Genomic DNA, 72089 nt, shown 5'->3' with positions numbered 1-72089 from the left:
AATTATGCTTCTGATGTCACAACTAAGAAACCATTGCATAATACAAGTTCATAAATACTTATATCTTTGTTTTTTATTAAATTTTTGTTTGAAAATTTCTTCATTTTAGGCTTGAAAATTTTTTTATATAGTGTGAGATGGGAGTCTATTTTAATTCATTTGTATGTATATATATCCAGTTTATCCAAGGTTAAAAATCATACTTGACTGTGTTAGTCTGGGTTGATTAGAGAAACAAATTCATAGACAACCACATGTATATAAGAAAGAGATTTATATAAAAGAGCAATTATATATATTGAGAAAACATCCCAGTCCAGTACCGATCAAGTCCATAAATCCAACATTAGCTCACATGTCTGATTCTAGTTCATGAATTCCTCTTTAGAGTCATGTAGTGCATGCAATGATGCTGAAAACTGTAAGATAATAGGTCAGTAGGTAGAAGGTCTTATGGATCCAGTGGCAATGGAAGCATCTCAATGGTGATGTAGGCCTCTATTTGTCTGCGCCAGCTTTCCAAGTGTCTCAACAGCAGGAAAGGGAAGGCAGAGAGAGTGGGTCTGGCCTCCAGTGAGCCCTTTATCACCACCATGCCTCCAAATGAGGTCATCAAGCTGCGACCTGATTGATAGACTAACCTCCACCCCCTTGCTCAAGTTGCCAGGAGATTATGTAGCCACTACACTGCTTAATCTTGAAATGTTTATTTCATACTAATCTTAAGAATTGTGCTAAAACTTCTTCTGACAGTCAAATAAAGTAAAAGATATAGCTTGGAAACAAAGAAGAAAATTGTCATTATTCACAAATAATATGACATTATATGCATACAATTCAAGGGAGCTGCAGATAAACTATTGCAAGTGACTAATTTGATATGGACACTACAAACAAGATCAGTACACAAAGGTCAAAAGGAAAGTGGAAAATAAAATGTTTAAAATGCCACTATTTATATAGAGTAGAAAAAAAAAATCAAATACTGTGAATGAAATCGCATGAGAGCGATAGAAGACTCCTCACTGAAGACAGCAGAACTACTTTCAGAGGACCAAACGTGGACACCAATGTCCATCAATAGCAGAATGAACAAGTACACTGAGGTGTGTTCATAAAATATTATGGAACAAGGAAATGGGTGAATCTCAGAAACACAATATTACAGAAAAGGAGCCAGACATCAGTGAGTTTGGTTCCATTTACATAAGGTAGAAAACAAGTGAAACTGATCCGGATAGTAGTTGTGCCTGGAAGTTGCTATTGGTAGTGACCTGGAGAGAGATTTCTGACCACCTGGCTGGGACTCTTCCATTCCTTTGAGTTAATTGGTGGCTGCATGAATAAACTCATTTTGTGGATAATTTACTGAATTGTTCACTTATGATTTATACTCTTTCTGTATGAACATGGTACTTTAGAAGTGCTAGTTGACACAATAACTTCTCAGGGAAACATGGGTTGGTTTAATAAGTTCTCATGAAGATAGCAAATATGCTGTTAAAACAAAAAATAAAATTCAAAATCCCATATAATTTAGTTTATAGCATTAAATAAGGATGATCTTTTACTGTATTTATGAAAAAGTAGAAAGTGCTGCCTACGAAGCAATGCGCTCTTATCACTGGGTGCTTCCAACCAGAAGATGGAAGCGATCCTACTCAGCTGTCTGAAGTTGTGTCTTAAGGGCAGAGGTTGGACAACGTGACTTTCCAGAAGCTTTTCTGCTTTAACCCACGCCCACAGTACCCGTTTGGGCTAAGAATAAAACTCTTAGAGTGGTAGGGAGCAGACAGCTTCATTTTGCTCTGGCTGAGTGACTAGTTGTTTTGAACCACTGACATGGAGGTTAGCAGTCCAGTGTTTAGCCACAGCACCATCAAAGTCCATGAAGATTGTGTCCTTTTAAACCTTGAAATGGCACACAATACAAACACTAACTGGGTCGTGCTGCATGATTTGCCAAACTCCACTCACCAGTGAGCACATATTAAGGTGATTCCACTTGAAAGATAGTTCTCACTTCCTTCTATTTTTGACCACTTTTTATTATGTGATTTAAAAATACACATGACCAAGCCCCAGGGCTAAGCAAGAGATTATTATGCTCAGATTGTTCTTTCTTTCTTTTTTTTTTTTTTTGGCTATTCGGCTATTCTTAAGAAAAGATCCAAAATGATCCAAAGACAGTTAGCTGCTCTATTGGTAAAAGATGATTTGCAATTGGCAATTTTAGAATGATGCTAAATATATCTACTTACTGTACCAGGATGTGCCTTATGAAAAATTAAGCAAGTTCTATATATTTCTCACCTAAATATTCAGTTTAGAAATGCCTAATGTGTTCATACAAACTTTATCATGTATTTTTCATATTACATGGCAAAGATATTTTTATCACAATTACTGATTCAGCTTGAGCTGAACTATAACTTTTGGTGCATAAAGGGACAGACTGCCACATATTCTGCTGTTAATTCTATTGTTAAATCAGGAGGACCAACTCCTCTTGTTTGTCAAAAAATCATGTACAGACATCAATAATTCTTAAATTTTTCATAAAACGTCCCAGATTAAAAATTGTGTGTAATACACAGAAAATACACACTTAAATGAACACATTTAACATCCAATTGTAAAATAATTCCTAACCCTATTATTTTCCACCCACAATCTCTGAAGGGTCCATTTATTCGAGGGTATAAGCTTCTGACCTGGTAAATGAATATCACTGGAAGTTTATACAACTAAAGTATAACTGAAAATGTTTGATTTCCTTATAGTATTAAGTGATACTATGTATCTACTCTACATGGCAAATTTGATGTAGTTTCTAAGTGGTTGTAGAGGCATTAATAATTTATTATCAGCCTAAACTGCACCACACACATACAACCTAAACTCCACGTACAACCTAAACTACAACCTAAACTACAGTCTAAACACGTACAGCCTAAACTGCTTAAGACACAAGTACAACCTTTGAACCTTTTGGAAAAATCTATAGTACATACAAAGAGTTAACCTATCACAAATGCTGCTCAAGAAGGGAGGCCCACCTAATGTACCTTACCACAGAGCTTCTGGGGTGATAATTAGTGGTAGGCGATCACAATGGAATGCCGGTAACTGTCCAAATCAAAGCTCCTTTCTTTCTCTATTTGTCATCCTTTCATTTTTTCCTGGCTTCAGTGAGCTCAAGGATAACCCAGGGTGGACTTGGGAGGAAAGCAGTTTCTCATATTCTGAGCTCAGATTAAGTCCTTCCGAAGAACATTTGCTCCCTGAAAAACTTTACAGGATTTTACAGTTGGTATAAAATCAGGATTTTACCATTGGTGGTTACATGACTAAATTCGCCTTGAGAAAAAGGTAACTTGTGATTTGTCCACTTTCTGTAGGAACAAGATATTATTTTTAAAAAGTATTTGTTACTATTTCTATAGATTTTCCTATCCTGGATTTTATACAGAAAATCATACAAAGCACAAAGAGAAAGAAAACGAAGTAAAACCTAACAACAATAATTAGACAAAACAGAGGAAACCTCGATAGAAACTGAAGTAGGAAATACTGAAAACAGAATCAATCTACAAATAGGTCAAAAAGGAGATTAAATCATAGGGTATTTATTACATGGCAACCTAACTACATCTGCTACAGCGACTTTACAATGCTTTCTGCCCTGAGTTACACTCTTCATGCCCCTGGATATTTTCTGAGGGATTCCCCAGAGGCTTAATCCGTGTGGGGGCCCTGCGAATGCAGTTTGAGCTTCTACTGTCATCCATAGCCTTCTGCAAACTGGGTGTTAAGAACTTAAGCTCTGATACCATTCCCTCCTGCAGATTTGTATTTTATTATACATACTCCTTGGATCACACAAACTGATGTGCTTTTTCCATGTGGTCTTAGCTGATGCCTAGCTTAGATGTCTTTTTATTTTGAGAAAAGACTTTAAGACCCCAGACACAATTCTGTCTCATAGCTGGGCACCATCTGGATTTTTCACCCTATTTTACTGTAGCACACATGTGGCCAGTGATCTCTTCATGAGGATGAGTACCACATAGAGCCATGCCATACGAATTGTTATTAGATTGGGGCTAGATTTAAGGTTGAGCCTCAAATCCATCCATCTGTCTATTGTTTAGATATGTCTCTGATTTACTTTAGAGACATTATGGACATTTTAGGATAGAGAACATGATAAATCATCTCGTTGGAGCATATGGTAATTTTCTTGTTACCATCATTAATTTTGCCTATCTATTAATAATTACCTAGGCTTATGGCAGGGGAGTCTGAGGGGAAATGGGGAGCTAATAACAATGAGTTTGAGAATAACAGGTCTGGAATTGATCATGGTGATGATTATACAACTCTTTAATATGATTTAATAATTAAATTTCATAATATGTGAAGTATAATCCAATATAACTATTTAGAACGTATTAGTTGACACAATAAACTCTTATGAAAACTTTTGTTGATTAATAAGATAGAATCTATGCTGCTTAAAACCCAAATAAAGTCCAAAATTGAATGCAAAATATAGGACAAAATAAGGAAGAGCTTCCTAATCATATTGGTTTTAAATGATTTTATAAAAATGAAATCTATAAAAAAACAACCTAAAGCAAATTAAGTACTTTTTCTGCTCCGATTTGTGTATACATATAACAAAGGGTCACCAACAGCATATACTGTTTTTTACCCTCTGTTTACTATGGAAAACATCTGTCCTGAACAAAGAACATCTTAATCTTTTAAATATGAAAAAATATGTCTTGAGGTGAATCTAAATAACCTCACATAAAATTCAATTTATGTAAATTGTAACATAAAATATTAGGTTAATATTCAAAATAATAGGTACATTAAAGTAATCGGTGGAAAAAATGAAACTTTTAATGTTGTGTTTATTTACTTGGGTAAGGCCGTGTGGTTCTAGGATACTTGTGTCTTACTGCTGGACTCGGGCACAGTGCCCTCCCTCAAGTGAGAGGGTGGAGTGAGACATGAGCAGGCCATTTCACTGCCAGCATCCCTGGGCTTGAAGAGCCAATACAATCAGCAATTCTCATAGTCACATGAATCAGGATCCTTTAGCAATCGACTCTCTAGTCCTAGTTTTCTTTGGTGAGAGTAATTGGTGTCCAAACTTCTTTGATATATGTCTGGAGGGGATCAGGCTGCAGATAAAAGAATGTGAAAACCTGTCCCTGAAACAAGAATCCAATTCTAGCACAATGTAGAGATGAATGTGGACATTCAGAACTCCTGAAGTGGCACTTACAAGGTACCTTTCTAAGATTATCCAAGTCAATGACAGAGGCTATTAGGTCAAAGAAGTGAACTGCACCACAATGAAGACTTTCTATTGCCCCCCGCCCCCCAATCTGGATGGCAGGCTACTCATAATAGATTTCATGCTTTATATTTCAGCCTATGAATGTAGCAAAACACCTAACACAGTAAGGAGTCAATAAATGGCCACTCTCGTGAGGACAGGCTTGTCTGTGTGCAGATGCTCTGCTTTTAACGTAAACTTAGATAATAGCCATTTATAGAAACAAAGTTAGATGACTCCCAAGGCCAAACCATTTCTTAATGGTAGACGTGACCCTAGAATCCAGGCTTACTCACTTGTAATGCCATGTCTTACCTATATTTTGGATATAAAGATGCATCTTGTGTTGGTGCACATGGATGGCGCAGTGGCTGCAGCAATTGGCTCAAGCGTAGCAGCGACTGTGAGGTTGGTGCAGAACCAGGCAGGTTTCCTTCTGCTGTCATGGGGTCCCTGAGAGTCAGAACTGACTGGACGGCACACCACAACCACCACGACATGGGTTTTATGAGTCCGTTAACATTTTTAAAAGAAATTTTCAAATGATATTTATATTTATAAAGTGAATTTCTTCTCAGGGCAAGGTGGAATGACCTACAACTCAAGATAATACTCCAATTGCCCCCCCAGCTCTCACTTTTCCTCTGAGTAAAGAAAGGGCTACCTCTGGTGGTTGCTTGCTTGCTAAGTTCCCCCTTGAGCTCCATACTTCTATAGCACTATTTCTTATGGCTTTATGCTGGTCACAGGAATGTGAAGCTCACTATAAAATCCATATTAAAATAGTAACTGGGCTCTTAAGTGTTTTTTTTTGCCTTTGGTGGGTAAACTCTTCTGTTAAATTATTTGTTGTCTAAATTGAATCATTCAACTCAATATGGAATAAACGGCCCATCCCTTTCTGAATGTGATGTCATCTTTCCTTGTTCTCTGTTGGTGGATGGGAGCATTCACAGAGGTGTTTTTGTTTCTGTTTTTAACTTTTAGCCTCTGATGTACAAATCAGTGTTTCAAACGATATTTGAAGTAGGATGCTTTAACTGTCTTTTAAAAACTATTAATGATCAACAATAGCTCTAAAGACATCACACAAAGACATTCCTTGAGTTATGAACATCTGATTTATAGACAAATTCTATTTGTCCTTAAATGTTATATAACTTTGCCCTCACATTCACAACCACCCCAAAAATCAAACCAAACTCACTGCTATCAAGTCACATCTGACTCAGCGACAAGCCTATAGGACAGGGTGGGACTGCCCCTGTGTGTTTCCAAGACTGGAACTCTTGAAGGGAGTAGAAAGCCTCATCTGGTGGATTTGAACAGCTATCCTCAAGCTTAATATATCCATGCATAAGCCACTATGCCACCACAGCTCCCTTTGCCAGCCCCAACTCCAAGCAGTATTGCTATCACAATAATGATCTGTTTGTGCTGCTTTTAAAACACCAATCACATTTTGACAAATTATTTACACAATCCAACCAAAAAACCTACTGCCATCAAGTCCATTCTGACTCCTAGTGACACTGTCCAGAGTTTTGGACACTGCAGATCTTTAAGGGGAAAGATAGCCTTCTCTCTCTTTTGGAGCTGCTGGGGAGTTTGAACCACTGGCTGTGTGGTTCACTGGCCATGGGTTCCTCAACAGTGCCACCAGGCCCCGTTTTCTTGAATTAAAAGTGAAAACCAAACTCCCTGCCATCAAGTCAAATTCAGACTCATAATAACCCGATAGGGCAGAATAAAATTGTCCCCCTGGGCTTCTGAGGCTGTACCTCTATGGGAGCAGAAAGCCACATCTTTCTTCTGCCACTGGGCTCAAACTGCTGACCATGTGGTTACCAGCCCAATGTGTAAACCACAACACCACCAGGCTCCTTCTTGCACTAAAGGCTAAATGAGAGCCTATGTACTTGTTTTAACTTACACATTCTTAAAGACATAGGCTAGATCTTGCGCTACCTGTGTGGTATTTTTATAATTTAGAAAGTTTAGTTTCCAAGTAGGAATGTATCCGTCTCTGAGGCAGACAGTGTAATTTTTTTGTTTGAATTTGTGTCAATAAAAAAGATTATGTAATAATTCAATTGACACTAGGAAGAATTGGTTGATTGATCAATTGATTGATTGGTGATAGGAAACAAAAGAGGAAAATAGAAAACAGAAAAGAGAGAAGGAACTTCTAAAAGTTCATGTAAATCACTTTTTAAAAGTTTATTTTCCCATGAAGCTCCCTCATGTTTTTAATTACCTATGCTTAAATACAAGGTTAAAAAAGTTTATTGTTACAAAATCATAAAGACCTTCATTATACAAAAATGACAAAGTATGAGATTTTTTCTCAACCTATTCTGTATCTCTATCTATCTATCTATCTATCTATCTATCTATCTATCTATCTATCTATCTATCTATCTATCTATCTATCATCGACAGTGTTTCCCACCTCTCAAACACTTACCCAAAGAATTCTGCACTTTTCAGTTTACACTATGCCAAAAATTCAAACCATGTTTCTTTTCAAAGCTCATTTGATTTTGGGGACACAAAATAAGGGTCTATGATTATAACTCGAACCGGGTCAGATTGCCCAGTGAAATTCTCATAGAGCCGCCTGCGCTGCCCTCACGGAGAAGCGGGTCTATAGTTTTGATGAGGAAAACATTTACCAGAACGACTTCCCTGGTCTCCTTTTCACTCATGGACCTTTTCTTAATATTCATCCCTAACACGCTCCTGGCATCCTCCTGTGTTCTTTGAGAACGTCTGCCAAGATTTCTCATTTGGCATTCCCCACAAACAGTTGCTGTAGCCATCTGTCTGCGGTGACCCCTCTGCCCTGTGTTTCCTGGTTCAGCAGATCCGCTCTGAAGCCACTGCTTTGATGGTGCTTTTATTTTGAAGGCACCCTCAGGAGACAAAGCAAGGCGGTGTATTACTGATCACGCAGTGATCCATGGATCCAAAGAGGCTTAAAAGTGGCGTGTTTGGAATAAGCCTTTGCGTGCATGCAAGGAACCCCGGTAGCAATACCTGCTGGCCTACTTCAGTACAGTACACACGTGCCTAAAGATGGGGACTACCACTTTCATCTATGATATATTTTGTTTGCTCCTCTTGCTACATCCTCCACACTTCTCAACTTTCTCCCCCCTGGTCTCCAGGCTAGAATAACATGTATATGTTTCCATGGCTCAGACTTCCAGCTGAGAGTGACGGATGAGTAGCCCTGATAGGACATCAGAGAATGAGAGAAGACTGAATTCTGGGTAAAAAAGGCCCCGGGTCACTTCTGGCAAGGTCATCTTCAGATGACTGTGTCCCTTGATTAATGGTCATTGGTCTTCTTGAGCCAGCAAGTCTCTTAGCAAACTTTGCTCCCACATCCGTATAACTGTTCCCTCGCTTCACCCTGCAATGAGCGCTGGTGGTGCTGAGGTATAAGCACTCGGCTGCTAACTGCAAGGTTGGTGGTTCTGTCTCACCAGGTTTTGGACAGAAAAAGATGAGGCTGCCTGCTCCTGGGAAGATTGACAGTATCAGAAACGCCAAGTAACAGTTCCTCTGTCCTTCAGCGTCTCTTAGAGTTGGAATCAACCTGACCACAGGGGGATTTTTTGTGAGGTTGTCACCCGAAAAACAGGTACTAGCAGCTCGGGGGACTGACCGCAGGTTACCACTGGCTTAGAAAATCCCAAGTCTTTGAGGGGATTCTGACCTCAGTGAAGTTGAGGACAGTGTAGACCCGCCCCCTGAGGTTTCCACAGCAGGATTCTTTCTGGAAGCAGACTGTCACATTGTTCTCCTGAGAAGTTTCTGGTGGGTTTGAACTACTGGCTTTGCAATTATCCAGGAGAGCTACACACCTGCCTAGACTGATTTTCTTTTGAGTCATCTGTGGCCTCCTGATCCTGTGATCGCTGATGTAAAAGATCCCCTTGAGAACCTTGGATTAAAATAAAGAAAGTAGAGTGCATGGAAATGCCTTGAGCTTGGGTTTGTCTAAAGCTCTGTTGCTGCTGAAACAGTGTACATACTGGAGCAGAGTTACCACGGAAATGGTAGTAGATATGAGAAAATGGGATGTTGATCTGATCTGTGATCTGGAAAAAAAGGGAGACGATGTGAATTTCAAATGAACGCAAACACCCGAGTCACAAAGCTGAGGCTGAGAGTACCTCTCACTGCCCCTGAGAGTCTTATACTGCAGTCATCTCCGGGCCTCTCATTAATAGCAGAATGCAGGCAAGCTGGGAGGAGTTCACTGAGGAGTAGCAGAGTGATAAAGAGTGCTGGGAGACTGACATGTGAGAAGAGATTACAAAGATGAAATCGCTCTACTTTAGCTAAGTGGTGACCAAGGGAGAACATGTCAGCCATCTACCAACATGTGAAGGTTATAAACTCCAAAAAAAGGCAGCGATTACTAGGAATCATGGGAGTATTACTCTGTTTAACGAGGGAAAGGAAGAAAGGCAACATTTAGATCAAGTAACAGGAACATTTCCTAATGGGGAGTCATTTTGTCTTTTAAAAAGACAAAAAAATATATAAATCATGTTGCAATAGTACATGTGTAAGTGATCAGTAGTCTATCTGCATATCATCCATCTGTTTACCTTATTCATCTATCAACCTCATATCCACCTACCTACCTTTCCATTGCTGTTAGAAATCAATTTTCCACCATCTAGTAGTAAAACATAACTATCACTATAATTCCTATCAGTTTTGTAAGACATTACCGGGCATATGATTTATTGGTAAACGTTGCTTATTAGCAGTTGCAAATAATGGGAGTGAGAAAGTTTGAGCAGGATTCTAAGGTCACCCAAACAGTAAGTAAGGATATCAACCCATGATTCTCCACTTAATAGGCGTCTGCTTATAACCACCGGGTAGTTGAATTATTTTAGTGTGCCGTTTCCTCTTTCAGTTTTTATTACTATTATTCTCTTGATGGTATGGATTACTTTACTAGCTTTGAGGTATTTTTTTTACTCATTCCTTTGACTCAATGAAGATAGACTTCAAGTCCCTTGAATCGGTCTGCTTGTGGTCACGATATTGTCAAGGGATAGGCATTCTCATGGCCATGTACCTGTCTTGGACAATTCAAAAGGCCATGACTCACTCTAGCTGCTTAGAGGAAATAATGCTTGCATAGTTTCTTGTCCTAGTCCCCCAGGACATGACTTCATTTGAAAATTGGGGGGGGGGGCATATTCTCCTTGTACTACTATATGTCATCCAAACAATCCAATAACTTATAGCATATTTACAAAGTTGTCATTTGAAAGAAATTAGGTTATGAGACTTCACTTTTTAAATGACTTGCCTCACACATCTCATCATTTTAAAGTTAATTCTGCTTATTTAATTTTAATTGTATTTTGTAAGAAAACCCTATAGAAGTCTGTAAAGTGGAGTGAGTAGAGTTTTCTGGTCTCTCTCACACACTCTCATCTTCCCTGGTTAGAGCTAGCCATTGAAAACAGCATCTTCCATGTCTTTCCAGGGACTTCCTTGCACGTGTCTCAGAACACTTGTTTCTTTACGTAACCTTTTATCGTATACACTTTCCATATCAGCGCTCAGTGTGTCACTTCATCCTTTCTCAGCAAAGCTTTCCATTGTATGGGTCTATCGCTCTTTAGGCAGTCCCTTGGAAGGAGACTTTCAAATTATTTTACAGCTAGAGTTGTTAAATAAACAATTTTGTTATAAACACCTTTCTTTATATACCTTAGAAAACTTATCCAATAATGATAGGGAAAAATTCTTTGTTGGACATTTCTGGGTTAAGATAAATGTGAATTTAATTTTTCAGTAGGTTTCTCTTTTTTCCAAACTGTCTTCCTTCAAATGGGTTTTGCATTTACACCACGAGACTCTATACACACTACTTAGGCTTTAAAAAGCACACCTTCCTCCAAACACTATGGCATCAACTTCTGCTTTGAGGGCAAACAATGGTAATTTTGTAAAAATGAACAGTTTATTCTATAAAAATACTTGACTTATGTTCATGCCTCCCCTTTATCTACAAATATTTTCAGGTCTGAAACACAATATTTATATTTATTTCCATTGGTTAAATGAAAAAGAATAATAAGAAGAAGACGGACTTCCAAATGCAAAATAAACCCACTGCTGTCCAGTGGACTGTGGCCCACATCAACCCTGTAGGATGGAGCGGGACTGCCTTCACGCCTTCCTAGGCCGCAAATCTTTCCGGAGATTGCCGCAGCTTTCCTCCAGGATGGCTAGTGGGTTTGAACTGGCAGCTTTTCAGTTCGCACTTGAATGCTTTCTCCATTGTACCACTAGGGCTCCTTGAAAGAACCCTACCCTGTTTAAATAATGGATTTGATGCATTCCTTGTTCTAGGCTTCGCTCAGACTGTCTTCCACGTAGAACATCCACCCCATCCTAACCCAACCCCACATGTTCCAATTCCATCCATCTTTCGTGATTTATTCCCAGGGATCTCTTCCTTGTGTAAACCATGCATTTCCCTACTGAACTCTCAACAGGCCTATTTAATTCGTTTATGGCACACATTTTACATGCTCAGTCCTAGACAAATGATAGGTACCCTAGCCTCAGGGTATGCTCCCCTGTATGAATGTGATCCTCCCTGCCCCTTCCTTTGCCTGCTCTAATGAGTTGATATCATTTAAACCACAGATGAAGTGTTGGGAAACTACATTTTCTTTTCTTTTATAAGAACATTTCAAGCTTTATTTGTCATTTCAACTGGTGATACCATATTTTTTTCTTCTCAAGTTCAGCGTTTCAGACACAGTAGATGAAAAAATCACGTTAAAATCCTCAATGGAACTGAACTCATCAACACGTTCAGCTTTAATAACTGGGGGTTGAATCTGCAACATACTGGCGAGAGTAACCTCGATGCTATCATATTAAAGGGCTTTGGAGGCAGGCTAGCATAGTTGACACGCCATCAGACCTATTTATAGAGCTGACTCCTTTTTGCAATGTCAACTGTAACATTATACTTATTTTAAACCGCAGTATCTCAAATGTCAGCCTCCACTGCTTGCACAGTCCTCTCTTCCTGAAGATCAGCGAGCCCAATGGAGCCTTCTGAGAAACCTAATCAGATTAGCAAAGATAACTTTTTAGAAGTTCCTAATTCATCGGATTCTCTTTCTGAAGATGAGGATGTTAAAACCACCTTCAAACCTGGTTTCTCCCCTCAACCTAGCAGACGTGGCTCTGATTCTTCTGAAGACATGTACCTGGACACCCCATCTTCAGGTACGAGAAGAGTTTCATTTGCTGACACCTTTGGATTCAATCTTGTATCTGTTAAAGAATTTGATTGCTGGGAATTACCAAGTTCTTCAACCAATTTTGACTTAAGGACGAGCATTTTCCATGCAGAAGAATATGTTTTATGTCCCATGTTTGATCTGCCTTCTTCAAAAGAAGACCTGATGCAACAACTTCAAGTACAGAAAGCAATTCTGGAAGCAACGGAGTTTCTCCCTGGGTCTACAAGTATGAAAGGAATCATCCGAGTTCTGAATATTTCTTTTGAGAAGTTAGTATACGTGAGAATGTCCTTAGATGACTGGCAGACACACTATGACATCTTAGCCGAATATGTGCCTAATTCATGTGATGGTGAAACTGACCAGTTCTCTTTTAAGATTTCCTTAGTTCCTCCGTATCAAAAAGATGGCAGCAGAGTTGAGTTTTGCATACGTTATGAAACTTCCGTTGGAACATTTTGGTCAAATAATAATGGCGTAAATTATACTTTGGTTTGTCAAAAGAAAGAACAAGAGTTGGAGCCTGTAAAACCACTGGAAGAAGTACCTAGTAGACAAATAAAAGGCTGCTTAAAGGTAAAGTCCAGGTGAGGATATATCTTACTTTTTAAACTATTCATAATATAATGCTTTTTTGTTAATATAATGCATTAGAATAAATAGCCCTTTTCAAATTTTTGTCTGCTTTTTTGCATTAAAAAATGGTGTTAAGTTTCTAACAAGGTCAATGTATGTCAAACGATAGCACTGTAGTGCATCTTCTTCCAGTGGGAGACAATGGATACGGATATCCTGTAAAGACAACAGAGAGCACACTACGTCTATTATCTGTCTGATGAGTTACAAAGGGCTGAGGCTCAAGTAATGAAACTTAGATTCTTCATATGTAAAACTGATGCTTGGACATTTGAATTTTATTTATTTTCAATGTTGTTTGTTTGTTTGTTTATGTTTTAAGTATCATTGCTCTCCTTGGAAATACTTCTGATGCCTGTAGAAACTGTGCCTCAGGATGTTTCCAGTACTCAGACATTTGTTGACCTCTCCCCAAAGCTGCAATAAAATTCTGAATGACCAGGAAAATCACACAGGGATATTTTAAATGATGCATGTTAAGTTCAAGCATCAGGGCGAGGCCTTTAGTGATAGACGAGTGGGAAGATGTCTTTTGCATGTAATGTATGACATCCACATCAGATTTCATAATCTATAACCAAATTGAACATCATTGAAAACAAGTTGGTATAATTTAGTAGAAATAAGTGGAACATCGTTAAAAAAATGACCCAAATAGAAATAAAGTTATTCTGTTATGCAGATTAGGGATTTGAGGTGTGACCCCTCATTATTAACCTTGATCTCCTGCTAATATGGAAAATATAAACCTGGGGCAAAACCCTCTCTGTTGTATAGAATAAGCTAATTTCCATGACATTAGGTTAGTAGACAAGCCATCCTGGAGACGCTATAACCCTTCTGCTCTTCAGCATGTCCCAGTAGAAAATTCCTCATTATTCCACCAGCAATAGACAAGTGCTTGACTATTCTCTGGTTGGTTCAGCTGAAATTTCCTTAATCCAGGATACTAGACTCTACCCAAAATAGTGGCATATGGTCAAAAGGAAATCAAGATAATCAGATTCTATGCAGAAGTCAAAGAGAACAAACACATCACACAGCACTGGGGAAAACTTCCACTTCAATGCCACAGATAATGCCTTCTGAATTTCTTAGTCCAATACATTAATGACTCAAAGTAGAAGCAATACAGCGATCTGCAATGTGTCTATTTTCATTATCCTTTTAAGTCATTTAAAAGATTGACTTAATTAACTCGGTGAATTATGCCAAATTTCTTAGCCTACATCAAACGTCGTCAGTTTTTAATTGATGCTATTAAGAAGGAGAAGATAATCATGATATCCATGTATGTTACAATAATAATTTATATGGGTATGAAAATTTCAAGCCACATATTAGCTATACAGACAGAATAAGTTCAACATTATTTCGCACAACTAATTTATGCACAGAAACATCCACATATAAAATACTTTGCAAAGGAGGTAGTCATCATCAAATACCTATTCAGCATTTTGCAACTTGCTCTGTCTGTTCCAGAAAAGCAGAACTAAGACAGACGCGGTATGGAAAAGCTCACAAAAGACCTCACCTAACCCACTGCCGTGGAGCCAGTCCTGACTCCGGAGCCCCTGGGAGTTCGAGTAGAGAGAACTGCTCTGGCTGTAAACCTTTACAGAAACAAGAAGGCCGTAACTTTTCCCTGCAGGGAGAGAGTAGATTTGAACTGCCAACATTTTGGGTAGCAACTGAGCACTTTAACCATTGCGCCTCCAATGCTCACTACTCATACAAGAAGTAGCTTTTAAGTTTCAGTTTTCATCGGGTTAAAGATAACAGCTTTCTATGCCAAGCAGCACACACTGAACTACTGAATAGATAGAGAGTTCCTTTTATAGAACACACTGCACTTGATACCAAGAACAGAGACTGAACATCGGATCGCGCTAATCTTCTCCCTTGACGTGACGGGAACTTCTCTGAGTATCAGCTATGTATTACTATATAGCTACATCTATGTATCCATATGCGCACTTGTATTCAGAACAGTAAGCGTCAGATTCATAGCAGACACCATTCAGAGTATGATATTGCTTTGGGGAAAAACCTGAGAAGAACTAACCCACAAAACGGTCTGAAAGCCTGTAAAGTTTCCTAATGAGTTATAAAAATGGAAAAAACTTCTCTCCTGGAAAACCACAAATACATTCTCTGCACTGCTATAACTTAAAAATGACCAACATAATTCAAACCACATTTTGAAGGGGGGAAAAAAAGAATTTGCCTCTGGAGGAGGCTTTTTGTGCTGAGTTTCAGTCCGATGTGAATTTTTAGGTCTGATTTATATACCACTCAAAATGGAGTGTATAAAGGAAATCCTGACAGATCCTTAGAACAGCATATGCCATAATAGAATATTTATACAGCTTTCCTATGATATAATTTATATGCAACAGGGTTCCAAATATTCCTAAAACTCATACAAGAGAATATTATCAAATTTCTAAATGAATATTCCAGTTGGAATTCACTGTGCAGAATTTGGTTAGGAGAAAATAGTACACCTTGTTCGTGTTAGTTTATAAAAAGTGCACTTGGATAAAGTTAAAATAAATTATGTTTATTTGATAGTATATCTATATGCATATATATATAGCTTCTAAAATATAACTCTCCTCACACACATACACACACATACAGAACATAAATGCATCTTTCTTGAACATTTGTCCAATCCATGTGTAGTATAATTTAGGGTTATTTCTTCCAGACGCTATATACGAATCAGAAATGCATGTGAATTTTTGCTTCATACACACAAGATGAGTAACAGTAATGTATAAGGCACAGTCAAAATAAAATTAACCTATCTTAGTGTCAACTATAACATCTAACTGCAATTCCTCCTAATACCAAAGTTAATTTCCGAGTGTGGTGTCTGAGATTGTATCTTCAGAAAGTGTCAATAATCCCTTCTCATACATCCAGAATGAGCTGTGGCAACACGTTTAGCGAGGCAGGAGCTCTGTTATGTCAATCACCGATTTGGGTACTGTGCTGTCTATGGAGATTTGTTTCCTTAAGTCACAGTTTGCAAATCATGTTGAAGTGGGCTGTCTATTTTCTTTTGAGACCTGCTAGTCTATCCACTTTGGACAAAAATAGAGAGCAGTTTGTAACTCACGGGCATGTGACTGAGAGTGACCCAAAGGCATTTAATTACTCCAAAAAGCATGCATCATGAGACACTTGGAAAGTGTCATCACATCTCTGTCGCTGAGGTGTGTGCTCACAAACAAACTAGGCAGACTGCTGGTTTGCATCCCAGGGTTCCATTTAAAAATAAATGACACTGATACTAATCACGTTGCATATAGATTAAAACATAATCTAAAAGCAGCTTTTAAACCAATATAACCTGAATGTTAAAGGTCAAGTTTCCAGAGTCAGACATACCAAAGTTTGAGTCTAAGCTCCTCAAATCCTCACTGTATGAGACTGAGAAAATTAAGATGGACTGGTTTCCTCATCTGTTTACTGGGAGGCATAGGATAGCCTCATCTGAGGGATTTATAGGAGATAAGATGTACCGAGTTTCCCATGGTATCTGGCACACTCTAAGTGCTCAGTAAATGGTAACCACTAAGAGAGCTCTGGTGGCATAGTGGGTTAGCATTGGGCTACTAACTGCAAGGTCACAAGTTTGAAACCACCAGCTGCTCCCCGTGAGAAAGATAGGGCTTTCCACACTCAGAAAGATTTACAGTCTAGGATACCCACAGGGCAACCCTTCCCTGCCCTAGGGGGCCACTGCATGTAGGAAGAAACTCTACGGCAGGGAGTTGAGAGAGAATATAAAAAACAAACAAACAAACAGGCCAACTCTAGCATCCAGTCAGAAAAACACCTTAGAAAGGCTCGACTAGCCCCAGAGCTCTGGTTTTCTCTTAGGGATCATGACTTTCCCGCTATCTCTTGAAGGATTTTTGTCAATAAGTGAAACTAAGCAAAGAGTACTTTTATTGAGAAATGTTTCATCTCATAATTGAACCATCTTAAGACTAGAAGAGATTATCGAAATTGTAACATTTTTTGCTTTTTACAGATGAAGAGTTGAAGTCCAGAGGGGGGGGGGGCGGGGAAAGAAGTAAAGCTTTAATTTTGGTGTAGAATAAACATGCATAATAAACCATAAAATATATCTTGCCTTGTGGTTAGCAGCCCAAGGTAAATCCACTATGCCACCAGGGCTCTACATAGTGACTAACATTACTGAGAACTCACGGTGTGCCAGACACCATGCGAAAACTCGGTACATTTTATCTCATATACATCCCGTAGCATGAGGCCAGATGTTCAATGCCACCAGCAGCTCCATGGGAGAGATGAAGCTGTCTGCTCCCTCATGGATTTTCCGTCTCAGAAAAGCACAGGGACAGTTCTACTCTGACCTATAGGACTGCTATTAGTCAGTGCTATCTCAATAGTAGTGGGGATGGGGTAACCTATGTGGCCAATGACACTTTCCTTTGCTTTCCATGGGCTCAGTTTATGCATCTGTAAAGTAGGGGTAACGATACAATGGTACCAGCAGTGTAGTGACTAAAGTAAAATGAGTTGATGCTTTAAAAGAAGCCCTGGTGCTGTCGTGAGTCACTTGTTGGAATGGTAGGCACAAGGCCAGCAGTTCAAATTCATGAGCTGCTCTGTGGTGAAACAAGGAGACTTTCTGCTCTCCTAAAGATTTGTAGCTCCACACACCCAAAGGGGCAGCTCTACTCTGCCTCATGCAGTTGCTATGAGTTGGAATCCCGTTGATGGCGGAGGGTTGGGTTTAGCAGAGCGTTCCGTGGGTTTACTACACTCATCAGGTCAGTTAGCATAAGTATCGTCATTATTCCCAAATCCTGTGCAGCGAATTTCCTGATTCTTGCACTTGCAGTGTTTTCCCTTCATGAACTCAAGAAGCCAAAATCACTGCCATAAATTATGACTCATGGAGATCCCTTGAGTTCTAGTGGCTAATGGGTTGAACTGTTAACCTTGACCTGCTAACTACAAGGTCAGTGGTACAAACCCACCAACTGCTCTGTGAGAGAAAGAGAAGACTGTCTACTCCTGTAAAGATTTAAAGTCTTGGAAACCCTACGGAGCAGTTCTACTCTGCCATATGGGCTTGAGCCAGACTTCAGAGATTGCAGTACTCAAGTTTCAGAATTTGCTCAATTGTTTATGGAGAGTGTTTACGTGTCAGATGGCATCCAACTGGGAGAGATGGCTGGAAGCAAAACATGTGTGACAGAGACGCCCCCAGGAAGACCATCTCCCCGCACCCGAGAGGGACAAAGCGAGAGTGAGCGAGCAAGGCAAGCTCAGGTCATCCGGGTCTCCAAGGGAAGCGTGGTTAGAAAATGAAATAATAGCGACTCACAGTGCACTTTACATTTTCTAGAATTCGTGACGTAACTGAGCAAGGAGAATGTGTTTCTCCCCCGACCCTTTCCTAACAGCTGCTAACTGTTGGGTACACAGGGTGACTCCATCTGGCGCTATATTTTATTGAGTGAAACCAATTTATTATTTGGTGGTGGTGGGGAAATGACATCATAGAACTGCTCTATGGTATTTATGATTTGGACAGGTAAATGAAAATGAATTCCTAAAAGTGGTGAATCCTAAAGGGGAAAGCAACGAGGATTCCATTTTATCGTGGAGAGTTAGACTCAGACACATTCAGCAATAGAACGGAGAAAATATCCTTTATAAAGCATAATTTTATGAATACCGAGAGTTTATCTTTCACTGTGGTAAAATCACTAAAAGGAGGCAAGAACAGCATTGGAAAATAGGATATAAGACAGCCATGTTCCATGTACCACTTCCAGGCAGAGCCACGGGGTTGTGAAGCGTCTGAAGTGACGTTCTCAGTCGATGCAAGGGGCCTGGAAGACATCCAGAGCGGGGGGGGGGGGGGGATAGCCCCAGGAGTTAGTAGCATGCTAATGTGCTCCATAACCAAGTTCCTTTGAACCCACACGGATTGTGGACGCTGGGTCTGTTTAAGAGGAGGGGCCTTTGGCCAGGCCGCCGAGCAACAGAAAACACAGCTGCATATGACCCATCAAGAAGACTGCTTCGAGGCTGCCAGCCAGTTTGCAGCAAAGAGCCAACTAGCTTAGAGTTTCTTTGGAGAGTCGCCAGGCGTCCTTCTTGGCGCCTTGTTTTATTGGCCTCCCAACCCTTCTGAATATGAATATGACTTTCCCCTGGGTTGATTCGAACCTCTACTGAGACAAAGGGCCCGCATAGGAGGGATGACATCCTTCAGGGTTTTCCTCAAGCTCTGGCTGAAAGGAAGCAGTGTGGTGCCTTGCCTCTAACAGCTCTTTTGTGATCTCAACAAGCCCAGCTTCCATACCAAAGTCCATACGCTGCTTGGAAAAGTGGAGCAGGTCCAAAGAATCTGAGCCAGAGAAACTTCATGGCAAAGAAAAAGAGATGCTACCATAGTGAATGGGAACAAATTAACTTTTGACCTTCTTCCAGTTCTGCTGTTATGGGTCTTATTCCTGTTCTACGTGTTCACCCAACACCTCAACAGGCCTAATACAGCAGACACAGCCTCAGGACCAGTCACTGGAGGTGGGCCTAATTCAGCATCCTATCAGACTTTGTTTAAGTACTCTCTATGTGTCCTGGTGGCATTACCATAGTCTTGGGCTGCTACTGCAAAGTCAGCTGTTTGAAGCCCCCAGCCACTGCTCAGGAGAAAGACGAGGTGATCTAGTCTAGAATGCTTGAATGATTGAATGGTATAGTATGTGGATTATGCGTCAATAAAACTGCTTTTCAAAAAGAGGGAAGAGTTACTGTCTGAGAAACTCATAAGGCCAGTTCTGCCCTATCCTATAGGGGCACTAGACATCAGAATTGACTCAGTGGCAGTGCCTATATTCCTATACTCTGACACCTCACTTTGCAAATGTGCCTGAAATATGAAGGGGCTTCAGAAAGTTTGTGGATAAGTAAAATTAAAAGATAATGGATTTTTTTCTACAAACTTTCTGAACACACACACATATATAGAGCAAATATATCCTTGCCTAAATGTCAATATAAAAGAACCACTGCCATTGAGCCCAAGGTCCAGTCTACATTCTGTGAGATGGGATGTCACAGGGTTTAAGTGATATGTGAACATGATAATGGCATCTGGCTCTGCCTTTGTTCTCAGCAATTTGAATAGTTTGTGTGCATTCACGACGATCGATCTTCAGAGCGCTGAAGGATGTGCTTTTGTGTTTCATCCTCAAGCCACATGACCAGGTTTCCTGTATCTGATGTTGGTTTTTTTCCAATCCTTCAACAGCTTGGGGATTTTCCTTGTTTTTGAGTACAGTTGTGATTGTTGAGTGGAACATGCCTGAATCACAATGTTCCACTTTGTTTGATTAATAAGCTTTGGCTTCACCCCCTAGTTCATCTTTTGCTTTCTTTCCTGCTGTTGCTTTTTTCACTGATGCTGGTTTGGCTGTGTTTGGGAGCCGTGACCCACTTCATAGTACTATGTTTGAAATAAAATTAAACAGAGAGCTAAAACTACACACTTTACTCAGGAGACCCACACACTGGTATTGGCGTTGTTAAAGGAGAAAAAGTACAATGGAAACGGACATCAATTCCTTTGTGGCAACAAAACTACAACACTCAGGAGACCTGTGGTACCTGAGGTTGAATGTTGCTGCCTACAGTGCAAAGCACACCGGTAGAGGGTCAAATTTTCAGAAAGGAAATATAGCAAAGTACATACATAAGTCAAGAGAATAAGCATTTATTTTGAGTATCAAGACATGTATTGTAGGTTCTATACGTACTGGACTATTTTGTACCTGGCAACTTGATCACGTTGCCTATCAGAGACCCGAGACACCGGTGTGGTAGGTGGGAAGTTGTTGAGTCCACTATATCCTATTCTCTGATTGGAATTTCTGAACTCTGTTATCACCTTTGGGGACTGCAAATGTTTGTGCATTTGGATATTGCCTGAAAAGATGCTACGCAGCACATGACTGTACACACACACACACAAACATATGTTTTCTTTTATTTAGCCTATTGCGGTCTAGTGGACTTCAACTCATGTGTTACAGAGTGGAGCTGTTACCATCTTTAAGGAAGCAGAGTGTCTGGGCTTTCTATCTCTGGACTGCTTGGCGAGGTCAAATGGATAACCTGTCAGTTATTAATGCGCAACAAACCATGTGTACACCCGGGTGGTATACCGTTAGATTCTTGAGCTGCACGCTATGTGCACTGGGAATGCCTGGGGCTGCTAACCACAAGGTCAGCAATTTGAAACCACCACCTCTTCTTGGGAGAAAGAGAGTTGTAATTGTTCAGGTGCCATCAAGTCGGTTCTGATTTCAAGAACACAGCAGAACAAAGATGTCCGGGTTCCACGGCATCCTCACAATTGTTCCGATGAGTAAGCCCACTGTTGCAGCCGCGGTGCCGATACATCTCCTTGAGAGCCTCCCTTGTTTTCATAGCCCTTCTACTTTGTCCGTCCAGTCCCTGGTATCTCCGGACAACATGTCCAAAGTATGTGAGACCAAAGTCTCACCATTTTGGCCTCTAAGGAGAATTCTGGTGTATTTCCAAGATGCATTTGTTTATTCTTTTGGTAGTCCGTGGTCCTTTCAATATTTTTCAACAGCATCATAATCCAAGTGGGTCAATTATTTTTTGCTCTTCCTTACTCAATGTCCAACTTTCATATGCATATGAGGTGATTTAAAATACCATGGCTTGGGTCTAGTACACCTTAGTACTCAAAGTAGCCGCCCTGATTCTCAACACACTAAAGAGGTCTTGTGCAGCAGATTTAACCAGTGTGATGCATCATGTGATCTCTTGACTGCTGCTCAGTGAGCATTGACTGTGGATCCAAATGAGACAAAATCCTGACTTCAATCTTTCCTCTGTTGATCATGATATTACCTGTTGGTCTAGTTGCAAGGATTTTGGTCTTCTTTACGCTGAATTTTAATCCATACTGAAGGCTGCAATCCTTGATCTTCATCAGCAAGGGCCCCGATTCCTCTTCACTTTCAGGAAGCAAGGTTGTGTCATCCGCACATTGCAGCTTGTTAATCATATTCCTCCAGTCCTGATGCAACACTCTTCTTCATATAATCCAATTTCTCTGATTAGTTGCCTAACATACAGATTGGATAAATATGTCGAGAGGATACAACCCTGACATACACCTTTCCTGAAATTAAACCGCACAGTATTCTCTTGTTCTGTTTGTACAACAGCCTCTTAGTTCGTATAAAAGGAATGCATGAACCCAATGAAGTGTTCCGGCGTTCCTATCCTTCCCCAGGCTATCCAGAGTTCATATGACCCACGCAGTCGAATGGCATGGCATAGTCCATTAAACACAAGGAGACATCTTTCTGCTGTTCTCTGCTTTGAGTCAAGATCCATCTGATATTAGCAATAATATTCCAGTCTTAGAAATCCAAAGGGTCAGTTCTATCCTGTCCTGTAGGGTCACTGTGAATCAGAATGGACTCAATGGCAGTTAGTGAGTTGTAAGGACCTTCATTTACATGCATATGAATAGGTTATCTCTGTTTTATACTCGATCCTGATCAATAAGTAGCACAAAGGGGATTTGGATTAGGGCAGTAGATCACTTTCTGGAAGAAAGCCCTTCAAGGTGCAAGGCAGATTTGGGCTCAGGACCACGGGAAGGATTTCGGGAAGCACAAGTGCTCTGGAGGTCAAGAGCGTGTATGTATGTGTGTGTGTGTGTGTGTGTGTGTGTATGTGTGTGCGCGCACGCGCACGCACGTGCATGTGTATGTTATGTGGTTTGTGAAGGAGTGGTGGTTGGGGAGGGGGAGTTTTAAAAATAGTGAAGTTTATTGGAAATAGCCATAGTTTTAAAATAAGTCAATTGGGGGATTTCCCCTAGCATAGTGTTCCCATGTGTCAGGGCCAACAACTCACTGCATGACCTTGGACACATGACATTTTAAAATCCACTTGATCCAGTTGTACAGTGGGAATGACACTTCCCCTAATCAGCTAACTCAGTTGATGACATTTTGTATATGCTCAGAATGGTAGTATGGGTAGCATTGGTGAAAAAGTCCATATTTTAAATTAGTGTTTATGGTTAGTTCTATGTCCTTCATTAATGGGATTATCCTTTTCTTCCTCATTATTATTCCTAATAACTGGACTGAGGCTACTACAAGCAATATAAAATTTAGTGACGTTAGGAATTTAGTTACCCTTTGAACATTAACTAGGGAATCTTTTATGTTATTACTTCTATGGACAAAAATTACCTCCAAATTCCAACATTTTTGGATCTCAAGTATCTTTTGAAACATCACTTGGTCATAAGATTAAGATAATGGTGTTTGTTTTTTTTGTCACACATCCCTCACCCCAAGGTAAATTACTATATGTGTCTTCTTAAGATGATATTTTATGTGGAAACTAAGAACACTGAGCATTAAATAGCTAGTCTATTGTGTTAATGAGTGGATCTTGTAATTAGTTATTTGTTTCACTTTATAATAAAATTAATTTGGGTTGAACAACATCCCCCCCATTGATTTTAAAATGTAACCTGAAGCCTGTGAACCTGTACAATGATACTGCTATTCCGAGGATCATGCTTATAATTTTTACCCACTCTTTTCTGCCCGCCTAATTGTCTTCTAAAGTAGTAGGTGTTTGAAGTAGAACTTTTGGCTGCCCCTTGTCTCTGCTACTCTCTACATCCATATACATAACTGTCTTGCTATTTTCCATCTCATTAGCCTTTCAATCAGAGGAGAGGAAAAATGAGAATGATTGCATGGAAATGTAGTAGGGAACTTGGCTTATTATTAATTCATGGCACTGGTCAAATACTGAAGGAAGGAAGGAATAATTGCTGGAGGTTCTAAATAGCTGTTGATTTGGGCCCTAAGTTGATTGAAAGAAAATAAATCGCCCTATCAGTCCTTTTTATTGATAACAATAAAATAGAATTAAAGTTTGCATGCTTCTTTTCTCCTAAGAAAATATAAACCATTGCCTTCTGCCCATTCCTGTGCTGTGAGCATTCTCTGTTCCACACCTCTGTATAGACAAGGGAAAGCTGGTCAGGATAGATGTACCTCGTCAACTCCTTGGCTTTTTATTCTGCTTCTCTGGTAGCTCTCTTTGGTTTTCCTGGTCTGATAGTGTTATTTTCCAGATAAATGATAGCTGGTTTTGAAGTCTTCATTGTGCCATCCTGCTGTTTAAAGGTTTTATGACAAATAGAAATAAATTGCTAAATGGCACAGTTATACTGCATTGTTTAGGGACAAGAGACCAATTGTACCTTACACGAATCTGTCCCAGATATTTTCAGTATTCCCTCTCCCGCAAGGGTTTCAGAAAATGGTCTCGCAGTGTTATAAAATCAAGAACTGTTCCTGATATAAATGCAATTTCAACATGTGTAAGACAATAATGCTCATCCGATGTACAGGTGTGGATCTGAATTCTACATGCCCATCCTCTAAAAGTTTCAGTTGTGGAAAAGGCCAACACCCCTCCCCCTATTGATATGTGTAATGCATGCTAAATGATGAGACATTTTTTCTGATTATGTAAAACTAATTTCCTACCAATTTAACACTGATGACATTCTGATTTGTTGTATAGAATTGAGCCAAGATACAAATTATTGACCTTAAATCTATAAGAAAAATCCCAAACTGATCTTCGTTTGTGTTGGACAGGGTTCTCTAGAGAGACAAACCAGATTGCTAGTAATTATGTATACATATATTTATAAAGATAGATATATAATACAAGAAATGAACTGTTAAATTATATCCAGAAAGATAATACAAGAAATTAACAGTTAAATTATAAAGTAGTGAGACACTAGCAGTCTTTTAAGGCTTGAGAGCCGCCAGTTGCCAGTCCCTTTCTGTAGAGAGAGCTGGGCTATATATACCCAGGCAGCAAACAGCAAGGCAGGTTCCCAACTTCATCAACTGTTGGTCCCCAGCTCCAGAGATGAACATTCCAATCATGTGGGCTTAAAGGGACCTCATCTTACAGCGACACAGTCCACAGGCTAGGCATCCCACAGGTAGTGTACCCCTTTAAATTAAGGCACAGAACAAGCAAGGCGAGGCTCACCGAGCCATTTATCTCTCTGCCCTTCAGTTAATCCTACTTTTGTTTATCGGCCAGGCTGGCACAATAAACTATCGCATCATTCTTTAAAAATTATTGTGAATTACATGATTATTAATCATATAGAACTACTTAGACCAAATCCAACTTCTTAAGCAATATATGATATGAACTGGACAAATGCTCATACTAATATCTTCTTTTGCAGAGTAATATTTATAAAGTGTATCCTATATAAGTGATATGCATTATATTATAACATCTGGATATTATCATATGTCAACATAGAATACATTGCTATCATCCTAAGCTTTTAAGTGTTTTCCCATAAGGGAATCACAAGGATTTCTAAAACCACAATCAGGAGCAGCCAAAAGAATGAATATTACTCTCACATCTAACATTCAAACCATGCATGGCATTATTATGTTTAGTTAAATCAAATTATAATCTGCTTCCAAAGTAAAACAGCTTTTGATGATTTTTAGAACCGTTTTCATTGAACTAAATTACTGTAGAACACACCATGTAATTTTATACTTCGTTTCTGACAGGATGACTCTGAAAACCTCCCATGCCAAAAGGTTCTGCATTTTCTTTGTAATCATCTCCTGCAAAGATGGTATTTGTCAGTAATATGTTATATCAGGAAGTTCTGTGTCTTTCATCTACACACCCACTTACTATGATTCTCAGTTGAATTAAACATTAGCGTCCCTATCCATATCTTTTAAAGTTAAGCAGACATATTGTTTCTGTCAGTGATTTCTATTTCCCACGTCAAATAACTCCAATAATTTTAGATTTATCCCAGAGGTCCTAACTTGTAACCTACTTTGTAGTGTTTTACTACAAAGGTCAAAGAGGGAAAACACAGCACCTACTGGGTCTCCTAAAGGGTAAATGTTCTCGCTACTGCAGGGCCCAGCTCTGCCAGCAAGGAGGACAGCAGGGGCAGCTCTATCCCTTATTAAAATGCGAGACAAGGGGCTCCCCCAGTCTTTCCTGCTTAGCTTTCAGAATTGTGGGAATTATTGAAATTAGAGACACCAAGATCAGGATGGAATATTCTTTGGGAACCAGAGAAGGGGAAGAGACTTTCTCTCAAAACTGAGAAAGCTAAAAGCATTGAAATTCATCCAGTTTATTCCTTAACCCTAAGGGGAAGGAGACTCATATCTGAAGTTTGTGAAGCTTCTGGATCTGACTCAATGGAGAATTAGAGACCCAAACCCCAATCATGTAGTCAATTGGACTAAGTTAACTCATGCCAAACCTACACTTGAGACCTGACTTTTCCACAAACTTTCCGTCAAGCCTGGAATTGTTTAAGCGAGACATTGAAAAAACACTGAGAATAAACTAAATTTTGATAAAAATCAAATGTAATATAGAAGAACTAAAGTCTAAATGGGCTGTGATTGTATCTTTTTTTAAAGAAAAGTTTAATATTGTGTCAACAGGAGCATTAATTTGAATATACCTTGGATTTCTGGACTGTGTGTGGGTGTATGTGTATGCACAGTTTTCTCTGAGGGGAAATATGCAGAGGGTTCTGACACCTAATGCAATAGTTGATAATTTAGTTAGGAAATTGAACATAATGAGTAGCGTAAAAATACTGTCTATTTAAAATTATTTGAATACAACTTTGTGTGGAAAAAATACATTTATGAGGAGACTTCGAATGCTTGTGTGGAAATTTTATTATCTTTTCATTCCATTTTTCCATGACCTTTTGGGAGCTGAGCCATATATTCTAGATTTTTCACTTAAATTGTACATTTGCGTATAGGTGTGCATACATACAGTAATTATACAAAACACTGTGTCAGTTTGAATTTTTTGTCCACTCATGTCCACTAAGCTGTTTTCATAAGCATGCTCTGCTAATATTTTATGGCAACATAAACAAAGAAATTAATATAGTGCTCACACAAAAATAACTCATGTGTGGTGGGAAGGTGAGGCTTTGTATTTACATTTGATAATATTTCATATTTCCATTTAAAAATATGAGGGGGCTTCAAATTTCCATTTATCCTCAAACATAAATTCAGGTATTTCATATTTTTGGTATTCATTTGTATTGCCTGTATTAGTAATATTTTAGTGTGAGCTAATTATGGTCAGCCACATTTTTAGCCAATACTAGTTATGAACATTCAAGGCATCTGAAGACAAGCCTCACAAAACTCATTTAGTTGATAGACTTGCAGTCTTCTTGTTGATCTAGCACCTATAATAAGACCACTTTTCACACTTCATAGCTTTGTAATATTTTCTTTAAATTGCTATTATTTCTGGTTATGTTTTCCCATGGAGTAGTTACTCTTAGAATACAAAATAAAACAACTTTTGTGAAACGAAAGGGTAACAGTTCGCCATATTGACACTTGATGCAGTTTATTTATATGCAAAGAAATGAAAAGTAACAAAACTTTATGGTTGGTAGGATATTTTCTTGTACAGCAGAAGATGATTTATTGCCCATCAGACTTTACAATCCAGTTTAAGATTGAAATCTTAATATTGAAACAGCTCTTTGATTGAAACACATTGAAATTTGAATATTGACACAGCTCTTTGGGTTGTTGGTTTTTTTTTTTTGTAAAGCAGTGCATTGACTCTATTTGAGTTGATAAAGTTTCTGAAGCTATTGGACAGTAGCAGTTACACTGCAATATTGTTGTTGTTGTGAAGTCTCACTGCCACTGAGGTAGTTGTGACTCTGAATAGGGCAAGGTAATATGGCCCTTGAGGGATTTCAAGACTGTAACTCTTTACAAGATTGAAAACTTCTTTTTTCTCTTGAGGAGCGGCTGGTGATTTTGAACCGTTGACATTGCAGTTAGCAGCCCGACACTTTGTGTTGTTAGGTGCCTTCCAGTCACTTCTGACTCACGGAGTCCCAGTGCACACCAGAAGCAAACACCCCTCGTCCACTGTTCCCAACTGAGTCCACAGTGTCAATCTATTTCGTGGAATCCACTTTCTCTTTTCGGCTTTATCCAGCACGATGACCCACACATTAGAGTGGTTAAGTCCCTGTGAAAAGATTTCCTATTTGCCAGTAAACATGGACAGGTCCAAATCTGATTTTCAATATTCTCTTTGGTGTCAACAATAACTTTCTCGCTTGTCTTCATGGTTTCTGTTACTGTCGCCACCGTGGAAAGTGTTTCTTCTTGTCTCCGAGCTTTCTGCTCCTCCCGTCCACTAAGGAGCAGCTCAGATGGATGCTCTCTGCACACTGTCCAGTTCCTCTGCTCAGCATTTAATGCCTACCCTGCTCACCTGGGAGCAGCGGAAGCATCATCATCAGCTTCATCAGCACCGCCATCATTACTGCGTGTAAGAAAAAAAAGGTCTATGTGGATGCTTTTCTTCCCAACCGGATTGCTATGGTGTCAAGCCACAAAACTAAATTCACTGTCATGGAGACCATGCTGCCTCATAGAGACTCTGTTGGACAGGGGTGAGCTGGCCCTGTGAGTTTCCAAGGCTGTAACTTGATGGGAGTAGAAGGCGCCAGCGTACCCCCACGGAGTCGCTGATCAACCCGCAGCCATTAAGGCCCCTAGGGTGCCTAGGTAGCGTGTACCAATATAACAAGGGTTCCCGGAAACAAGTACTACCCGCCACTGGTTCTCTCTGATAACCAGAAACCTGGTGAAAGAGAGAAGTACTTTCTGAATAATTAAAGAGTGAGTGATGTTTATTACAGTTTAATGGTAAGAGATTTTATTGTTTTCATAATCTTTAAAATTCAGACACCTCTTCAACATTTCCAGCTGGGTATCCAGATGGCAAATTAAAACTCTTATGATCTAAACCAGAGTTCCATTTTCCCCTCCAATCCCACTCTCTCTTCCTTCAGTCTATATTTCCTGTAAAGTCAAAGTCATTCTTCTTACGGGGCAAATGCGAAACTGAGCATTATGACTTACCAACTTCTCTTGATTCTACTATTATGTTTTATTTTTTGAACATGGTGATCTGATTGGCTACTGGATGAGAAATAAAGATCATTTTAAAAGTTAAGACTAAAGCACAAGCTACAAAGACCTTGTCTACAGAGTCCTGTGAACAGTCTTGTCTTTTCCCACAAAACAGAAATAAATAAAATGGAGCGGTACAATGGATCTCGATGCTTTCCCTGAAGATCTACCAAAAGGCAGCGATTGATGTTGCTGACACTTGATTTACTAATGGGTTTTTAAAATGTTGATTGTTGTTATGATTCTACAGTTACTGAAAAGTTATAGAAAATACATGAATAATTCCTATTACTTTAAAATGGCATATCAGAGGCCAGCTCCATCAGATCCTGTAGATGATTTGTTTTTCAGTTTAAAAATTATATATTTCTACTTTATTGCGATTGTTGATGTTTCAGACTATAGAATACATTTCAAATATTTTCTGAAAACATTAACAAACCTGAACAGGCGTATTTGTTGTTGATATTATTGATATGTGCTGTCAAGTCAGTTCCTAATCGCAACCTTTGGCTCTATTCTGACCTTGACTAGATGTACAGAGGTTCTGAACAAAGAATGGGGGGCGTTTTCATTGGAGTTGCTCAGCAGTGAAGTGGGGCTGGGTTTCATCTGGAAACATGCATAGGATCTGCTGGCCTTGCTAAGTGTCCTCAGTCCGTGTAGACTCGTCCCCATCCGGGGCCATCTCACAGTTGTTCCTTGGTTCGAATCCACCTGTACTGTGTCACTCCATCTCCTCGAAGGTCTGCCACCTTTTTTATTTCCTTAAAGAGGTAACGCTATTACTACCAAAGTTTTGTTTAGTGCTTGTCCAACTGATGCACACACGTGGATCGTTTTCAATTATTTTCTCACAGTTTACGAAGCTCGAACTTTGAATTTAGAGAGCTGGCTGTAGGGGTAAGTTTTTCTCTGCTTTCTACAGAGGAAGGTCCTTCTAAGTCTAAATCCTTTTTCTTCTACTGCTAGGTGATTTTCAGGTGATTTGGCATCTCTCTGTCCCCTTTTTGCTTGGTAGCTTGCCTTTAATCTCTTTTTTATCGCAAAAGAGGTTGACTTAAATACACCTTAAACTATTCCTGGCTTCTTAACATAACAAGCACAACCTATGCCCAACTGGGATTATAACCACAGGCATAAAGGGTAAGATTGACCACATACCTTTAATGCCGGGCGGGGGTAGGTTTGGGGATGGCTGGTGAGCACAGTTTAATCCATAACAATCTGGAATATTATAATGCTTTTTACACTTCTTAAAGAGTGATAGGTAGAAAACAAATATATACCTTTTAGGAAATTATGATACAACCTAAATAACTATATATTCGGTTAAAATTTATTCCAAACAAACATATTTCTGAGATCAGTGGGTGGCTACAGACAAGTCCCATCATGCACTTGTCTTAATCTTATTAGTGGGGCTTCAATAAAATCCAATCAGAATAGTGACCCTCAGCGAGGATCTGCGGGGTCAGTGAACAACAGAGAGGTCAGCGCAAAAGGTCATAGTGACCCTGCTGGGGCTTCCAAGTGGAAAAACCGGACAGAGTTTCACAAAGGATAGAGGATGATCATATCACTAAGTAGGAAGAATTTTTCAAAAATTGAAAACTGCATTGGTGAGAAAAATAACAGCCATATTGGTGTGAGGGGACTTTGAGCGGCACGACAATGTGCCTGCTCATCCTTCGAGGGCCACACAAGCTGTCCTAGGAGAACTGCATTGGAAAATCTGACCTCACCCACCCGACAAGATAGTGCCTCTTCGGACTTCTTTGTCTTCCTCAAATTCAAAACTATTTATAAGGAACACAATTTACATCCCTCAAGAACGCTAGAGCAAGCTTTTTTTTTTAATGTGAGATGAAATGAAGAGTGTAGAATTCTTTGGGGGAGGGCTAGAGAGATGGAAATGCCAACTTCATAAGTATATAGACCTGGATGGTGGATATATGAAAACACACCATATTTTGGTTTAATATGTTTCTACAATGTTTGTAGTTATACAAAATCTTCATCTTTTATATGGCAAAAATTATACACTGTCTAGAATAACAAATATGGTCTGTGATGGTATAGTACCTGTGCATTGACCGGAAGGTCAACAGTTCAAAACCACCAGATGAAGCTTTCTACTCTCTCAAAGAGTCACAGTCTTAGAGACCAGTAAGCGTGGTTTTACCTCGTCCTTCTAGGGTCACTATGAGTCAGAATGGGCTTGGTAGCCGTCAGTAAGTGTGTAATAATAACACACTAAAACTGCCTGATCATAGGGTAAGGAGTCTTGCTCGTGCTGTTGCTGCTGATGTGATAGGATGTTGACTATACCGTTGGCTGTGTAAACCTACAAATTATGAAATTGCTATTTCCCTGAAATTTCAGTATACAGAGGTGGATAGGTTGACATTGAAAGTATATTTTAATGAGGATGAATTAAATAATTGTTAACAGAGACTACTGACTGAACTGTATGAAGTTATATTCTTTGTAGTACAATGAAATATACTTATCTGAGGAGCTGCTACGCCTGAGGAAATTAATTTTTCTTTGAACCCTTTTAAAATAGGATATTGGCATGATTATAGGGGTAGATGTCTTTTCCCCTCGTTCCTTCAATTTGGGGGATCTTTGTGAACAGGTGCGATAGTTGTAGACGAATGTCCACCCATTCTTTAACTCTGAGTCTGAGGCTCTCGCTGCCACATCTGGGAGGCCTTGGATAGGAACTCGTGCAGGAGGCTCATTTAAGGCCAATTGTAACCTTAACTTTATCATATGATACTGTTAATAGGTAAGTTTGCTTTGTAGTCAATTTATTAGTTATATAAATTTATAAATAGGCAAGAAAGAAGGCTCAGCTCCTCACTTCAAGGGAAGGAAGCTCTGAAAAGCTGTAAAGCATTGTCAACTACTGAAAGCCTGAACAAAGGAAGCAGAACTTTGCCAAGCATACTGCTGGGAGGGGGCCCTTGAATCCCAGGGCTCTTGAAGAGTGATGGAGGAGGAGCTAACGTCTTGGAGGGGAGTGGCCCCGGGAGATCTTCATTTCTTGACGGCACAAGACTCAAGATATAGAGAAACTGCTACAAAACCTTTAAGGATTGTAACATAGAATACGAGGACCATGAATTCAGGAAAATGGGACGTGGTCAAAAAAGAAGAGGAATGCAGGAAGATCGATATCATAGGCTTTAGTGAACTGAAGCGGATTGGTATTGGCCATTTTGAATGAGAAAATCCTACGGTTTACTCTGCCAGGAACAATAACACAATCAAGGGGAACGGTGTGGCGCTCAGTGTAAGAAAGGATCTTTCTGTGTCATTCATGGGTACACTGCTGTCTGTGATAGGATTGCATCTATCTGCCTTCAAGAAAGTCCAATAAATGCAACTACTACCCAACTTCATGCACCATCCACAAAGCTAGTGATAAAGAAATTGAAAAATTCTACCAACAGAAATTGATCAAACATACAATCAAGATGCATTGATACTTACTGGTGATTGGAATGCCAAAGTAGAAAGCAAAGAGGAAGGAAAGAAGGAACAATAGTTATAAAATAAGAGCCTTATGATAGATATGAAGCTGGAGATCACATGATAGGATTTTTGGAAGCCCGACTACTTGTTCATAACAAATACCTTTTTCAACAATACAAACGACAACTGTACACATGGACATCCCTAGCAGGAATACACAGAGGTCAAATGGATTACATCTGAGGGAAGAGATGGTGGAGAAGCTCAATATCAGCAGCTAAATCTTGACCAGAGGCTGATTGTGAAACAAATCATCAATTGCTCATATGTAAGTTCAGGATAAAGTATGATAAAATTCAGGAAATTTTAAATAAGTCCACAAGAGCCCAAATATGACCTCGAGTCTATTCTACCTGAATTTCAAGCGCATCTCGAGACCAGATTTGATGCACTGAGCGCTAAGGACAAAGGACCTGCTGAGCTGTGGGAGGACATGAAAACTATCACTCATGAAGAAAGCAAAAGATCATTTAAAAGACAGGAAAGAAAGAAAAGATCAAAGTTGTTGTCAGAAGACATCTGAATTTGCTTTTAAGCAGAGAGTAGATAAAGCAAATGGGGGAAAAATGGAGTCACAGAAAATTTCAAAGGGCAGCTCGAGAAAAAAACCAACTATTCTAACAAAATGTGCAAGGACCTAGAATTAGAAAACCACAAGGGAAGAACACCCTCAGCACCTCTGAAACAGAATGACCTCAAGAAAAAAATGCAAGCCTCGGGGTGCAAACTTGAACCATTCTACTGGCAACATCACGAAGGATGCAGGAAGCAGCCAGACAAGGTAGAAAGAGTACACAGAGTCACTGTCCCAAAAAGAATGCGTCAACAGTCCACCGTTTCAGGAGGTAGCATATGGGCAAGAATCAATGGTGCTGAAGGACAAAGTTCAAAAGGCCATGAAGGCCTTTACCAATAACAGGCTCCCGGAATTAATGAAATATCCATTGGAATGTTTCAGAAAGTCGACACTGCACTGGAAGCAATCACTCTCCTACACCAGGAAATCTGGAAGACAGCTGCTTGGCCAGTTGACTGGAAGAGATCCGTATTTGTACCCATTCGAAAGAAAGGTGCCCCAACAGAATGTTCAACCCCTAGAATTTATCATTGATATAGCACGCAAGAAAATTTTAGTTAAGATCATCCAACAATGGTTGTAGCAGTACATTGACAGGGAACAGATAGGAATCTGGGCCAGATGCAGAAAAGGACATGGAAGAAGGGATAGGCTGATGTTAGATGGATATTGGTAGAAAACAGAGAATACCAGAAAGATGTCCTGTTTGTGTTAAATTAACTATGCAAAGGCATTCAACTGTGTGGGCTATAATAACTTGTAGATAACCTTGAGAAAAATGGGCATTCCAGAAAAATTCATATTCTCATTTGGAACTTGTACATGGATCAAGAGGCAGCGATGTGAGCAGACCAAGGCAAGGCTGCATGGTTTAAAATCTGGAAAAAGTGTGTGTCAGGGTTTTACCCTGCCACCATACTTGTTCAATCAGTATGCTGAGCAGTCGTCAGAGAAGGCGAAAAAGCCGGATTATATTAAGAAGAGTGTGGCATCAGATTGGAGGAAGGCTTATTAATTAATAACTTGTGGTGTGCAGATGATGTAGCCTTTCTTACTGAAAGTGAGGAGGAATTAAAGCACTTGTTGATGAAGATCAAGGATTGTAGCCTTCTGTATGGATTACGACTCGATGTAAGGAAGACCCCAATCCTCCCAATTGGACCAATAGGGAACATGAGAAATGGAGAAAAGACTGAAGTGTTCAAGGATTTTCTCTTAGTTGGATCCACAATCAATTTTCATACAAACCATAATCAAGACCAAAAGATGCATTGCATTAAGTACATATTGCATATTCAGACCAGCGCCTGGAGAAGGACATCATGTTTGGTAACCTGGAAAGGGAGCAAACCAGAAGAGCTGCCATGAGATGGACTGACACAGCGGCTGCATCAGTAGGCTCAGGCACAGGAGCAATTGAGATGATGGCACAGGGCCATGCCGTGTTCCATTCGATTGTGCAGAGGGTCGCTACGGAGCAGGAACTGACTGGATGACGCCTAACCACAGCATAACTTTAAAGTAAATAATAGATGCTTTAAGTAAACACCCATATTATTATTTCTTAAGTGACGACACATTGGATTACTTTATACATCATCCTATATGGGCCCAGTCCTGCCCATTTCACAAAAGAAGGCATTAGGAGAAAGTATTTTATGTGATTGCTAAAAAATAAAAACAGTAAAAGTTCTTTTGCCACGGAGTTCATTCCAACTCATAGTGACACTGAAGTACAAAGTAGAACTAGCCCATGGGGTTTCCAACCATAGACCGCCTCCACCTTCCCCTGCTGCTCTCCGTTTAGAAACACAGTGCTTTCACCATGGTGCCCCCTGGGCTCCTAGTATGTGCTTAAATCCAATAACTATATAAGAATGTAATTTGAATTTATAATTTGAGTTCTCCACTTTCCTATCGCTCTGGTGGCAGAGTGGTGAAGCACCAGGCTGCTAACTGCAAGATTAGTGGTTTGAAACCACCAACTGCTTGGAGGGAGAAAGATGGATCTTTCTCCTCCTGTAATCGGTGATGGTCTCACACACTCCCAGGAGCAGCTCGGCCTGGCCTATAAGGTCACTATGAGTCAGCATGGAATTGAGGGCAGTGAGTTTGTTTCTCGTTTCCTGGAGCATAGCGCCTCAATTTCCAATCTAATCATAAGTATTTTATGTTGTTATTGTAAGTAAAACACTTATAGGTGGCTTCTATTTTCAAACATAAATATAGTTAGGATAATATTTATCAACATGAAAGTTAGCTAGCCACAGATTAAGAATCAGAAGGAATGGCATCTATTCAGATGGGTTCATAAGGGTTAAAGGTTAATAGGCATTAGAGAAATAAATATTGTGCTAATCACTAACTCCACTGAGCAATTGAACTTGACCTTAGAATTGTAAACCTTGAGCAATTGGTTAAGTGCTAGAGACTATTTAAATAGAGTATACCATGTGATCTCTGCAGATGACAATGAAAATGAGATGTGGAAGATTTCATCAGTCAATCAAGTTATCTGGAATGGCAAAAACTTGTCAGAGTCAAAATTTAAAATGTAGGTTAAAAAGAAATGATATTTTAAGGAAACTTTGAACTTTAGTTTCTATACTCAAAGAGAACATCATATTTCAATTATAGTCCTGAAAGCATATGCAGAATATATTACCATAGACAAACATCAGTCTTCACAAGCCTGAGACCGGAAAAAGTAGATGGTGCCTGTCTAGCACTACCAGCCACTTTAAAAAAGATCACAACATAAAGCATTGGATAGAGAGGGATAAAACTGTGGAACAGAACTCAAAATCAAATAGAGTCTGCATGACCCCCAAGACTATGGCATCTCCAGTCTAGAACTGACCTCATTTCTCAAGTAGGTATGAGTAGCCATTTAAAGAACAGCATTTACCGAGGACAGACTTCAGAGGGTTAGGGGAAAAATGAAGAACAGAAAGAGGAAACACAAGGAGAAGTCATGGTACATCAAAGGGATTGCAAGGGATATATTGAAACAAAATGTGTACGAATCATTGAATGTGAAACTAATGATCTGCTCTGTTAGCCTTCATCTAACTAAAAATAAAAAAATAAAGATATATTAGCATGGAAAGAAAAATATGATCTAGAGGGATAGCTGTAAGAAAGAAAATAAAATATAATTATAAATGTTTTTCTATAGTTAATATAATTTTTCCTCCTAACATCTGATTTTCATGAGGGTTTATATGAACAATTCTTCATTGATTTGAAAACTATTTTTGATTTTTATGAACACCATTGTACTAAAGATTACATTAATATATTTAAGCTGTGTCAAGGACTAAATGATCTTTTTATTATTCATAAGCATTTTTCTTACTACCTTTTTCTATGTTGGGATGCTTAAAACAGAATTCTTTTTTTCATGATTATTTTTCAACATTAGCTACTGAATTCTTCGATATCGAATTTTAACATAAATTAGCAGATATGATTTTTAGCTACTTCACAGGTGATTCATCTCATTGTTCTGTTCAGAGTTTGATGAATTTTTCAAAACTAGCTATGATCCAAATCTTTCCTTTAAAATAAAAACATTAGCTCAAAATATAAAAGATTATCACAGGCACTTCAATCGGTATCTTCTCTTATAAAAAATCCAAACTCACTGCCATCAAGTCTGTTCTGATTCACAGCAATTCTGTCAGGCAGAAGAGACCTGTCTTTATGGGGTTATGGGACAGGTCATCTGTAAAGGAGTAAAGAGCCGCCTCCTCTTCTTGTAGATGGCCCAGGTTTCGAAGTGCTGTGTTGGAGCTGGTCACCCAGCATGCTGTCCACTGCACAACCAGGCCTCCCGATCCTCTTGCTCATAACCACTTCAACTAGAACACATGAAGATTACTGTAGAAACCAAACTTAAGTCGTTGGCCTTGTATCCATTGATGGATGAATGAGTACATGAAAATGACATTAAGTTTTGTTTCTGAAGCAATGCCAATATCCTCAAAATAGGATATTGTGTGAGTTTTGACTAAGCTGAATGAAAAAAAATGATCAACATATTTTTAGCAATGCTCTGACCATGCTTTACAGTGTGTGCATTGGTAAAGAGTTAAGAAAAACACATTAAAATGACATTACTATATGCCAGCCAGGGGCCTAAATTATGAGAGGTACATTCACGAACAGACGGCAATGACTGTCTTTGTGTAATTTATATTCTAGTGGACGGAAACTAACAAAAAGAATAGATGTAAGAATAAGCAAGTTGTGGTAGAAGGTGATAAATGCCGTGTGGAAAAGAACACTATAAAAATGAGTAAAGAATGTAGTATCTTTTGAGAAAGCAGCAATTGACCAAAGAACTAAAGGAAGTGAGGGTATTTACCGTACAGGCCTCTGGAAGAGCAATTTCAGACTGAAGGAACCAGCCTTCTGTGCTAGATAGTATCAGGCAGGGGTGCTAGAGGACCAGCAAGGAGGTCATTGTATTGGAGCAGATGAAGTAAGACAGCACAGTCGGAGATGAACTTAGGGAGAAAAAAAGAATATGTAATGCTTGGATAGCATCACAGGCCATTGTGTATGCTGAGCTTTGACTCTGCAGGTAAATGAAGGGGATCCCCTGCAGAGTTTTATGCGTGAACTCTCCCTCCTAAAAGAATGACTTTGACAGCTCTGTGGACGTAGATTACAAGCGAGGGCAAAATGGAAGCATGGACACATTTGAGAATTATTCCAATTATCCAAGACATAGAACATCTTCAACCAAAGCAGGGCCCGGCAAACTGCAGCTTGAGAGCCATCTGCTGATCTTTTCGTACATGTGCATGGCTCTGAACTCAAGCTCAGTAGTTTACGGGTTATAATTCAGGTCATGGTGGCGTCATGTGTTTGTAAAAATATATTTATGGCTTTTGAAGAATTCCTAATTTGTCAAGAGGAACATGGGCACCTCTTCCATCTCAAAAGTTTGCCCACCCCTGAACCAGAGTGATCGTGGAGGTCGTGAAAAATGGAGTCATTCTTGGAAAAAGCTAGAGTGACAACATACCTCCTCAATGAATTAGATAAAAGTGTGAGTGAGAGAATAGTCAAGGAGAGTTTCAAGATTTTTGGTGAGCATCTATCTATCTGCAAGAACTTATTTTTCCATAAAGCGACATAAGGTAGATTATAGGTGGAGAGGCAAGAGAGAGACCAGAAGCTCATTTTTGCAGATGATTAATTGTTAGCTATCCAGATGGGGAGGGTCAGGCAGCAACGGGATGTACAAGAGGGGAGTTTGGGATTAATGGCTGGGGATCCACAAGTAGGAGCTGTGACTCTGTAGATGTAATTAACAAACAAACAAACATAAAATTGCAAGGGCTTGCCAAAGGTTTAATATACATTAAAAAATGACGAAGAATTGCAACAGCTGAGCCATGGGATAGCTCCATCCTGAAGATGTAAGGAAGAAGACAAGGAAAAACAAAAATACAAAAATGGTTGAAACTGAAAACCAAGATATATGTATCATGCTTGGTGTTTATTTGGACTCAATGTGAATTTACGCCTAATTTAAAATATTTTCTACTTTCTTTCAGACTGAATTTTTCACCTGTTTAAAATGGTCATTGTTGTTGGGTGCTTGTTTGTGTTTTTAAGTGTATCTGGATAGGGAAACAGGGATGCTTGGAATTACTAAAATCTTGGTTGGACTGATGATTGCCTGGGGGCAGGGATTCGGAAGGTGAAAATGGGGAGTCAAAGTCAAAGGAGCACAAGAAAGAAGAAAAGGTTCCCAAAATGATAATGATGTGACTGAATTGTTGAATTGTATTATATATCTTAGCGACTTTGTTGGTGGTGGTAGGTGTCATTGAGTTGGTGATGAGTCATAGTGACCCTAGATAAATAGAAGACCCTATGCCATCCTTACACCTGTGCTTATGATTGAGTTCATTGTTGCAGCCATTGCTGATCTTTTTTTAAAGATTTTGATCATTATACCGGAAGTCCAAAATCCATTTGCAGAAAGTCTACCTAGCTTGAGCCTCCAGGGAATTCCCTTGGACTGTAGTCAAGGGATGTGGATAGATTTGCTATCAGACAGAGAATATTATAGAGTCCATTTTGGCAGATGTGGTTAGATTAAATGGTAACACCTTATTATTTAATATTTCTGCTTTTTTTGTTGTTGAGGACTTTCTCTCTTAATTTGTCATTGTCATTGTTTTTCTGTTGTTTTTGTGTTTTTCTGTAAGCAAAATCTAAGATAAATGATTGCCTGTATCTAAAGGTAAACCTATAGAGACAGTATACTGGATCAATCATTAACCAGGGGCATGGCAGGGGAGTTTGGAGGCGCTGTGGAGCTAACACCAATTAGTACAGAAGAGAAGAGCATGTTCTAAATTTGTGGTGATGATTGTACAACGCTTCTTAATATGACTGAATTATTTTTGGATTGTATGATATGTGACTGATGTGCCAATAAAACCATTTTTTAAAAATTGTGACAAAAATGTGGTTTGTGGCCATAGATTTAAAAAAATCATATAGTTATTAGTTTTCAAAGTTCCTCAATAACCTCTTTTTTTCCTCTCATCAACCTGTGATGTAGGTAGAGTATTAAATTCTCTATTACACAACTGAGAACGAGGAGTAAAATGTTTTACATACTTTAAATTCTTGTTTTTCCTGTTTGGGGCTTTGTTTAGGAGTTGAGGGGGGCAAGGGGGTACAGACTTGCAAAGAGCCTTTCTGGCCCTAAGTCGGATAGATTTTCCTCTGGTTCCTTAGCCCATGGCCTTACAGTCTGCACTGCCAGTCTTGCCTCTTTCCCGTAATAGGAACCCTGCTGGCGTAAGGGTTAGGCATTGGCTGCGGATCTCATGATGAGCGGCAGTTCAAAACCACCAGCAGCTCCTTACGAGAAAGACTGGGTTTTCTACTAGCATACTACCTACAGTCTCCGAAACCGACAAAGGGTCACTTTGCATCAGCATTGACTTGATGACAGTGAGTCTGAGATTATTACTTGCTTAATTTGGAAATATAGCAAGTAGAGCTGGCTTTTCTTTTAAGATTAATTTTCTTTTTAAGAATTATTGACAGCTACTGGTCTGCAGCTGTTTTTCTGGTAGCAGTTGTGGCATTCCTCCGTGGGAAAGAAAGTGTTACCTAATGTAACATCCCTCTTTCCCAGCACAATGGAAAGTTGGCAATATATGTGTAACAGACACAGAAAAAAAAAGAACTATTGAAATAGAGAAAAGAGAGAAACTCGGCCTTTTATGTCCTCCTTTCTTGGTGAGTTCCTTCCTTAACACATGCTATCTCATTTGTGATATCAACTTCCAACCCCTCCCCCATATTGATATGAATATGTATATATCTATCTATCTACATAAGCTGCATTAAAAATTAAATGATGAAATTTTGAACTGCAAACTGCTTTGTTTATTCGAGATCTTAGAAACATTTTGTGGCGTTGGAGGGTTTAATTTTTAATGGGAGAGGCAAGAGCCGTGTGTGGAGCAGAACATTCTAGTGGTGGAACTGACCTGTGTTGCTTGGACTCTCAAGTTCCTTTGGTCTCTTGTAAACTCCTGGGCACAGGGAGGGAGGGAGAGTACAGATGAAAACACGCAACTGCTAATTGGTGGTTGCCTTTGGCTATCTAGAGCCCCACACGCTATCTGTTAGGTCTGTCTTTCTAGTTAAGGACCTGGTTGCAGATTCTGTTTTAGTGCAAGTGAGGTTGTGCTATAGCTAATCTGATGAAGGAGGGAATTCCACATTCAAGTTTAAAGCTCAAGGCCACTTATCATTATTTTTATTATTGAATATATCTATGTAAATTGATACTTGTAAGGAGAAAATGCTTTCCTTAAGTTCAGCACAGTATAAATTAAACACGTCGATGGGAAAGGATGATTCTGAAAGACAGTCAGTGCAGTCTCGCCAGTGCTTTACCTGTATACCAGATGTGGAAAGAGAAAGCTCAGCTCATACACGGTTACTCTCTTTTTATATGAAATATCTCTTACACATGGTCAGCCCCAAACACATTAAACGATCAGCATTATTCACAAACTTGCATTTAAATAATTAAATTGTGCATTGTATCCTTTCAGTAACTGTCATTTCATCTCTCTTATTTTCACCTCGGGACTCTAATTGTTTCTTTTATGGGATCTAACCTCCTAATGTCCTTGGCAATACACTTTATGGTGCTTGCGTTTACAGTAATTGCTTGGGCAATTTGCCACATAGGAGAACAACTGGAAAACATTTTGCCAGCCCCGGTCTAACTCTTCACAGACACCATCAGTTTTTAACGAGAGCAATTCACACGAAAATGATCAAAGTTTCTCTTCCTAAACATCATTTCGGTGTCCTGTTAGTTAAAAACAATAGCAAATTTAACTCCCCTGCAGTATGGCGAGGTTGATATCCCCAATGAATGAATATCCATTGCTTTATAGACCTAAAAATAGCAGAACAAACCATATAAAATTTCCATTAATGCTACTGTGATTGATTATGCATATGCATAAACAGACTCAGAGAGAGACCATCTTAAAAATGAAGAATTTTAACTGAAGTACTTAATTTCAAGCTCACCATACTTTCATAACGTGAACGCCAGTGTAAGCAGTCATATAACGTACTGTTTCTCAAGCTTGGCCCTCTCTAGAAAACATAACAATCAAGTACTCTTACCTAGGCACCACTGCGCAACGATTCTGACTTCACTGGTCTATGGGATGTTCCGGTGTTAGCATTATTAATAAAGCTTCCTAATGGATTTGGATATTCATGAGTCTAGCACAGCAATTCTCAACCTGTGAGTTGCGATCCGGTGAGGGATTGAATGACCCTTTCACAGGGGTCGCCTAACACATCCTGCATCTCAGGTATTTACATTTATGATTCATATCAGTAGCGAAATTACAGTGACAAAGTAGCAATGAAAATAATTTTATAGTTGGGGGGTCACCACAACATGAGGCACTGTATTTAAGGGTCGCGGCATTTGGAAGGTTGAGAACCATTGTTCTAGAGCAACCTCTGCAAACAAAGGCTATAAGGCACAGGGACTTTATATTATAATTTTTGAAAAATTGAAATATCATTTAATTAGTCTCAACCTTCACCAAAATATAGACTTATACCATTTCTAAAACAACAACAAAAATGTCAATCCAAATGACATTAAGAATCATGCACATGTGGTAGGACAGACACAGCAGCATTGAGAGCCGTGGCACATAGAGATGCGAAAGGCAAGCGCTAAGAATACACATGTCAAAAGTGTTTTGCTCCTGTGTGGACCTGGGAAAAGGGAAAGAACGCATTATACAGCATCATATGGTCAATCTCACTTTGAGAACAAAGTCAACTCTCACAAAGTATTCCTTTAAAAAAAAGAGTGTCTCACAATTCAGCAGTTGAACTATTGTCCTATGGGTACAATCCTTTATTCTTTACCCTTTTCCTAAGCACAGAAACCTATACAGCCACAGCTTAGAAATCTACTCGTAGTCATCGTCAAACTATTTCATTAGACACGCGTTGCTCTCTCGTATGAGTCAATGTCGGTGGGATATGTTTGTTTCTTCATCTTCATCTTATCAACCATATTCAGCCTTCAGGTCCCAGATGAGAGGTTTTCTTCTCAAAGAAGCCTTTCCTGTCATCTTCCTTCCCTGAGTTTGGTTTCTTAAAAAACTCACAGCCATTGAGTAGATTCTGACTAAGAGTGACTCTGTAGACTAGAGTAGAACTGTCCTGTGGATTTCTGTACAACTTTATGGGGCAATACCCCTCTTTCTCTCTCAGACAGGCTGGTGGATTTGAAAAGCTGACCTGGCAATTACTGCCTAACTGAGAACCACTAGGCCACCATGGTGAGTTTGGGATCACTTCATCTCACTGCCATTGAGTCCATTCTGACCAATAGTCACCCTGTGCGGTTATTGTTTTCTTTTGTAGTCCCCCTATTTTTATTAATCTTTCATTACACTGTAAATTTGCAGATGCAGGATTTATTTAATCGTGGCTTATGCTAGGTTATGTGAGTGCAATGCAATGCCACCATATAAAATTTTTGTTGAATGAATGCACAGAATATTTTGTTGAACACGATTTCTGAATGAGCATGATGTCCAAAAGGAAGATTGAGTACTTTTAAGGCTCCTAATAAGAGTGTCTGTGCTCCTGAGCGTGTTCTTTGTACCCATCTGTACAGGCTCGTTAAAAGCATGGCAGCGACCCCCGGCACCTCAACAATTTAGCTCTTGCATCTGACTCTTTCAGCCATCCCTCCTCATCACATGCGATATCCTTAGTCAACTGTTGTCTTTTAGCTCTTATCTAATTGCCACCTTTAACTTCTCTAAGCATGATGTTTTTTTTTTGGGGGGGGGTCCTAATTTCCAACCAATGTTTAACTCAAAACACCTATTCTTTTTCCTCAGAGTTATTGCAATATGCTTGGTTTCATTTCAGCTCCTACCCCAAACCTCTCCAGTGGTAAGAGCACTGAAGATGGCTTATGTCTATTGTAGGTTTCTTAAGGGAGAAAGACAAGGTTTTCTGTTCCCGTGAAGAGTTACAGTCTCAGAAACCCACAGGGACAGGCCTTCCCTGTCCGAGATGCTCTGAAAGAAAAGAGTTGGACTGAGATTGGTGGCGGTGAGCTGATGGTTCTTAAAGCAAATGGAGTTCTTTGTGTCCACATCAGCTTTGAATCTCCTTATCCTTACTCCAGTCTAGAACCCTAGTAAACAGAATGCTTGCCTAGTCTCCATGTCGACATTCTTATTAGCCAGAATAGGGGTGGTAATTAAATGAATGAGAAGTATGTGTGTAAAAAATAGTTTTGCCTCCTATTTAAACAGTGTTAATCAAGTACAAATCTACAAAGGAACCTTTCAAGCCAACAAGAACCTTGAATCTCATTTATAATTAGCATTACTGATTGTATTTATGACAAATGGATATATACTTCTGTAGACCCACTGCTATGGATAGGCTATATTTAGAGTTTCTAGGCTAAGAAATAAATATCTGTTTCTCCCGAAGTTTAGTAGACAAATATTAAGGAAGCCTCTAATTAAGACTAGGTCAGAATATTAAAGTGGCAAGAAAATAGTATTGGCAACATGAGAAGTTCCAGGTGACAAATTATGCGAATTCGCTTCAAAGACACTTTAATACCTCCTGTGAATTTTGTAAGGAGTTTTATTGCAGAAATAGAAGTTTAAGCCCCTTCTTAGTATATTAAGAAGCCCTAGTGCCACAGTGGTTAAAACACTTGGAAGCTAACAGCAAGGTCTGAGGTTCAGACCCACCAGCCACTCGGCAGAAGAAAGTTGTGGCTGTCTGCTTCTGTCAGGATCTGTATCCTTGACCTAACCCTCTCCTCTCGAGGGTCAGGATGAATCAGACTAGACACAATTGCAGTGGGCTGGGTTTGATTAATAACTTACAGACTGAACAACTTTCACTCCCTAATATTGTCCTTGTTGTTTGAATAGGGGATGGGGACATTCATGGTGCCTTTTTGTATCAATACAAAGTGCCAGCACAATAATGCCTAGCTGTTATTGATTGCTTGATATAGCTATCCCAAGGTCTGAGTAGTTCCCTACATTTCCTCATTCGGTGTGTTATATTGGTAAGGATGCCGACCCCTCGCCCTTGGTTTAATTGCACTTTTTTTTTTCCTTTTCTTTTCTGGGCTCCCCTTTCTACTGTCTTGCTCTGAGTTCCTCTTCTAATCCAATCCTCTTTCCTCACTCATCTGTGTTTCACATTATTCAACTCCTACCTATATTACTTTCGTTTCAATCTCATTTTTTTTTAAATGAAGAGCTTTTTATCATTTTGTTCTGTCTTTAGTCAAAAGAATAATTTTTACATTGGAGAAAAATATTAAATCAGATTTTGTACTGGTTTTGACAGACTTTGTCAAAATGGTTCCAATCATTTGTAATGCAAACCTGACTCAAAGAAACTGGGCTGGACTGGGAGAAGGCATTTGGAAGTGAAGTGATAGCCAGAGTTGTGTGCCAAGAGTTTGCAACCAGAAGAAAGAAATCAGTGCCTAGAAGGGGTGAGTGTCAGGTTGGGAAAGAAAATGTATCAACACAAAACGTGGACAATTTCAAGGCATGCCTCAGTTCATTGCTTTAATAATTTGCATATTAAGAAGCCATGAGTCTTCATGATAATGAATCTCTAACTAGTCTCTGACACAATAGACTGATCTGTCCCTGGAGGAGCCATTATGGCCTCTCATGTCTATGATCTGCATATTAATGACTCTATTACTACTCATCAACAGGTAGCCTAATAGGCTTCTATTGAGTTCTTTTTCATTTGCTTTTTAAATGTATCCTCTCTTCTCTGCTTTTTGTGATGCTATTGTGAAGAATTGACAAAAAGGTGCATTAAGATGATTTGAATGTGTGATGTAAGTTCACAAAAGCATCAAATTCAAAATAATGCTTTAAACCTACCAAGTCTGTCTAGAAGACTTTCCATGCACAGTTAACTACAGATTCAGTTTGCATTTTAACACAAGCCACCTGACACAATTTACCATGTTCTGTTTGCCCTCAGCTAGGACTCTGGTGGTAGAGATTACGCATTGGGCTGTGATATGAAAGGTTACGGATTTGAAACCACCAACTTCTCCACAGCAGAAAGACTGAACTTTTTACTCAAGTAAAGAATTACAGTCTCAGAAATTCGTGGTGGGGGTGGCATTGGCTGAAGGGGTGGGGGAGGGGCAGTTCTACCCTGTCCTATCCTCTCTCCATGAGTTGGCATCAGTCCATTCAATGAGTGAGTTTTGGTTTCTTTTGTTTGTTTCCCCTGAAATAACAATTTATGATACAATTAGCACACATAGAATAACTAGTGTGAAAATATGTTTGTTTAAATTGTTAAAAGTAGAAATTAATAGCAAGAGAGTTCATGCAGTGGCAGTAACAAAACAGTTATTGAAGCAAACACAAAATAGTGACTTGATAATATTTTTATAATCCCAACAATCTAATGATATAGGAAGAACAATAGGCATATGTTTAATTGCCTAGCAGTCAAGACATACTCCAGATACCTGGTGGCTTAAATAAACAAACACAAAATGTGTGATGTCCTAGAGACATACTAAATAATTACTCCCTGGTACATTTTTTCTGAGTTAGATACAGTACCTGCTTTATTCTCCAAGTGCCTCAAAAGGTACACACCCATGGTGGTCAAGTTGATTCTGACTCACAGTGACCTGGTAGGACAGAGCGGAACCGCTCCAAAGAGTTTCCAAGGCTGGAATCTCTCCTGAGGCAGACGTGGAAGAAAATGGTCATATCTTATCTTTCTCCTGTGGAGAAACCGGAGGCCTCAGACAGTCAAACTTTTGACTAACCACCAGGAATCCTTCAGTCTTCAGACAGAGGAAGAAATAGTGATATATGGTTGAAGTTCTTTGCCAAGAGCCATGGATAGGACCGAGGCATGATATACAACAAACTGCCTCATAAAGCCACTGCCATCGTGGGGAACAAAAGTGGGTGCCGGAGCCCAGTTGAGCGCTGGCATCATAGCAGCTGCCTTCAGTGCTGTGAGACATTCCTCGCCTGGGACACATCACTTCTGTTGGATTTCAGAGACAGGAAGTTCCCCTCCCTCTTTTTAATCGATTTTTTTTCACTCTCCCAGCATAAGCTGCAACTACCAATCTACCTGGCGAAGAACCTCTCGTTAAAACATATTTCACAAAAATAATATAACGTAAATGTTGTAGATTTGGGGTCTTCAAAGCTCCATATTTAACAGAGAAAATCCCTTAGGTAATTGTTACACGTAGATTCCACATAGAAAGTGTGTTCAACCACTGTTGGCTGCAATTAACGGGCGCAGTAGTCATGACTCTTTGATAATGACTTCGACACAGCCAGAAACCAATCAATATCAAAATAAAGCTTCAATTTCAGTAACCCTTGGGGGGGGGGGGTGTGGAAATACACAAGGGAAGTGGCCTCATAATTTTTGAAAGATGGGGCCAATATGAAGCGAGCTGAGCAATTGCCTTTAAAGAGAATTTTAGAGAAAGGGAATGTCATTCTCTGAGGAGCGAGACTCAGCTGGACGTTCAGAAGTTTCTTGTCACCAGCCTGCTCCACTATTGACAATTAGTTCCTCGAAGAGCTCAGAGAAAAGAATTTTAGGCCAATAAATCTAAGGGCACCTTTGTGATACGCCTCTGACGTACATTCTTTTTTCCCCCATATCCATCACTTAAAAACATTTACATGTCTTTCTCGATAGAATATAATTGACAGGTTGTGGCAGGGGAGTCCCCTGGGCCAGGTTTACCTATAAGTCTTCTTCTACTTAAAATTCATGGATTCTGCTTGTAATTACATCTCATCCCAAAGCAACCTACAATTTTTTTTTGGTTCCTACTTGGACCTCCAAGAGTCTAGGATTGTACTTAATTATGCACAAGAACCTCATCATGTGGAGGCTCTTTAGAAAGAACTCCTCTCCAGAGACTTGCACGTGGCCTTCTCATTCAATCACAAATTCAATCTAAACCGTCCTTTTTCTCCTCCACTCCTTGGGGGTGAGCAGGAGAACTGAAGCTGCTACCACTTTGACATGACAAAACGGAGTTGCATGTGCCACTCCTGGCAGGAAACAAGAAGTGAGGAAAGGGAGGCAGGAAAGGAAACTTTCCAAATAATTTTTCAACAGATGTTCATATTTCTTTCAGTGCTCTCTACCTTTTCTGCTTTTCAAACTCTTCATCCAGAAGGTAAAGTACCCTTGCTTCCATACATTTCCCCCAAACCCTGCTCCATATACTATCTTAGAGAGAGAGAGAGAGAGAGAGAGAGAGAGAGAGAGAGAGAGAGAGAGGAATTCTTAGCCAGGTAGGGATCGAGCTTTTGGGAAAACAGGTAAGTGACTCAGGAAAACCATCTGGTTCTTAGTGGCTTGGAGGCTTCAGCACATCACTCCAGGTGAGCCATAAGCTTCTGGTTTTCCAGGGTTTATGATACATTTTAAAAGTCATGATTGCGTTGTTACTTTATAACAGATACAATGCATTTCTATGTCCTAAATAATTAGTAGATGTTGCTAATGTTCCATGAAAAGTTTTTTGGGCGATAGTAAAGTGATGTGTAAATAAATAATTTTTGTAATCTGTAATAGAAATAATAAAAGAGATTGGTTTACAAATTGTGCCAACAGGATGTCTATAGGTGCTAGTTCCCAATTGATGATTATGACCTAAGGTTGAATTGAAAATATTCTTTGGCTATATCATATTATAGGACTAAAAGTTACTTCAGTGGACTCAACTACCATTTGCATTTATCTCTTTAATCAAGACGTTTCCAAATGAAATATTTCTAAACTTTATTTATGGCACATTTCTAGTCATTATATAAACAGAGAGCTAAACAATTGGGAGGCATATTATCTAATATCAAATGCTGAACAAGCAACTCAATTCCGTTTTGAACAATACAAAGGTCAGCCGGTAGTGTTTGCCTGCTTGTTTAGCAAAGGTTCTTGGGGCTCAGTGCTATCTCACCACGACAGTCCCTTGATCTGTTCGCAGAACTTGCCATAGATGCTGGAGAGGGAAGCCGGTGGAACACGTTGACTTCGTCATTCCTCCTCTAATCCAGGGCTTTCCCTTTGATGTAAGGAATGTGATGCCCACCCAAACCAACGACCCTCCCCAGCTCAGTTACTAGTATTCAGATTCGACATCCAGAGGGACTATAAAGTCATTTTTAAAATCCTGATGCATTTTCCTTGAGACAAGTTCTTGCTTCTTCCAGTTCCTATAAATGACACAGAACTATTTTCATTTTGTTTCCATTCTGGCCGGAAAGAACTGAACTTTGTGCATCTTTTTAACCTAAATTCTTTTTATATAATGTCTTAATTTGTGGTTTTTCTTCTCCATGTTCTTCACAATTGAATATTTCTCTCTCTAATGGTCTCACTTTCAAGGAAATATTTTTAATTTTGTTCTTGGTTTCACTGTAATTTTTCACAAATAACGTGCCCACAGGCATGCACACAGGTAGTAGGTGAGACATAACCCGCATGTGCAAACTGCACAGGGTTGGGGACAGTAGGAAGGATCATGCAGTTGGCAAAGACACCTGCAGTGCGTCCTCTATTTGCATAAGAACACAGTGCTCCTGATCAAGAGAGGGCTGAGCATTTCATCACCAGAGGAGTGGGCTCATTCATTATGCAAGCTCAATATCATGAACTATACCGCTCCTGCACTGTACCCCTCCTGCCTCCAGTCTGTAAGTGGCTATGAAATGCCAGGATGCTAGCGGATATAATTGTCAAGTAGTATTATGAAAAGAACTGGTACATGATGTGTACTTGTTTGCAAAGAGAAAACACTTTTCAGTACTACAGTAACGTCACTGACTTATCAACGTCAGCGCTAACATACTTTCCTTTTAAAAAATATCTAAAGTCAAGTTTACACTGTTTCTGATTTGAAAGCTCTCCATTCACACATTTTACTTTCATTCTTAAGTTGAATGGAGTGTATAGCAAGTAGAATAAGATCATAAGATTTGAGTGAAAAGGGTTGGGCTGAACTTCTTGATTATATTAAAAATTACTTTTTAGCTGTTTAACACAGAGACAGGGATAATGCCCACCAACTCCCAGTTCGGCTCTTTGGCGATGCTGAACATCTCAAGCTAAGTGGTAAAGAGATGCAAACGACAACATCAGGAATCACTTTGGGAATGATCACTCTTATTATGTCGACTCCACTCTTCTCACAAAGAATGATTCTTTTGCTGCCTAAAACGGAAGCCTGCCCTTCGCCCTCATTGGTCAGGTAACCGCATTACATGAGACATAGGTTTTGTGGGACAGGCTTCTGAGAGGTTTCACTCATATTTTCTGAGTAAGGTACATGGGCTTTAGCATAAGGACATTATAAGATTTTAGAAAATATCATCTTGTCCCTCATAGTAAGAACCATTACATTTTGACAGTGTTAAATTAACTGAACACACCGAGTGTATCATGCCCAGAAGACGCAGGCATATTAACGTGGGACCTAGATCTGAACACTGGATGAATTGACTACGTGACATAGGGGGATGGGAACTGGTATTATGATGCAGAGAATGCTTTCAAATAAAGAGTTGCTTTCACTGAAGATCTACAGGTTTTTCATTGGAGAGTCATGCTTGTCCTAGTTTGTGAATAAAAAATAGGAGACGTATGTAAATACTCAAACATACAGATCATTCCAACCAAAAGGAGAAACATAGGATCTGCGTGGTATGGTAGTGTTATCAGTGATGCATTATTAATCCATAATGTGCTATTAATATTAATGGTAGTACTAATATCTATTAAACACAGCTCTTTGTTAGACATTTTCAGAAAGAGTTTCCCTGGGTGAGGAATTGCCAATCGTTTAGAATAAATGGGTCCCGTAGTAATTAATTATCCTTACTGAGGTGAGACAATAATTGATAAGTACGAGGGATATTTAAAATTAACATCCAGGTTATTCTGTTCTTGTATGACATGAATTGATTTTCTATAAAAAGAATACTGGTCTGTTGGTCAAGAAAAATTTGTGTTCTAGGTTTGCTGCTAGTCAGGAGTGCTGGTGGCGTAGTGGTTCCGTGTTGGGCTGCTAGCTGCAAGGTCAGCAGTTTGAAACTACCAACTGTTTGCTGGAAAAGAAGGACTTTCTAGTCCCATAAAGAGTTATCATTTTGCACAATTGCTGGATCAGTTCTGCCGTGCCCTATAGGGTCGCTATGAGTCAGTGTCTAACAAGATGACAAGGAGTTTTTTTTGTTTCTTGTTGTTTTTTACTGCTAGTGAGCTTATGTAACTGCTCTAGGCTTTAGTTCAGAATTATACTTATATTAGGTCCTTTATAGAGCTGAGATTCTATGATCTCTAAGAATTTGACATAAAAAGTAAAACATTTTCTGACTGGACCTTAGAGATAGGGCGTCACTAGAAGGCTAACAGTTCTGCAAATAGTTTATGTATTGATATTATTATTAGTTTCTTTTAAGCTAGTTCTGACCATAGTGGTCCTAAATCAAACAGAAGGAAACAGGGACTGGTTGTAGTGATTGTAGTGATGAGTTGGATTGGAGCCCAGCTCAGGGAGGCTTTCTCTTAATTTCTCTTTCCTTCTACTTTACCAAGCACCATGCCATTGTCTAGAGGCTAGTTTCTCTAATGTAAGAAGGCATGGACACCCAGCTAGTCACTAGATATAACTCTTTCTGGATCATACAAGGCTGCAGATTGCCTCATCTCTTGATGCAACTGCCGCTAATGGGTATACAGGAGTGCACACTAGATAGATGGGCTGACTTCATCAGTGAATCCTTCTTATGCTACATCAAACATTATAATTCAAATTCGATTTCTCTTTTCTTTCCCTATTTCTGTCACCGGTGCTCATCATTTTGTGCCTGAAATACTACACAATCCTCATGGCTTGTTGAGCTGTTTCATTTCTTATCCTGTGCAGTATACTAACCCCAGAGATGGGGCTCTTGACCATGTTTCTCCCCAGTTTCAAGAACTTCTCATCCCAGCTTCTTTAAAATCACCTAAATCCTTGCCCTGGCATGCCAGCTCCCTTACAACAGGGCTGCCTTCCAGCATCATCTTTTTACACGGTCTAGCCAGGCCAAGGCCTCTGGAAATCGCAACGCGCCTGGATGTGCCTCCTTCGTGCTTTCTTACCCTTGACCCGCTTCTGTTCCCACTACCAAGAATGACAATACTTCCTTCTCTGATTAGTTCCCACTTGCGCTGAAAACCTCACTCAGAATGTTACTTCCTTTGTGAAAAATTACCCAATTTTCCTGCTGGGTACCCTCCTCATCAGTGTCCTTTCTTATCCTTAAGAGAATATCTATCGTGTACAATTTTCACTATAATATTTATTGTTTATTATCATAATGGTCTTCGAAGATTTCTATTTTATCATTACTCTGTAACTTTCTTGAGGGAAGAGACTGTAGTTTGTTATCTCTGTTTTCCCAGTGCTTGTTATTACTCACAACACATAGGAGGTTATGTATTCTAAAATATCCATTTTAAGAATGGATGACACACCTGATGATCAAAGTTGTGACTATTTTATTTGATTTAATGTATGCTAGCAATGAACTACTGCTCTACAAAGTACGGATCATTGTTTTCTAAATTTAAACCACAACAGTTAACAAAGCTGTTTAATCTCTGACTCATAACGTCAAGCATTGCCGTGACACTGGGAAGGGGTGGTACTTCAAGTCTATTGCATGCTTTGACTGAACACAGTCTTTCATGAATTAAATCTTAATGAAGAAAAAAACACTGTGCTGATAATGATGGTAAGTGGAAGAAAGGGGAAGAGAGAACATTGTGTGTTTAATTAACAGTCACTCTTATGTGTCAGGCACCATGGTAGCCATGGGAATGCAAATGAATCAAAAGCTCTCTGTTCATAAAGCATTCAAGGCCCATAAGGGGGTACACTCTTTCCTAAGGCTGCTGTACCGAACTGAATGGCTTAAGACCACAAACATGTCCTGCAGTTCTATACATTTAAAGTCTGAATTCAGGCTATCAGCAGGGTCACCTTTTCTGAAAGATGTAAGGAAGATTCTTTTTTGTCTCCTCCAGCTTCTGGTCGCCCAGACTTTGCTGGTTTGCAGCTTCAGTATAACTCCATCTAGTTTCATCTTCATGTGCTCATTGCTGTGTCTGTTTAAGGTATTTCAGTAAAGTTCATCTTAATCCAAAAAGATAAGCTCTGGGGTAAACTGTTTGTACAATTCACTTATTAATACATTGCCAAATTTCATCCATGTTGTGGTATGTCACTGATTGATTAAATTGGAATGCTATGTAATGTTCCCTTGTGTGATATACCATAGTTTTGTTTTTTCTCTGTTGGCTCGTTTTTTTAATCCATTCTTCTGTTCATGGACATCTGGATTGGTTCATGGTTTATACAGTTGTTGAAAAAGCTCCTGGGAATTTCATATGGGTGCCTCTTGTCTACCTACAAGGGTTTCTCTTGGCTGTACGCATGAGACTAAGTTCAGTGGCCATTGACTACATAAGCACTCCATTGTAGCCTCTGGCTTAATATACCTTCGCTGTTTATAGACAGACTTTCACATTTTTGTTAATGAAATGGATAGAAAGGGGCATCTTTGTATGATCTTGCTTTATACTTTTCTGTTCTCTAAAGTGATGATCTCTGTGTGCTCTATGGTCACAGCTGTTGTCAGTTCTTCCATGAAATGAACGTTCCTTTCTGTTGTCCCCATTCTATCAAGTGATTTCTGCTTTTCATTGATTTGTGGGAGTTCTCCCTATGTTCTCAATACTCATTTGTGCTGGTTTTGTGTACTGCTAACATCTTCCAACTTTTAATTTACTGCTTTATGTTGTAAAGATGCCATTTTGATGAACAAAACCTTTAAACTTGAAAGAGTTAAATGCACCACTTTTTTCCTTTTATAATCAATTAATCTTTTTATTGTTAATTAGTAAACATAACCCTGTTTTAAAATCCAGAAGACATTCCCATTTAATGTCTATTAAGACTCTCAAGGTCATTAATATTTCAGTTTTTAATACAGTTAGGGTTATGTGTGTGTGTACACATATCGTGCCCATTTCATCTTTACTCTAAGGATAGTTGTTCTGATTTACAGAAAATGCCCCTGTTTCTGTGTCCTATGTCATGCACACGCTACGCCAATGTTCCAAAGATGTGCTGTTCTCTTTTTTCTGCGTTTTCAGTCCTATTTCATTCTGTGCGGCCCCGCATCGTACCTTTCTAAGAATTCCTGAAGTCATGTAGCACAGGTGGTTCCTCTTGGCTGTTGTTCAAAAATATTATTATTCATTTGTTCCTTTCTTTAAGATGATATTTTCAAATTCTACATAAAGCTTTTTTGGCATTTTAATTAGAGTTGAACTGAATCTGTTGATCAACTTGAGACGTTTACCTCATTAATGATGATAGATTTGTGTATGTTCACTTGTGTATTTATGATCTTTCGGTACACGAAAACCAAGAAAGATAACCCTTCAGAAACAGTAACCGGAGTAATGGTTTCCGATGGCACGGGAAGAGGTGGGGAGGGAGGATCGATAGCATCGATGACTGTACAACCCCACTTAACGGGATCGAACAACAAATTGCATGTGAATGAATATTCTGGATTGTGTGAGATATGGTTAAAAAATCAAAGGAAAAGAGTATTCTTGAGGGTTAGAGTGGAGGAGGAATGGGATTAAGAGGAGCTGATATCATGGAGTTCAAGAAGAAAGAAAATGTTTTAAAAGTGATGATGATAGTAATTGTACAATATTGTTTGATATGATTGAACTATGGAATGTTATGATATCTTTAAATACTCCCAAAAAGTGATTGAAAAAAGAAAAGAAAAAAATCTTCCTATCTATGAACATGGAATAGTTCTTAAATTTTCTATGTGGTATTTCAATCTTCCTCGGTTTTACTTCCTCTTTTCCTGGTAGGAGTGCTGTACCTCTTCCACTCGTGGCGTTGTTCATGGAGATTTAAAATAATGTTTACATTGCATTTGTCTTCAGCTTTTCCTTTTTGTATTTATACCTATTGCTAAAGCTGTTATTTATATATTTTTAAATATGCATGTAGCTAAATGCTTTGTGAGACATCAAATAATAATACACAGATGCCTTCTGAATTATTTACTAAAATGAGTTTCAAGCAAGCTCCTATCCTTTTAATTTAATCATTTTAAAGGTATTTAGGTATTTTAGGGGAATTAAGGTAGATTAAAGAGGCCTGATGATGTAATGGGCTATGAGTTTGAAACCACCAGCTGTTGTACAGGAGAAATAAGAGACCCCCAGCATCAATTCTAGCTTGGTCTAGCGGGTGGCTGTGAGTCAGAATTCACTTTATGGTCCTGCCTTTTTACATTCAAATTAGGTTTTAAAAAAATGATTTATAACATTTTTGTTCTGTAAATGCAAAACAAGTGTACTGTCTATTATTTTTCATCTACAAATCATATTTCAGTATTTTAATGGAATAAAGAGAAATAGGAAGAGTAAAGATTGTCTAATTGTTTGTTGTTTAAACTCATAAACATTTTATGCACAAATAAGGGAAAATGTGCCAGCCTACATACGGAATTTTTACTTAGTTATTGTCATCACTAAATACTAGAGTTAGAAATTAAGTATCAGATATAAATAATATGTTTTTTCTAATAAAATTGCATTTCTTTTCATTTATGGGCCCACTTCAGCTGTCAAATTATGAAATGTGGCTCCATAATTTATTCATTATGGGTGAAATAAAGTTAGCCAAATTTTACTGATTTTCAATTTTTGTGGTTTTAATTAAAATGAACTATGCAACACCAACTCCCAGGTTTCTGTGAAAACGTCATTGGTAAAAGTCACTAGAAGAAAAATTCAGCTGAAATTATATAACAATGTTAATCCAGGGCAAGCATTTCTGATAGATTGACTTGTCTCATAAATGTACGTAATGTGGGTTTTTTCACTACTGTTTTCCTACGGTCATCAGCAAATTTACATGTGGAAGACTACAAACACACATACAGATTATACTAGAGAGAAATGGTATTTGTCTTCTTTAATCAGTATGTAGAATGCAATCCCAAAAGGAATGTGATCAGAATAATTTCAAAAGTAGGAAAATATAGACTCACGTATAAATGATCTGAAGTCTCAGTTCTAAAATTGGCCTGTGGCAATACACAGAGTCTTTTAACTGAGGATAAATTGAGCTACCTTTTCAGTTACCTTTTTTTCCCTCCCTTTTCTGGAGAGAATCAATGTTATTTTATTCAACATAAAGAATTTTGAGTAAAATGAAATGCAAAAGAATTTATAATTGAAATATTAGAAAGCGATGTCTAAAATCGCAAATGGACTGTCAGTCAGTTCATAAAAGTTTATCACTTAACCCAAGAGAAAAAGGTGCTCTTGCTTGTGAAGATTGAATTCAGGAATTGTGGGATAATGTATATTTACATATATTTTTACTGCTGTCATATAAGTTTTAATGTGAATACATCACATTAAAAAATATAGCGTTGCGTGAACTGCTTTTCAATATTTCTACCATTTGTATTTATTTTGCATCATTCCAAAAGATTAATTTTATTAGAACCATGCAAAGTAAATTGTATAATAGGAAAGGTTATATGTTATTTGTCTTGTTGTTGGCTTGAATTACCCTCTGTTTAAACTATATAAAAGATGCAGCCAAAAAAAGAAATGATAACATTTCATTTTAAATTTAACAGTAAAGAAGAATCATCTGTGACACCAAAAGGGATTAACTTTGAAAATTCAAAGACTACAGGTAATATTTATTTAAATTTTAAGCAGAATCTCTTTTGCCACAAGCTACAATTTTAAAAACTCATGTATGTATAATTATACTAACTTTCAGATACTTGTGTCCCAACAATTGTTTGTTCTTCTGTGGACAAGGAGGACCTGGGAATCAGTCATCAGAATGTAAACGATGTCAACAGGGACCATCATGAACGTAATGAAAAAGAATTAGAGTTGATGGTAAGTGTTCTGGTTGCCACGGCATTCAAGAAGATGAATCCATTTATGCTTCAGAAATGCGGCTATGCCTGCCTTTCCATTGCTTCCCCTAATATAATGTGCAAATGCGAACGCACAGCTTAAGTCTGTCCTTGCGTCTTCAGCTCGATCAACAAGGCACTTTGATTTTTCAGGATGTTGTTTCCAGTCTCTGCAGTGGTAAATTAATGACATTCATTTCTTATCTTTTTACAAGCGGCTCAGGGTAATAGTTTGTACGAATTCCAGGAGAGGCAGTACCATCCTGATGTGCATTTCTCATCTTTGTGAGAAGTGTACACTTAGCATAAACTCCTCATCTGTAAAACGAGAGGGCTGAACTAGATGATTGTTAAAGTCTGCTCCTACGTGTCTATGGTTCTCGCATTAGCGTCATTTTTATTGACCCCCATCCTCCCAAGATTCTCCGAGTGACGCTTCATTGTGGAGTAGTGTGCAATTACTTAGGGAGAAGGAAATAGCCTATGCCCTATTTTTAAAGTAGGAAACAAATTCTGTACTGTACAATTTAGTATTAACTTTGTTAGCATACATTTCACACTTGGTGAACATTCAATCTATTTGGAATTTGGGGGATGCTTTGCCTGCAATCTTTTTTCTTTTTATCACAAAGGAAGAAATAGCAGCAAATGAGTCACATCTTGTAATTTCCCCTTTACTGCATTTGGTTGGCGCCCTTGTCATTGGGATACATGGATTCATAATCATCTAAGATTAAAACGACGTTTGGCTTTTCAAGTGTCAGAACGAAAACTGAACTAAGAAACGTAGCTCATCTCTTTGCCCACACCTTCCACCTTTTCTCTAGTGAGATGGAAGCTGCATCACTAAAGTATGCAATTTACTTTGCTCCAACTTTAAGAAACTACAAAGTTGTCACCCATTGTGAGAATTCTCACCAGCTGAAAGTTAACATCACCATTTTTTTTTTCAAACCACAGAATATAATGAAAGGGCTCTGAAAATCACATGCTTCACCAATACACCTCATTACAATGAGCAGGCTCAAATCTAAAAGTTTGTTTAGAAGTTACAGAGATTGTACGTCCAATAAATGAACAGGGTGCTGTAATTTAGATGCTAATTTGCTCCATGCTGACGTTAATGCATAAAGCAATGAAGCTCTATAATAGATGGAAATACAACCAAATCTGTGGAACCCACAGGCATTGGCTTACAAGACAGCTGTGCAGTTGACAAGTAACATGAGCCTTATGTGAGAAGAAGGGGAAAACGTAAGATTTGCATATAATTATTGAGATCATGCAAATGTCAGTTATGAGGAGGAAAAAAAAACACACACACAGGCATCTCACTGTTAAATCCTGACAGTTGGCATCACTGAAGAGCTCAAATACGTTGGAGTACCAGTTGGCAGAGGGTCATTAAAACAGAATTTGCAGAGACATTAACTCCCTCACTTTTCTTTGAGTGACGTTTTGCTATTAATAGTTTGCAGAGGCTCTGCAGAAAACATATTAATAAGAGAAACTGTAATGGGGACACCTACAGCTAGTGTAAATGCAGTAAGGGGCACCCAGGAAGCTGCTCTCTAATGGATTAGCATGGAGCTATCAATGTGTATATCCGAAGTGAGGAGAAAGTGTAATGACAAGCAAGAAGAGTTGAATAATACAATGTGATATTTGGAAGTTAGGAAGGAGAGTGATTAATTTGAGCCCCTTTTCTTATTAATCTCATTCCCAAATCATACTCCACAAGGATCTTCCCCAAACATCCAGCTTCCAGAGTTCGTAGGAAATTTACAATGACGAGTCAAGGAAATCGACTACATAATTACTAACATGGCGTTAATAAAACCTATATACTTTATTGTGTATATTGAAAAAGATCAGTTGGTCTTCATGTTTTGTTTTCTGTCTTTTTTTTTCATCCCTTAAGATAAATGAACACTTAACACAACCTAGAAGTGCTCCCGCCAGAGATGAAAAGAGCACATCTTCAACAGATCCAATCAATTTACCAAATCAAGCTGAGGGGCTAGAGAAGGACATCTGCAGTGACGTATGCACTGACCCGCTCCTGAGGGCTTGGTCCCCAAGTGCATCTGCAGGAAGCTCCTTGAAGCGAGATTTTTACTGCGATGACAAGTCTTCCCCAGGAAACGAGTGTGGTTATGAACTCGCAGAGGAAATTGCTTCAGCTATGGAAGAAATCAAGCCAACTTTGCAAGATGCTGGTGATGGTGAATTAAAGCCATCGTGTACTGGCAGCACGGAGGAATTGGATGATAATGCGAATCCAGCCCATGAGAGGGGTGGAGGGTGGATAGCCTGTCCTTTCTCAGATCAACGAATGGCAGGCAGCCTTAAGAAAAAACATAAAGGAAAAGATAAGAAAACTGAAACAAAAGCTAGGGAAAGCTTAAGGAGGGATTTATATTCCGATGAATCTGTGTATCCAGAAGCTCCAACAGCAAAAGGATCTTCCGAGAAAGATAATGGCCGGAGTGAGGGTAAGGACGAGGAGAGAACACATTTAAATCTTCATGAAAGAGGAAAGAGCTTTCAGTCAACTTTTCATGGCCCTCAAAGGAAGACAGGCTGCCTTGAAACGAGCACGGAATTGATAAGAGCTAGTAGCTCAGACCCAACTAATCTATCGAGCAAAAAGACCACGATTCCCAGCCAGGAGGTGGCTGCAGTTAACTCACCAAGGACACATTTAAGCTGGGAAAAAGTTGGGTCTACAACCCCAGAGCATGAATTCACTGCCAGCGTAGGCTCCCCTTGGGAAGGCATCCCCGGAAGGGTTTCTTCACCAAGAATCGGAAATTCTTTGAAGAATGATTCTCCTTTCCGCGTTGAGGAAGAAAAATCAGATTGGATTAATCCTGAAGATCAGAATAAGAATACACAGCATAAACACAATTGGAATGTTCTGGAAAGTCAGGGGGATGCAAGAGGGAGTAAGACAAATATAGCAGAGCAGACCAAAGAACAAGCGCCTTGTGAGGACACGGGGGAAACAAGAGATAACACAGGGCGCTTGAAAGGTACGCCTCCAGAAGACTTGTTTACCTGCCAAGACACAGGGAGCTGTGCACTGTCTTCTCTAACTGATCTCGGTCCTAGCGAGAAAGCAGGTACAGCTTGTATAATTAAGACCACATCTGAAAGTGTTCTAGAAAGCATGTCTGTTAGAGAAAAAGCAATAATTGCCGAGCGACCTCAAGAGACAGCACGAAGTGACAGGCCCATCAAGGAAAAGGAAACAGCGTTTGATCCACATGAAGGGAGTAATGATGACTCACATTACGTCCTTTGTCAACCGGGTGCTGTAGGTGTACACTATGACAATGATTTTGAAGAGGAATCACATGCAGGTGTTTGTAAAGTACATGTAGAGGAAACGGAGAAGGGAGACACCATGTCTGAGTATGAGCCTGGGAAGACATGTGACAGGGAAAAAGGGGGCAATGGGAACATCACATCCGTAGAATTCTCACAGGTCATTACAGGGCACCATAAAACAGCTTCAAAACTAGATTTACAGTTGAAAATGTTGCCAACAGATGCAAAAATATTTCCAGAATATAGAGATCATGGGCATGTCCAAGAATTATCAATGAAAACCGATTTCCATTCGGCTCCTTCTGCTTTTAACTCGGGCACTCACAGGGCTTCTCAGAATGGTTCTCACATTTCCAATCACCATGCTACAACTTCAATGCCATCTGACGAACAGGCGACCGGCGTAGAGAATCCAATTCCTACCATGACTATCCAATCTATTTCTACCGAATCAGACTATAATTGCAAACTGACAAATGAAATCCAGGGTAGTGAAAAGTACCCACAACCTGAGGGAGTTTTTAAAAACTTGGGAGTCGTGTCAGCCAGTAGTCGAAAAGAAATATGTGTAGACCAGAGAGAATGCAGTGCAGAAAAATCCCAAGGGCCAGTGATATTAATCAGTGAACCTATGGAAAGCAAGGAAGAGGCCAGATGTGGAAATGAAGGACCACTAAACTCTGGACAATCATCCTCTTCAGGTGACAAGGAATGTAACAATATCGCCTCCCTTAGTGTCCCATCCCAAGAAAATCACACTCAAAGCAGTGAATCTCTGCTTTCAAAATATACCGACTCTAAAATATCTTACATCCTTTTGTTTCTGGTATTTCTTGTTTCCATCTACCACTTTGACCTAATGACCGGCTTGGCGTTCTACCTTTTGTCGTTGTACTGGCTGTACTGGAAGGGGGAGAGACAAACGGAGCCTGTCAGAAAGAAGTAACCCTGGTGATATTACCAGTCTCTCTTAAAACGAAAGCTATTCAGTCCCAAACAGTTGGACTGGTGAAAGAGACTATTCATTGTTCATGGAGCTAGTGCAGTTTTTCTCTTGAAGGATCATTTAAAAAGGAATGCGTATGAAGTTTGCTCCTTCATATAAGTAATTATTCTATATAGGACCATTATGTTTGGATCATTAAATACCTATATGAATATGAGATCTGAAGCACGTCAAGTTGAAATTAGGTACAGCTGTTGCTCCTTAGCAGGTTATGAAGTGGCAATGCTTCATGTCTCTTCACTAGTTAAAGTGCCATTTCTTGCATTCATTTCTTTTGCAGTAAAGCTTCATTTTTTTCCCCCGAGAGTATTTTCCCCTTCCAGTTTTTAAAAATAGATAAAACATGGACAATGCCAGGAGGACTGTTTTTGGTCTTTAGTATTGAACATGGGCTATACATTTACCCCTGGATCATTTATCATCATATTTTGGTAGATCAAATCTTTCACCTTGCATTTCATATGTCTAAGAGCAACACTCCTGTATTTTGAAAAGGGTAAACTTAAACAGAAGAAGCACAACATGTTTGCATGGAATAGTACTTATGCACACATCCTTTGCATTTCCTCTTTACCCATGGCAACCGAACCTCACCAGGCAAATCTGACCATGACTGAGACAATTGCAAGATTATCCTTCAATTCTGCACTGTTTTGTGGGTTGCCTGTCTTTAAGAAATAGTTCTCCCTTATAAAAGGATACTGAGTAACCCCGCTGATCAATTTCAATGTCAACTATTTTAGGGGTTGAAAGCTTGAAGGAAAAGCCCCACATGGATTGCTTAAGATGTTTTAACCACGAAACACACAGTATTGTTGTATAGTTAGTTACAAAACTTAACCTTCTAAATAAACCCTATTGTCCATATTTGTAGCAAGAAAATAGTAAAAGAGATTTCCAAATGAACTATTTGTTTTATTTGGAAGTATTTTTGTTTTCAAAGCACAATTTAACCATTTTATAGTATAGAACAGTAAATCATCACCCAGGGTGCATTTAGAAACAAACAGTTACTTATTGGTGGCGTTTGTTATGTGGCTGTCAGGTTGTTAGGAGCTCACACACTTTAAGTAGGCAAATAGGTAGGGATGCGAATCTTGGAAAGAAGTAAAAAAAACTGGTATAAGAAAAGTTTGGGCTACTGTCCTTGGCTAAGTGTATGAAAAAATGGTACTAAACATTTTAGTCATGTAGAGATAATGCAAGAATTCACACTCAATAGACTTTAATAACCCTTGCACTTTAAACAAAACCTTGCACTATTCTCCACGGCCAGGCACTTTCTCCTACACTATGCATTCACACGGCGGTTCTCCACCTTCCTAACGACCCTTTCATACAGCTCCTCATGTTGTGGTGACTCCCCCACCATAAAAGTATTTTCGTTGCTACTTCATAACTGTCATTTTGCTACTGCTATGAAATGGGCGACCCCTGTGAAAGGGTGGAATGGCCCCCAAGGGGTACGCGACCCGCAGGTTGAGAACCACTGTGTTAAAGTGAACCTCAGGGGGGAGACATAGGCATGCACTGTGATACTTTTGAACAGACTGAAATGACGGAAGCAAATCACCTAGCAAAGGTCTCCTTGGAAGATTCCTTTTCCACGGCAACTTCTTTGATGCACATATAAGACTGATACTCATAGAAGCAGAGCAATGTGTGTGTGGCTCAAGTCAAGGAGCAAAGCTTGTCTTTGCATCTAATTCTGCAGAACTGAGGAATATGCATTTCTGGGGGGACAAAAGGAGAATGAAGAGCTTAAGCTACTTATGCCTGGTAATCAATGATATTCTTAATTGCCTTTAGGTAAGCAACTGTTCCAAATCCCCTTTTGCATGCATTCCTTAAGTCCCATTCAAACTGAGTGCTTGACTTCAATGGCTCAGTAGAACAAATACAAACATCCTCAAGTAGAACTTAAGGCAAATATTTGATTATTTGAGAAAGCATATTTTCATTAAATACAAGTGGAATGCTGTAGGCATTTCCTAGAATGTTATCTCTAATATTGCTACCCTGATAATTTTGTTGGCACATAAATTACAATAGAACTTAAGGTAGCATTACTTCATTGCTTAATGGCCTGGTTTTTGCATTCTACTTTAAGAGTTTAAGTTCACAGGCCCTATCTTATCGATGCAAAGACTAATATTGCATTGCTTTATGAACACAGGTGCCTATATGTAATGATTCCCTTTATAGACCCATGTAATGTCTTTTATCTTTTTTATTTGACTTTTCATAAGTTTAACCTTCTAAACCCTGTCATACAAATTTGTAGCATGACAAGAATTGTTTCAAAGGATTTAAACTTTGTGATTGTATACAAAAGGGCTTCAAAAAGTTTCTGGGAAAATTCCATTATCTTTCAATTCCAGTTTTCCAGGAACCTTTTAAAGCATCTTTCCATTTTTCTGAAAGGTAGAAATAATCGGTGATTTAATGCTTTTCCAAAGACTAATTATGAAGAGCTTGAAATAAAGTCCTAATTACTCATAAAGCTATTGCTAGGTAGAGAGATGGATTTTTGGAACTTTTTTTTTTGGTGACATCATTACAATGACTATGAGAGAATGATCTTTGGAAGCTCTGAAACATCATGATGAGAGGCCTTTGTTACCATAGCCGCCTCCACCATCTTTCTCCAGGATTGGTTAAGTGTCTCTCCCCCCCCCCCAACCACCAAAAAGGTATTTCAAGAAGGAAAGCCAGGAGTTACCCTGTACCGTGGCTTCCTAAACTGGGTAAGAACTGTGATATAGTAGTCATCCACTTGTATCTCTCTGGGGCTTTTGACTACTAGAAATTGTGTTCTAAACATATAGTAACAATTTAAGAAACTATAGCTAGTAAAAACATTTACTTTAGAAAAGTTCTTATATGAACTATTTCAATAGGAGGCTTCTCAAAGTCAGTAGGATGACACCACCCTCAGAGTTAAAGACCTTTGGGTCAGGGCGGTGGTTTTGTCTTCCCTGGAGTGGAAATACACTGATGCTTTCCTTGTTAAACAGAAAACTTAAAAGTAGCCAGACCAAGATTTGTCAGTAAGCAGCATATTTCAGTTTTCTCAAGTAGTATTCATAGTTCTTTCTTATATATTATTTGTATTCCTGAATATTGTTACCAGTCATCAGGCCTGGTGTCTTCTGTTTTAGGCGAATATTTTGCACACAAAGCAATGTAACCAAACACAACATTGGAAAAGTAGCATCAGCACAAGTCAGCACTTGGATGGCAGAGCCAGTGCCTCCAGTGCTGGTTCACCTACTGGTTTCTGTACCAGGGTCTCTGATTTCATTGAATGAAGAAACTGAACTACCTAATAGAGGCCACTTCTATTGCTTGCATCCCGATTTAGCCATTTCCAGTGGAACTGAGGAATAAGATTGATTTGAGTCTTTCTCCAACAAGATATGAAAGAAATATGGCATCATGTTTCTCCAGCATCTTCACCATTATATGTCATTTATGATGAATTCAAAAAAGCCAAACAAAACAACAGCGACAACAACTCCGTGACATCAATGGATTATGACTCATAATGACACTGTAGGACAGAGCAGAACTGTCCTTTTGGGTTTTTGAAGCTGAAAAGCTTTACTGGAGCAGGAAGCCTCATCTTTACCCCGGGAAAAGACTTTTTTTTTTTCCTAGCAGCCTAACTTTCAGTTAACAGCCCCTCATGTCACCACTACTCAACAAGGGCTCATATCCATATGAACAGAACTGTTTAAAATGTCTTATTTTTATTTATTTGAATAAGTTCATTTCTGTACTTTTTCTATTTTCAGAAATAATTCTTAATAAATATCATGGCAGCACGACTGGCTTTTCATCTGTTAATAATACTTGGCCACTAATCCAATATGTTTCTATTTCTCCAAACCTTTTTAAATGGCGAATCTAATTTTCACTAGTCTTTGAGTCTCACTGCGATTGCTTACATATTGTATAAGAAATGCCAACACTGCTCTAAAAAATCCACCTTTTGAAATGTTGCCTCATTTCTGTTCTTTTATTTGTTAAAGGCATAAATATTCCCTTCAATTTTCAAAGTCTGAAACAATAAATTCTGAAAAATTTAACAACAAAATCCTTAAGTCATTTATTTGAATATCCAATTCTTTATATACATGATAATAAAGTAAAGAGGGATGTAAGTAAATCAATAGTGGATTACAGGCAAATTTTTTTTTATTTGGCTATGATATCTCCATGATCTGATTTTGGTCCCAGTGTTTGCTGCCTAATTAAGTTATTTGTTTTGGATAAAATTGGTGTGTCTCTAACTTATCACCCACCTGAAGTTTCCAACCTTATTTCCCATTATTCCTTCCTAATCCCTCAACATTTCATGCTTACTTGTTCCTCTATAACGTCCCTTCTACTAAGAAAACACGTTAAGCCTCCTCTCTACCTCTTCAAGTTCTACGAAGTCTTCGATGTCTAGCTCAAGTTCTCTACTTCTTAAAATCTCCTCCTGTGTCAGCGGCATCCCTCTGCATTCAGGTCTCACTGATATTTAACGCTTCATTTAGTATATACTGGGCATTTGACTCATCATTTTGCCCAGACGTTCACCTCCTTCAGCAAAGAGGCAAGAGTTTCCACAACCCTTCTATCAGTTTGATGTGAAGATCTATAAAGATCCTCATCAACACTTGCAAAATAGAAATAGATATATTGCAGGGAGGTTTCTTTCTCTCCTGCCCCTGGAAGTATGTAGATGGGCCCCTAGTTATAGATGATTGTTTTAGTTAAGAAAAAACTAGGATGCTTTAACCAACTCCTGAAGATAAGGTAAAACGAGGCAAAGAAAACATGGAGTAACTAGTGAGGTGAGTATGAGTATAATGAATATTGGATATGAGGAAGGGAGAAATGAGTATGTTTCTTTTTATCATCAATGAAATTGGTTTTCTGTGTTTATTAATTCTTCCCAGCGCAAGAAATGTTTCCTCATTTTCCTTGCACGAAATAATACACAGATTCTGCATTAAGCTATATAGAATGCATTCTTGAAACCATTGGCTTGTGGATAATCAATAGAAAAAATGTTTTTACATAGAGTCGGCCAGTAGCTTAAACCCCACAAACATCACAAGGCATCAAGTGCAAGAAACTCAATCCTCCAACTGCTGCCATGCCCTTTAGAAATGGCACATCTGCTAATTTCACACCTGTGCCATATGTCAAGTTCTCAGGTAAGCAAATCTAAGCAGAACTCGCAAAAGTAAGTCACTGGATTTTTGCAAAAGAAACTATTTTCCTGGTTATCACATATGCTAGTGTATGAATGTATACATTGTATATGCCAATATTATTATATTATTCCAATATCCTTAAAATGACAGTGACAATGACAATATCTATTAATACTGTGTAGAATTATGTCTCTAATGTGTGATGTTTGATTCTTTCCTGGAAGAAATTAATTCTATCATGCTACATGTTAACACAAAGATATGCGTATTTTTGAGATGGAATTCAAAGGAAGAGTGCATGCCCTGGAAATAAAGTAGCATATGCCATACGACAGCTTAAAACCACCAACAATTAGTCTCGAAGACTTACACAACAGTCAGGTAGATGCCTACTCTATGGTAGACTTCATCGATATAATTTTTTGGTTTTACTTAATTCTGAGTGGAAACAGATGTAAAATTTCTTAAAGACACATTCTATTAAGATATAATATATTAATATTTATAATATGAAATATACTTTATATTTCTGAGCAGAAAGAAGCGGCTCAGCATTCATTATAAGAGGCTACAAATTCTCTTTGTAAACCCCCAAATCAACCATTGTCTCCTTTTAGAAAATTTATGTTAAAGTTTATAAAAAAAATTTATCCAAAGGGTAATTATAAACATGTTATACAATTACATAATTTTTGTACATGCACTTTAAAGAGATATGAGCATTTTGTTTGTATGCATTAATTATTTCTTTCCAATCCATTGATATATCTCTGGGAAATCTAATTTTCTCTTATCTTCATGCCTGTAAACTTTCCCTGTTCTGAATTGAAATATTCCTGAGTTCTAACTAAAGAAAAGGAGATGTTTAAAGACAGGACAAGATCCTTCGTTTCCTAAACACAGAAATAAAAATGTATTTCTCCTCTGAAAGTTAGAAAAAAATAAGATGAAAAGAGTAGCTCTTATAAGTATCCTTCAAAGTTATTTACTCTTCTTCAATAGTAGAATAAGATCTGAAGATGACACTTGAATTACCTGGCATCTTCTTTGGACTACCTAGTCTCATTCCTATCTTTAAATTATTATTAAATTAAAATGGGATGGCTGATTTGTTATCGCATCAGAACATAAGGTATCTATCTAGTAGCTGTCTGAATCATCTAGTGCTTATAGCATTGATATCTATACCTAAGGAGCTATCAGGGTAGTGTTGGGTAAGCATTGGGTTGCTAACTGAAAGATCAGGGGTTCAAAGCTACAGGCTGCTCTTAGGGAGAAAGCTGAGGCTGTCTGCAAAGATTTGCAGCATGGACCTTATATAGGGTCGCTGTGAACTGGAATCAACTTGATGGCTGTAAATTTGGTTTGGCTTTATATCTATATCTATCAAAGTAGGCATCGCTGTTTCTAAGGAGTGTCCTGGTTGTGCCACTTCTAAGACTTACTATTTGTTTTTCTGAAAATCCATGGTACTTTCAATAATTTTTACCAACATCATATTTCAAATGTGTCAGCTCTTCTCAGGCTTTCTTATTCACGGTCCAGCTTTCTTGGGCACATGAGGCACTATGAAATACCATGACTTGGGGTAGGAACACCTTTGTCCTCCATTTGATCTTTTTGCTCTTGAGCACTTTCATCATGTCTTACACAGTTGATTTTCCCCATGGAATATGCCATTTGATCTTACCGCTGCTTGGACATTGATTGTGGATACAAGTAAATAAAATCTTAATAACTTTTATAGTTTCTCCACTTATCATGATGGTGTCTATTGGTCCAGCTGTGAGGATTATGGTTTTCTTTATGTTGAATTGTAAGCCATACCAAAGGCTATATAGTCTGATCTTCAATAGTAAGTGGTTCAAGTTCTCCTGGATTTCAGCAAACAAGGTTAAATCATCTGCATATTGCAGGTTGCTAATGACTCTTCTTCCAACCCAGATGCTACGTTGTTTTTTATACAGTCCAGATTCTTGGATCATTTGCTTAGAGTACCTATTGAATGAATGTAGTCAAAGAATACCTGCTTTTTAAAGCTTTCCTGATTTTAAACCATGTGGTCTACCTTTGTTCTGTTGGAATGACTGACTCTTGATCTCTGTAACTTGTTTCACATAAGCACAATTAAGTGTTCTGTAAGTCCCTTTGTTTGCAATGTTATTCATATTTTTCTATAATTAATGAAGTTAATGCTTTTGCACAGTTAAAAAAACAGAAGCAACAATCATGGATTAAAATCAAGCAACGTGTGCATCAGGTTGCATACGCTCACCAAATGTATTCAAACTATGGTGAGCAAATAATCAGAGAAGTTGTATTATATGAAGAAGAATGCAGAATCAGGGTTGGAGAAAAACTAACAACCAGAAATATGCAGATGATATAACATTGCTCACTGAAACTGAGGAGGACTTGAAGCACTTGATGAAAATCAAGGATAACAGCCTTCAGTATAGATCCCAACTAATAAAGAGCAATAACCTCACGACTGGGCCAATTAGTAACATCATGATAAATGAAGAAAAGATACACATTGTCAAGGAATTTGTCTTACTTGGATCCACACCAATGCTGTATTAGTTATTACAGTGCATCCACTTCTCCTGTGCTTCACAAATTGGGAAACTCAACAGAAAAAATAAAAAACAAAATAGAAATACATAAAATAATAATAATATAACGATAAAAATACAAATAATGAGTCAGAAAGAAAGACTCCCATCAATATTTTAAAAACCAGGGAAGAAATTTTTGTCATGGAACAAGTAAGAGATAACTGCACCCACACCAAATTCAGGTTATGTCTACATGGGGGTCAATTAGCCAATATCGAGTTCAATCCAGCATAATCAAGATTTCAATGGTCTTTGCCTGACAGCAAGGCTGTTTGAGACTCATGTCTGTGGCTACAAGGGATTTGCCAGTGGCTCTGCTGATGGGTATTGTGCTTCCACTGTCCTCTACCAATTGGGTGTTCATAATTTTAGCTCTGATATTTTTCTCTTCACCATAATTGAGTTTTGTAATTATCATCTTTGGATAACACAAGCTGGTGTGCTTCTTCTGTATGGAGTTATTTGACTCCTTAGTTATATGACTGCTTATTTTAATACAAGCCTTTAAGACCCCACACATTATTCCAATTGATAGACGGGCACCATCTACTTTCTTCACCACACTTTGCTTTAGCACCCTTATCTTCAGTGATAATTTTATGACAGTGAGTATTGAGAAGGACCATGTCAGAATTAACTGTTCTTGAATTGGGCCTAGAGTTAAGTAACAGCCCAGAATCCATCTACTTGTCCATAGAGTTTGTATGTTTCAGGTTTACTTTGACAGTTGTAATAAGACAAATCAAAACCCTACAAGACCAACTGCACCAAGAGCAGCCATAAGCTAACCAGCAATCAAACAAACAGACCACACAGAAAGACGAAAGAAAGAAAGAAAGAAAGAAAGAAAGAAAGAAAGAAAGGAAGGAAGGAAGGAAGGAAGGAAGGAAGGAAGGAAGGAAGGAAGGAAGAAAGCCAAGCTACAAGCAGGAAAGTAAAAACCCATATAAACAAAGAAGTACAGCATTGTTAATCACCACCCTGTGTGATAACTGCACAATTATCATCATCAATTTTCTCAATGACCCAGCACGCAAGACACTGTTAGTCTGAGCATAGTTTGACCTTGAGCTGCAACCCAGGAGTTTTTGGCCCACAGAGTTTGATCTCCCATTCGATTGGCCCTAAGCATCGGGGATTGATGACAGGGGAGACCTTCCTGGGTCAGTTCTTCCAAGTCCAGATTCCTGTTCAATGGATCAGAACCTGTTGTGCCACTGCAAGGTGGACATCAAGGTACTATATATATGGTGAACCTGAGTCTCTTTTCATTGGAAACTCAACCAGCCAGGGGTTCTCCCTGAGGTTCAATAACTGCCACATCCACAGTCCTGGGGCAGCCACTCTCTGCTTTCTCCCCCATCCAATACCCCAGTCCTCAGTCCAAGGGTGCAGGCAGCTTCGAGGCAGGGTTCAGTTCATTCAATGGGACCTCTGTGTTAAGTCCATGCTGCCTGCAAGGTCAGCGTCCATGATCATCATGGTGCTTAGTCCATGGTGTGATTCATCAAAGGTTGGGTAGAAAAGTATTTGTAGTGTCTACTCAGGAACATAAAATCCTGCCTATTGTCCCCCTAGGTTCTCTACCCTCATTGTTTAGCACCCCTTCCCACTGTGTGGCTAGTTCTTCCCCTTCACCGATCATACTCACCAACGGAACCATCAGTGTCTTCTCCACAATGTAGATCGTCCCCTCTCCTGGCCTTGGTTTGAATTTCTGGTAAGCTTCTCCTTCCATTCCTATTGGGGGAGGGGGCGGGGTGGGTGATACATTTGTTCAGCCTTGTTTCCATGTTCTATACACTCAAGTGGATGGTCATGTCCCAATTCCTTCCTCTTAAAGGAGAAATGCCAGGCAATGTTGGGTTTCCTTATCAATGTTGGCCCTTGGAAAGTGTGCAAAAGGAAAATGACTTATGATTCATGGCCGGTAGATAGCCTTCTCTCCTTTTGTTTTAAAATTGGTTCCTAAGATTTGTTTAATTGGTGTTTATTAATATAGTTCTAGGCTCAAACAATACTTGTCCTTTTGTGATCAACTTACTTCACTTGACATAATGATTTTCAACTCCTTCCATATCATGCAGTTTTCAATGCTGGTTTTGGGAGATGAATAGTAGTCCATTGTGTGTGCACACCATAGTTTCTTTATCTATTCTTCCACTGTTGGGTATTTGGGGTGCTTCAAGTTTCTTGCTGTTGTGAATTGTGCTGCTTCGAACATGGAAGAGCACCCTTCCATCCATGTTGTGCCTCCTATTTGCTTAGGATATATGCCTAATAGTGATATTGCTGGATCTTATGGGATTTCAATTTCCTGTTGCTTTAAATATCACCATATCATTTTCCACAATCCCCCAGCAGTGAATATGAGTTCCAATCTCTCCACATCCTCTCCAGCATTTGTTGTTTTCTGTTTTGTTTTTATTTAAGCTAGCATTGTGGGTAAATAGTATCTCATTGTGTTTTTAATTTGCATCTCCCTGATGACTAGTGATTGCGAGCATTTTTTTCATATGTTTGTGAACCATTGGTACTGCACATATGGTGAACTATCTGTACATATATTTTCCCAGTTCTTAATTGGGCCCCTTGTTATTTTCTTATTGACATATTTTAGAGTTCTCTATAGTTTGGCAATTAGCCCTTTGTCCAGTGTGTCATTGGTAACAATTATCCCCCTATCTGTGGTTTC

The 72089-nt window shown here is 38.9% G+C and overlaps 1 protein-coding gene and 1 non-coding gene across 2 annotated transcripts; both read left to right on the top strand.

Moving 5' to 3' along the window:
* The first annotated feature begins 12459 nt into the window (after positions 1 to 12459).
* PPP1R3A (protein phosphatase 1 regulatory subunit 3A) lies at positions 12460 to 61506 on the top strand. Its single transcript, XM_075557675.1, has 4 exons — positions 12460 to 13247; positions 56934 to 56992; positions 57083 to 57207; positions 59149 to 61506. The coding sequence occupies exons 1-4, from the start codon at positions 12460 to 12462 to the stop codon at positions 61504 to 61506; spliced, it is 3330 nt and encodes a 1109-aa protein (XP_075413790.1).
* On the top strand, positions 40643 to 40780 carry LOC142457587 (small nucleolar RNA SNORA41). The gene has a single exon (XR_012786294.1). It is a non-coding gene; the product is annotated as a small nucleolar RNA SNORA41 (small nucleolar RNA).
* Positions 61507 to 72089: the final 10583 nt, after the last annotated feature.

This window comes from Tenrec ecaudatus, chromosome 9, assembly GCF_050624435.1.
Source record: "Tenrec ecaudatus isolate mTenEca1 chromosome 9, mTenEca1.hap1, whole genome shotgun sequence".
Classification (NCBI taxonomy): domain Eukaryota; kingdom Metazoa; phylum Chordata; class Mammalia; order Afrosoricida; family Tenrecidae; genus Tenrec; species Tenrec ecaudatus.
This window is presented reverse-complemented; position numbering and strand designations above follow the sequence as displayed.

What these genes read in the sequence shown, in the direction of transcription:
- PPP1R3A (XM_075557675.1), top strand. Translation starts at nt 12,460, where the DNA reads ATGGAGCCTTCTGAGAAACCTAATCAGATTAGCAAAGATAACTTTTTA. An exon ending in TGCTTAAAGGTAAAGTCCAG is followed by an intron (nt 13,248 to 56,933) that starts GTGAGGATATAT and finishes TAAATTTAACAG; the next exon opens with TAAAGAAGAATCATCTGTGA. An exon ending in AAAAAGAATTAGAGTTGATG is followed by an intron (nt 57,208 to 59,148) that starts GTAAGTGTTCTG and finishes TCATCCCTTAAG; the next exon opens with ATAAATGAACACTTAACACA.